At 47.0% G+C, this 54,365-nt stretch overlaps 2 protein-coding genes across 3 annotated transcripts; both read right to left on the reverse strand.

Moving 5' to 3' along the window:
* Positions 1-4,199: 4,199 nt before the first annotated feature.
* Ipp (inositol polyphosphate 1-phosphatase) lies at positions 4,200-21,678 on the reverse strand. Of its 2 annotated transcripts, none has more exons than XM_077699102.1 (6): positions 21,373-21,678; positions 12,777-12,855; positions 12,074-12,291; positions 9,582-9,843; positions 9,124-9,298; positions 4,200-7,062 (listed from the first exon to the last, which is right to left on the reverse strand). In XM_077699102.1, exons 2-6 carry the CDS (start codon positions 12,799-12,801, stop codon positions 6,522-6,524), a joined length of 1,221 nt encoding a protein of 406 aa, XP_077555228.1. In that variant the 5' UTR covers positions 12,802-12,855; positions 21,373-21,678; the 3' UTR covers positions 4,200-6,521. The 2 variants fall into 2 exon arrangements, with proteins under 2 accessions (XP_077555228.1, XP_077555227.1); XM_077699101.1 differs by having other exon boundaries at positions 21,425-21,677.
* LOC144169768 (NF-kappa-B-repressing factor-like) lies at positions 15,426-21,099 on the reverse strand. Its single transcript, XM_077699100.1, has one exon. The coding sequence runs from the start codon at positions 20,895-20,897 to the stop codon at positions 18,969-18,971; it is 1,929 nt and encodes a 642-aa protein (XP_077555226.1). The 5' UTR covers positions 20,898-21,099; the 3' UTR covers positions 15,426-18,968.
* Positions 21,679-54,365: the final 32,687 nt, after the last annotated feature.

Raw genomic sequence — 54,365 nt, forward strand, 5'->3', positions numbered from 1 at the left:
TAAAATGTTGCTTTGCTGCCGTGCTGCTGAAGCCAAGCTATGGTGGCTAGAAGGGCCACCCTTCTAGCCACCATAGCCAAGCGCCGCGCTACATTGTTGTCTACAATACGCACACTGAGCACATCTAACTCACCGTGAAGAAAAGCGACACGGCCCTGCGTTTTCCCCTGCCCATCGGGAGGACGGAACTGTCTTTCAAGATCCCAACCCCTATTGTAAGCAATAGTTGCCAGACAGGACGGCCAACAGTCCGATGTCGACGGGCGCAGAGCCGAGCCAAGCCCTTAAAAAAATGCTCAGCCGGGGCCGGAGGGGGCTCTGCCCCCCCGTAAAGCCGTCCGGGGGGGGGGCACGAGCCCCACTGCCCCCCCCCCCCCCCCCCGTAGTTGGCGCTTCTGGCAGCAAATGACATATGTGCACAGAAGGGCAGTAGGGAAACAGTTTAGTCATAGTTCAATAGCAAAACAGCACATATATTTAGTTGACTGGACAATTGTATAAAACAGCTTGATTTTGTGCTCACTGAAATAGCATAGTTTCTGCACACACACAAAAACGTGCTTGGGTAGGGGCTTAATTCGAAGCTCAGTAAAATGCCAGCACCCACTGGGGCGAAGAAAGCTGCAAAAAGATGTTACTAGAGATGCATGCTTTTGTAGACGTGTAAGAAGACCAAACCAAGCAAATATTACACATTTTAAGTGACAGAATTGCTTTGAAACAACAATCCGGCCAATTTTTCTTCACGTACAATTTGTTTATACGTTAGAACTGGAGTGTCAATTGCTGCAGTCAGGTCTGCACACAAGCCTTTCTTTATTTTTGTTAGAACAGCAATAGAATACTCGGCATTGAATGGATGCTAGAATGAGAGATTGATTTATGTTCAAGTCTGTAGCACGTGCCCCACTTTGCGCTCCACGAACTGAAAAAAATGTGCGCCTAACAATTGAAAAGGCCCAATACACACAGTAGAGCAACAACACAGGGAGCCTGAACAAAGAAACGAAAAACTTACTGGGGTTAAATTTGACCAAAAAAGTGGACGAGTAATTTACAAGAGGTTCAAGTACAACTATGGAGACTCTTATGCAACTGGGTCTTCCTGACAGCAAGCCCCAACATATGTCACAGTGACTGCAGTAGACCCATGAAATCGTTCAGTCACCACATCCCAGCAAACAGTCCTCACGGGTCTTTGGAGCCGAAAAATCGCGAAAAAACCCATTTTTCAATTTAGCGATATTCGCGTTCGCGAAGTCATTTTCTACCTCTTGGTAAAGTTTTGATGCCCAAATCCACGTAGTTATTTAGAAAATGACGAATAACGGTACGTTTCTAGCTGTAAAATGACGCGAAGCGGCGTCGAAAACGCCGATTTTGAGCGGCGCGCCGTCCTTGAACGACGCGGCGTAGAGCCGCCATGTTGGTAGCGTTCGAAAGCGCCTTCTTTCTTCTTTTTTTTCTACTCGGGCGGCGCGCTAGACTCCGCTTTGTTAGCCGGGAAAATGAACAAAACAAAACGTCAAATGCGCCTTTACTATTGGTCCCTGCTCGTCACGTGGTGAAACGGGCGCTCCTCATTGGCCCTAGTCATCAGGCGCGGCCATCTTTTTCAAATTGAACGCGGCCATTTTGGAAAAGCCGTCGGACGGGAAGCATGGCAAAACCGTACCGAAAGTTCCGCAGCGCTCACAAATTCGGCAAAAAACGCAAAAAGGTACGCTGCAAGCAAGCTGAACGCCTTCGGGAACCTTCAACAGGCGTTGCAACCGACCATCAACCCGCGGCAGATGAAGCGGCGGCTCTCAACGCGACCGTCGGCGGAGCGGCGGCTGTTCGAGTGATTCTTGTGAAAGCGGCCGGCAGCAGCGAACGCGGCTTGACACGACGTTTATGACTCCTGACGATCGTCAACGACTTCATGAGCGAGCCGAGGCGATAACAGCCGGCTTATCGTCTGTATCGGGCACAGAGCGCAAGCTGCGGACTCTCCGTAGCAGTGATAACACCGAGCCGTCGACATCGGCGCCGACTTACACGATAGTTGACTTGTCGGCTATCAACAAACTTCTGGAGTTTGTTGATCAACAACAAAAATTACTCCCCAGGAGCATTTTGATGCTTTTGGCTGCATTCTTTGATGTGTATGTATGTAAATAAAGTATTCACAACATTGCATTTCGTTTTTTGCAATTTTCTCAGTTCGACTTTTTTTGCCTTGGAGCAGTCGTTTGACAACCTTATCTCCACTAATACTGATCAGATTTTGGTCATTCTTGTATTTTTTAGTGACTGAATAGCTGGTGAGTGCAACTAGACCATTAGATAATGCCCTATGCATCAAGATATTTTTTATTATCAAAAGTAATTAGACTAAAAAAATGGTAGTTTTTGAACACTAACTTTTCACATTCATAACTTTTGAACTAGCAGAGAGAGGAACATGCGGCTGCTTTTATTGCACTCACGAGTTCTTCCTCAATTCACCAGCATGATATTTATAGCCACCAAGAAAACTATTTTTTCTAAAAACTTGACAAAAGCTGTAAACAATAAAAGTAGCCTAAAATTAAAACATTGCACTTTGTGCAAAAACTGGTGTCAGATTTGAAATCAGCATAGCATAATACATAAACCTACAAATTTTCATGGCAATAGCTCAAATAATAAAAATTTTAGCTCTAAGACCCATGTGCCCCCTTAAAGCCTGTATTGCTTTAACAGCTAGACTGTAAATACACATGTGAAATGTGTATATTTACAGTCACTAAAGCAATAGAGAAAAAGAACAGCAAATCATAAAGGAAACGCATTTGTTTCTGTAAAGTGTCACATATGTTAAAAAAAAATTTAAGTACACTTCAGAAGCATTCTAAAAATCTTGTCTCTCCAGTGTAGATTGAAAAATTTCACATTTGCAGCCAGGCTGGAATAGTTGCTAATTTTAGCCACAAGTAGATTCTCAGGCTTGACAACTGTTCCCTATATCTTTTTTTAAAGTGCTTTGAAAAAGTTAGTTTCAGTTTGAGCATGTCCATCACTAGCAGTGTACATATTTCTTTCGTGAGTGGGTTAATGAAAGGGCATTTAATAAAGCCAGACAAAATCTGCAGAATCATCATAATCTGTGAGTAGAATAGTAACTTTTACAACTATCTAAGTCGAAGAAAAGGTATTTAAAATAGCAGGGCCATGAAAATTTTGCTATAATACTGGTATAGGAGTCCAAACTGGTTCTGCATGCACGCACACTTCATGCTTACAGTAGTTGTGGTGAAGGGCACTGCAGGAACCGTTATTACAAATGTGGTTGTCAGAAACAAGTGAAAACTCACAATTTCGCGTATATATGAGAAATCTTGATCAGCGGTACCACACTACATCTACATCACAATGACAACAATGTCCAACAAGTGCGTGCTACAGAAGTAAGTAAAAAGTTTCACATTGCAAATGGTGCACGCGAAATGTACATTGGTCTGTGTATATATAAACATTGTATATATTAATTCTGCATTTGTAAAAGTCTACATAACACCAGACATGAAGCTAGTCTAAGAGTTGGCACAGAGTTACAGTGAGTACAGTATTCACAAACACGTAACTAATGTGCGCTCCAACATTTAAATGTAAACGAATGGGCACATAAGAGTGTTGAACCCTGCTATGGGGATGCGTCAACTGTGGAACTGCTGTGTCTGTGTACTGTACTCCACTATCCTTTGTGCCGCTTGCACCACCAAAACGACATGCATGCAGTCCTGGTTATCAGCTTAGGCAACTTAACAGGAGCATAAAAATAAATCAAGATAAAAGTTCACATATTTGTACTTACATGCTTTCTTCTTCAACCTAAACTGGGTTTATGAAAGCTTTAGTTTAAGTAGGCTGTCAGAAATGGTAACTTCATATGACGCTGGCTAACTGACAATTGGACCAAATATTAATAAGGGGGGGGGGGGGGTTCAGAAACATAATTTTAACATGGTAAATAAGCTTGTGTAATCATGATAGAGTCACATGCTGAAGGACATTGAAGCCAAACATAGCAGCTTTTTCACAAACAGCAAGCTCACTAAAAGGGCGCAAAGCTTGCCTTTACTCTAATTTCTAATCCCTGCCATTCTTCATGCTGTTTGTACACGTCAGGATGCAGAGATAAACCCTATTGGTAAGCTTTGATTTTTTTTTTGGGGGGGGGGACTTCTTGTAACATCAAATGTCATCTTTGCAAATACTTTTCGTTAATGTTCATTACTTTTTTTGTAATTTACTTAATTACTTTTTGTTGATTGCCACTGTACTTTGTTCACAGCGGCCTGCTCATAGCAAGTCCATGAGTAGGCCGCGAGCATTTGGTCCGAGTAATTGCGGGAGGTGAAACTTGGTTGCGTGCACAACAGATGTCGCTACCATTCTGCAAATAAAAGCTCTCTTTGCTGAGATGCTCAAGATCGCACAGGTTATCCCCCAAATGAGCTAGAGCAGTGGTACCTTCCCTGGCATTATGAATGCCACGGGAAGGAAGCAAAGAATATGATAGCTCCGTTAGTACTAGTCGCATCAGCTCCATAAAAAGCCACCTTCCAACTAAAGTGGCACAAAGTAAAGTTGTTCATTTTGATATTTCTTAATACTGTATGACAGCTGCAAGCAAGCAGAAGCAAAAAACTGTGATCTGGCAAGAATTTAAAAACTGGCAACACAAATTAACAAGTGAGTAATCAATCACAAATGTTAAACACAAAGCTTTTTCGTTACACGCACAGCTTTATCAGCTACTTTGCAAGGTTTGCCACACAGAGATTAAATGGGAAGACAGAGAATGCAACTATATTTACAAATGTGTAACTCCTCTTGATTGAAATGCGTGCATTGCAAACCAACAATTGTGCAAGGGCGCTTCCAGTAAAAACGACTCAAGTATAAAACAGCTACATATAGCAACATTTTGTACAACACCTACAACGTGCGAATAACAGAGTTGGAACAGTACAAGTATACAGTGAGCATGCTGGTGCAATTACCGACACTGGCACCATTCGCATACAGGAGGCTCCTAATGGAATAGTTAAAAGCTTTTTCTGACAATTGCTAGTAGCTTAATTATCAGCCATAAATGTAGTGTGTCAGTAACGATGAAGTACATTTTAAAATACTGGTGATGTGTAGTCAAAAGTAGGCCCTAGTGAGGTAGGGCCATCAGCTTTAATGGCCACACGAAATTCAAATTTATAGCCACTATAATTGGCTCTTGCAAAAACTTTCATTCTCAAGTCCCCTTCAATCAGTGAGCTTTCACTAAGTGCACTCATAAGATGAATGCCTCAATCACCTCCTGTGTTAAGTATTGGCCTTTGCAAAGCCTACAAGTTTATACAAGAAAATTGGGGTTTTGAGCATATATATATAAGTTTAGTCAATGTTTTATCCTCATTGCGTGCATTCATGCATACCTGATACAATTTTAAGAGCTTCATTTGTCGCCATGTAAGACACTTAGGGAGACATAAATGGCCAAAATTATTTCGCCTTGGCACAACATGCAGTTCTGTGGAAGTTTCCAAACAGTGAAGAGTATCTTAGACGTTATACTACACTAAAAAAGTCCTCATTCTGTTGTTAACTGACATGTTCACTAACAAAAGCCGCGAGTTCAACCTTGCCTTCACTAACACTTGTTCCCCACCTAGCAGGTACTGATGAGCTACAGATTAAGTCAGGCTGCCTGGGCATTTTTAACAGGTGCCAAAGCCTTGTAAAGACGTGTCTGTTTTTCACCTCCATCTGAAACACAATTAGAAAGACGGCTTTGTGTAAAAGCTGCATGCTCAGCAGCACAATGCCTCGGCTGCAATATGACCATGGCAGGTTTCGACAGCAGTCAATGAAAACTCCAGAAAAGTTGTATGTGCTCAGGCTTTTGGAGTGGTTGTGTTCTCTGACGCTTCTGTTGTCAGCAAATTGCCCTACTATAGCTTTCTAGAACTCTATTTTTGCTTTGAGAGTAGCCTAAAACATTGTTCTTGCATCATCATCAGCCTATTTACACCCACTGCAGGGAAAAGGCCTCTCCCATAAATCTCCAATTATCCCGGTCCTGCGCTAACTGCAGCCGATTTATCCCCACAAACTTCTTGATCTCATCTGCCCATCTAACCTTCTGCCACCCACTGCCACGCTTGCCTTCTCTGGGGATCCATCTGTTATCCTTAATGATGAACGGTTATCTTGCCTTTGCATTACATGCCCTGACCACACTCTTCTTGATTCCTACTATGTCTACAACACGCGTTTGTTCCCTGACCCACTCCGCTCTCTTCTTGTCCCTTATGGTTACACCTATCATCTTCCGTTCCATTGCTTGCATGAGGCACCCTAAATGCATCAGAGGCGGGCCTCAAGTGGGCTTCGGTTGTGGCCAGTAAACAGCAAGCGGCAGCCCCTGTGTCACAGGTCTGGGTGCTGCATGTGTGGTCGTGAATGCTCATCGCCGCCTCTATCGTCGGAAGTACGGCCTACAACGGGCATGCCGCGGTTCCCACGCAGGACGCTCTGAGTGCATCAAATACGAGCCTCGAGTTGAACGAGTTGCGGCAGGCAAACAGGCAGCGGCTGTTGCGCCACACGGCGGCACCAGATGCCTCGTCACGAAGCTCCTCATCCGGCTCGGTGTAGCAGACGGGCGCCGGCACGCACCACGGCACGCCAGCATCCGTCACGGCGGCAAAGAGGCCCATGTTGCGTGCCAGGAGCAGTGCATGTGGCGCACATGTGTCCCATCGGAATGTGGTGCCCTGGGTGACGAGGTACGCATCGGCGCGAAGCAGTGCCACGCACAGGAGCTTGTAGCCCGCGCCTGCAGCGAAGCGTACTTCGCAGCCCGCTGCTTCCAAAGCCTGGACTACTGAAGCACTCTCACTGGCGCTGAGAAGCACGCGCGGATGGTGCTGGCGCTGGCGCACGATGTCGGCACCATCTTCATCCTCGAGCAAGTGTGGGCTGTGCCACCGGTGCGCCGCACCCAGGGTCAGCCCCCAGTAGCAACGCCCGACAGGCCTGCAAATGCCCCGTGGTGTGCCACTTGAGATGATGTTAGGGACGCAAGCCAAGCTTTCAGGTCTCAGCATTTTATTGACAATAGGAGGACAAAGGAGTCAAATATTTGTGCATAAGACAAGTAAAAAAAGGATAATCTCTCTCTCTCTCTCTCTCTCTCTCTCGAGGTGAAAAAAAATTTAGGCAGAAAGAACCGTTTCCTATTACTGTAGATGTGATGAGTAAGCATTGCTCCACAAATGCAAGCTTAGAGATCTACAAAGAGCTGCGTGGGTGGGAGCAACACGAGGCAGTGGGGAGGGCGCATTCCAGATGAGGGCCAACTCCCCTGCGAGGTGTCGGCCAGTTGGTGTGAGTCGTGAATGCCCTTGAACCTTTTGCTTGCATAATTTAGGACAGTGGTTCTGAAATGGGGGTCCGCGAAGGCATTTCAGGGGTCCGCGAAACCCTCCCCAAAACTTTTTAACCATCCCTTCATTTTTCCTGTTTGCTAAGCTTTGCTGGAAACGCAAAAAGATGGCTCCACCACATTACGTTCAATTTTTAGCGTAGCTAATGTAGTGTTGTAGCACACGGTTCAACGCTGGCTTTTCAAATGGCATGCCAGCTCTGCGGAAAAGCCACACACAAAAAAAGGCAGCTTGTATGTGTTTGGTGGACTATTGGCTGCAAGTGCAAATTCTTGGGAATTATGACACGGATCAGCATTGTCCATTGTAAGGTCCTCGATCCCTTTTGCAAGCCTGGAAGGGGTCCCCAACACACACGGTTGGTTACCGCTCATTTAGGGGGTCCAGTACGTATAAATGGCACGCTTCAGAAATGTTTACTTACTGGTGTGCCTCGTCTGTCTTGTTTGTTTTCTGCTTGTGTTCATGTTTTATTGTGCCTTTAATTAAGCCTTTTCAGTTACTGGTGAACTCGACTGCACTGGCATAGGTGCGGCAACCACATGGTCAACTAGTACAGAGGTACCGTCATGTCCTGTGACTAAGAGCCAGGCCAGGTCACCATAAGAACCCTGCCTACAACCTTCAATTTTATTTAATGGTCACTACTGAAGGATGTTTTATCAAACTCACATAGTATATATATCTTTCTCTCCATTTTCTTTTAAATTGTTTTGTACTTGGCAAACTTTCTCCCCCATTTCACAGTACTCAGTATCAAAAATGCCTTCTTTAAAATAGTACCTCATACTGCACGCTTACACAATGAGTAGTGGAAACTAAAACTGGCAAAAAAGTCAGCCACCGCTGTCAATGCAAGAGTCAATGAGGGCCATTGTTTAATACAACATAATCACTATTCAAAAACTTCTCTGAAATTTCTGCTTACATCTGGACGTGCGTGCAGTGTCACCTAAAGCCCCGCTTGCACTATGTGCGTGCATGTGCGTGCACATGCATGCTTGCTTGTGAACACGTGCATGTTCACAGCATCCAGTGTGGAACACGTGTGCTTGTTTGTGATTTTTATAACAAAGTAACTTTGTTAGAAGGGGCTTCGTTTGTTACCCAAATCTATTTAAGGATGTATTGCGTGGACTTCAACTGCCTCGTAATTTACACACTATGCGAAGTACATGGCAAGTTTGCGTTGTAAGAAATGGTGTGCTAAACAAGCTTGACTATATGTATGCACACATACATGTATGCATGTTAAGACTTAATCAGCACAGGTTGTATTAGGCCTCTTTGCATGAGCAGAAAAGAAGAATCAGCAATGTCTTATTACGGATTGTGATGCTGTATGCCAGACTCCAGCAAAAATTATCCAACAGCCAATGGCTATGGATTGGCCCTGCTGTGGCAAAATGTGACTAAACCTGAAATGTAAAATCAGCCTCTTCATAAATATATTGTTTCAACTTGAATGTTGCCAATAAACCATAGCTTCCTGTGAACCAGGAAATCCAAGGAATAATTGGTGTGAGGATTAAACTCGGGACATCTATAGTACTGGTTCAATCAAGCATTCATTTGCCTCGGCTTATAGCAGTTCACAGGTCTAATACTAGTTACTGGTTCAGGATTTGCATGCCATGTTTCCCATGCATACCGGTTATGCTCGTCCAGATGATGGAATGGCTGGTTGACAACGCCTGCCACAGGCAGGCCAGTGTTTCGGTCGTAGACACCAATCAGAACCGTGACGCACTGCAGACCCGAGCTCACCACGCTGCTGCCTTCTTCCTCATCACCCCATTTGCCCAAGATGTACTCCGAAGTGGAGTCTGAAAAGCAAAGGAAAGCAAAAGCGTCTACGAGAGCAATTCCTCAGCTTTGGAGAGCCGTACTCTGTACGAAATGGCCAAGCCTACTCAACTGTCCGTAACCTAACAGGGCACAGCATGCAACATTTTGGGCATGCCAAAAAGTGTGCAGCAGCACGCATAAACACCCACAGCCCACTCACAGCACCTTGCACAGCTCGTAGCATTATGCGATCACAGCACACAGACTGCCGAGCTCCTCCCGTGCTTAGCAAAGCCGGCCAGGGGTGCGGAGGAGACTCACCGATGGGGTCGATCCAGATGCCGAGAGACGAGACGCGGGCGACAGGGCACGAGGCCAAATCCGTGTCCTCGCTCACCTCGGGGTTGGAGTGCACGATCTGGGCCAGCTTGGCCGCTGCCACGCTGTTCCCGTCCAGGACCCTCTCCAGGAGCCGAGCAGTCTGCTCCTGCGTCTGCTGCACCTCCACGCACACTGTCTCGCCCAGGCTGTTGGTGAACTTGTTGCTCTCTTCACCCCGCAGGCCCCGGCCAAGTTCCGGGTGCTGTGACCCAACAAAAAAATCCCCGGCCATCTCCAGTGACGTGAAACCTGGGGAGGGGCGTGCGTATACGAGTGTATTCTTGGCAACTTGGCGTTTTTGCCCACGGAGATGAAACCGTTTGGAGGGGGGTAGAGGTATAAAGCTTTGCAGTAAATGTTTCGTGTCTTTGAAGCACGAAGTGTTTTAGCGCGACGCGTTGGAAAATGAGTGTCCTGGTGTGTTCTTTGAGTATACGTTTTTGCCTACGGAGGTGGAGCGTTCTAGTGCGAGCTGTTGTAAAACGAGTGTCCCGGTGCGTTCTTTTTGTATGCGTTACATTCTAGCGCGAGGCTTTGGAAAATGAGTGTCCCCGTGCTTTAGTACTGCGACTACATGAGACGGCGACGACAGGAGACGCCGACAGCCCGAGCCCCTAAGGGGCTTCACCCCTATAAAACAGAATAACAGACTGCCCATCAAAGGTCTGTACCCGACAGCAGCTGCACCTATAGAAATGGAGGCCACGTGGACTGCACTGCTTGAAAGACTTATTCACCGGAAAATGCAAATTTCAAGGTGCAGTTCATCTATGTGTCAAATCCTGTCCTGTTTATACAGTAGCTCGTCTCCTTTCTGTTGCCAGGCTTTCTTCCTCTTCTGCCTATTTTTTTACAAATGAGTTTAAAAATTACTAAAATTGAACAAACAACTTGTTCTGCTCACTATACACACATACATACACAAGTCATCGATAAAAGAAGAGACTCCAGGTGAAAGTTTTTCAATCATTTCTCTCTTTTATGAGGCAAGGAAATTCACCCCAAACTAGTACATAAAAACTTGCAACGCATTAGAAGAGCTCCTGCCCTTGAATTTTAGCGCATTGATGAACACTTTGAAGCCCCTTTTCAAAAGCAAACACCTCGAGGCTTGATAGCTACAGTCGAGCACTGCTAAGAGAAACTGCACCTATACTGCCACAAAGACAATGATTTGGTTTACGCCAAGCCTATTGGTGGTATTCATTAAAAAGTTTAGCTGTCAATTTCTTCGTTTGACAACACTGAAATGGCCACGGACATGGCCGAAGCGCCACGGACATGGCGCGGCTTGTGCCACTGCGGCCGCACGCCGAAGAAAAGTATAACACCGGCGTGCGTTGTCTGCTCCGTTTCAACCCGATTCTCAACGGTGGTGTCAACAGAGTTGCTATTAATCGCACTCACATTGGAGTCGAGGCACTACTTTGCGTTCGGCGGGCTAGAGCTTGGAATGTCCAACCCATATCATGCACTTAGCACGGACAAGTACGGCCATCTTGCGGAGCCCGACGTAACCAGTGACGGCGCACTCACATGGTTGCCTGCATGCGTGCCGCACTATTGAATACAGGCTATACTTCCCAAATTTCAATTGTAACTGCCATGTCTGAGTGGTTTCGAGTTATCAGTGGAAACCTTTGCAAGGTTGAGAACCTTATTCTTTAACGAAACATTCATTAGGCTAGATCTAGAAAACAATGAGCACCAAAGATGAACATTGGCTATTTTCTGAAGGCCTGGGAGGCTAAAAGCAACTTCAAAAGTTTTAATAAAGGAGGCCAGTTGCCTAGAATATTTACGAGTTTTGTAGTCAAAACACCACACGCTTGTAAACATTTTAGGTTAATATGTGGCGCTTGTATTGCCTAATTCAACAGTAACTGAGAACAAAAATGTAGATAAGATATTTGAGAGTGTGGCACATTTATTGACTTTTAGAGAGTGACTATATGGCAAAATTAAAACACATGCCTGTTTGTGCAAGTTGTTCAAACTGGATATGTGAGTAGCTTGTCTCATTTGTTCACAACCTTCAAAAAGCTGTGTGCACTATGTGCAGTGGCATGTTAAAATGCACAAATATAATTGTAACCCAGCCTAAATGATTACAACGCCTTTCCAATTAGCTTGCAGTGTGCTAAATTGCAAGACAAACTACTGCTTAAAGCAGGTTTGTGCTAACATTAATTACCAAGCAGAATGTTGCACACTTGTGGAAGATTGAATGCAGAATTAGAAGGACAAGGCCAGATAAGACTTAGTGGGATGTAAGAGAGTGCATCACAGCAAAACAAGGTACAGCTAGGCCAATAATGGCAACAGCAGGAGTGCCTCTGCCTTCCTCGTTCATTCCCATGGTGCACTGAACAAAGACGTAATGCCCAGACATCATTGGTGCCGGACGGGCGAGTCCCCTTGCTGGCACTCACGAGGCAGGCGAGGTCGTGGCGCACGGTCTCCTGGACCAGCACGTCGGCCAGGGTCTTGAAGTCGTGCACGAAGCGGGGGTTGCGCTCGGGGCCGGCCTTCTCCTCCACCAGCAGCTGGAAGAGGGGCTCCTCGAGGCGGCAGGCCCGGGCCAGCTGGGCCCCCTTCTCGGCCGCCCCCACCAGGGCCTCCAGCAGCAGGCTCCACTCCAGCTCGTCCTCTGAGGGGGAGGGGTCGGAGGGAGAGGGCACACGAGCCACCAATCCGGCAAGGGGAGGCAACAATGTTCTCCGGTGCCATTGGTGGCATAGCCAGCACACGCTCCCTGTCTGCGCAACTGCACACCACTAGTTCACCACGCGACCTCCACATGGAGTAGCACAGGCAGATAGAGAGGTACCCAGCTGGCTATAAAAGCTGCTTTTGTGGGCCCAAACGAGCCGATGCTCGATGACCATTTGAAGACAATTGAAATTTTCCGCCTCGTACCATTTCGTTGCCTTCAATATTAAGCAGCACCCTAGATGATTTCACTGCATTGTGCCAATGTGATGTACTACATGGCATGGTAACATCGCTGAACATTAAAGGAAAGACTTCCAAATGCGAAAATTTTTTACTTCTACGATAAAGATAGCAAAGCACCGATGAGTCTCCTCTGAAAACAAGAAAAATGGTGCGTAAGAGGCATTCATTCCTCCTCACCCAGCAGCCCAAGTGATGGATCCATGTCTAGTTCAGAGAGTCCTCAGGTCAGATATCAGCAGGGGGCAGAAGAACTCATCTGGAAACGAGAAAACGCGAGTCAACGTGCAATCTGGGTCGGCACAAGCAGGTGCATGTTCATACAGCAACAACACGTGCCAGGATGACGAGTGATAGCTTTGACGATCTAAAGCTAACAGGAAACACGAGACCACGATTCTGTCCCTCACGAGGTAGTGTGGCACCTCGTTCTTCTCTTTGCTAACATCGACAGAGGTACGTGTGCAAGTGTGATACTCTGTGCATGCTTTACATAACAAGGCCACATTCCTCTCCTATTCACACCTCCCAGAAGGGGAATGACATGTCACATGGTCCTCGTACCAAGGGCATCATCCTTCCCAATTGATACCCCGTGTATAATACTACCTCCACAGCCAACTGTACTGCTCAGAGGGAGCAAAAGCCTGCCAACTTCCTTCTTCTTGCATTTCATTTACTGTAACTTCAGGGCTTGAAGGAATTGCAATAACATAAGTGGGTAGGTAGATTTATTTATTCGTTTGCGTAAGTAAACAAAAAAAAGAATGCTTGCCCTAAGATGTGTGGTATACAATTTTACGCTGAGATGGTATGCACTTCAGTTCACTTTTGAAAAGTGAATTGTGAAGGAAAACCTTACACTGCAGTGCTACTTGCTCAACCACTGTAAAAAGTGAAAAAACAAAACAACAAACCAAGTGCAGCGTTGCAGTCATGCATTACGCATTATAGTTAACGAGGGATAGGCCGACACCAATGCAGACTACTGTACTCCTTATGGAAGCTCCCAATAAAAAGCCCTGTAAACTTATGTAAAAGGTGAAATGACAAAAAAATGACCACTTTACATAACCAGCAACCCTAATCAGAAAATACCTGGCTGCCCTTCAGCATTCAATGCAGCCTGACAGTGATGAATAGGCACATATAAAGGGACGAATTTCCTCTCTTACGTAGCGCTGCACATCTTCCTTCCTTTTCCTCCAGATATTTATTTGTCAGCATAAAAATGAGATGTTCTTTCCACTTTGAAGCAATGAAAGAAATTATGTACACAAGTTGAATGATATAGGCCTTTAGCACTGGTGGCAAGCCATTGCTTCCTTGGTGTTATATCGAACCAGCAGTTAGTTCACCTGGTCCCAGTAACTCCTGGACAGCACCATTCATTTTTGGCACCACCTAACTGTAGTGCATGGGGGAGCTCTAAAGGTGCCCCACCCACATGGGCTGTTAGGTCAGCTTTGAGATACAATTAGCCAGCCAACGACAGGATACCACCTTTAGAAAACGAAAATTCACTGTATTACTGGCAAGGAGTCTCCAAATGTGTCTCAAGGATTCCAAGGCAGCTTCAAGCCTTTTAGTCATCGTGGCAGCATGAAAGCCTCCCTTCTTAGAGTTGTGGTTTGGACAAACCAGTTGTTACATCTTAAAAGAGTATTTACACAGCATGCACTGACCCAATCAGGCTTTCAGGTCTATGAAACGTCACAAATATGAGGCTTTTGTATTTTTTTTTCCTGACATTTGACTGATCTTAGCCTTGTCTGGGTTCTACCGCAGTCTAGCATCTCACTGGGGCCATTCCCCTTCCAGATGGGCTTCAACTGGTGCAACTGCATGTCTACAAAACATATACTGGCAAGATACACATATAAGTACATCATGCTTGGCAGACAGCTGCAAATGTGCTTTCCTTCACCAGGCGAAGAATGTGTGTTTAGGATCTCGTGTCACATCATCGACAACAGCTAAAGAATTTCTTGGACTTGGATGAATTGGTTCATACTGACTGGAAATTCCAGCCTGAACATAAAAACCACAGACGGTAGAAAAGGAAGCACAGACACAACCTTGTTTAATCTGTCAGCACTTACAGACAGCCCCGTGTCCTTGTTTTCTTTACTACCGTCCGTGCTGTTTTACGTTTGAGATGAAATTTCCAGACAACAGCTTAAATTTGTGCCATGTTGGAGGCAATAGAATGCATTGCCACAAGGCTGAAAGGTAGGGCATAGTTTTTTTGCTCCGATTCAAAACCCACCCTCGAGCTTCTGAGCAACAATCAAGGCAAAAAATTGATACATCATTATACTAACAATTGCCGAACATCTTCAATATGAACCGGTATAATATATTTCCTATGACTGTCTAGTCACTGTTGTATGTGGGGAAATTTGGGAAATGAGCCAGCAGACTTCCTGGCAAACAGGAACATGATCAAAGAAAACTCGGTCCTCCCTTATTTCCCTTTCATTAGCCGTGGTGTTGGTAGCATTATACGGAAAGGTGTGTACACACACGTAGGCAAAATCATGGTTTGACGATGCAGCATGCAGCAAAATGCAGGCATTGTGTTGTTTGTAGAACAAGTGCTCCGGTTTTGCTGTCTTTTTCGCACGAGGCAAAAGAAACTCGTCGCAGTTGCATCTTCTGTGAAAACCAACATCAAGTGTGATTAAAAGCAAAAAAATCAGAGTCACTCGATGAAATTAATCTATATTTGGTGTGAGCATACCTTCTCTCATTTCTCATGAAATTAATCTATATTTCAAGTGAGCATACTTTCTCTCATTACCTTATCCGTCGTCTGAATATTTTACTTCTTTTTAGAACAATTATACGCACTGTTGCATCGTAATACGTGCTAGCTGCGCCACTGACCTGGTTCTTGGCGCTGCTTCAACTTTTATAGCCACGATTTATACATGTGCAATGCAAACCTTCAAGGTCAGGGTGTACTATACACCCACCCTTAAAACTGAATGTTGTTTCACTAAGGTGAATGTGAATAATATTGCTTGGCCGGGGGCAGGGCTGCTTGATTGTGCACGATAGCAGATGACAAGCTTTGAACACTTGCCTGCAACGCCACCCATTGATTACCCCGCAGGGTGTTGCCTACGCAGGCATTTTCTTGCTAGCGTAGCATTCTTTCCCTTTATGACTTTGAAAGGCTTCACTTTCACAGAACAGCGTTGCCAAGCTACACTCTTTCTTGGCTGCTGCCGGTGCATGCCAATGGCTTGAAGCACCGGCATATTCATTTTCCAATGGCATGCGCCCTAGAAATTTATTCAGTGACTGATTGATTGTTGAACTTGTCAATTGACTGAAATGATCGAGTTGACCAGCTGTTTTATGAAATGTTGAACAACCCACTTCTGCAGATGCGGAACACTGCATTAGGCTTGAAGCACCCGCATGTTCATTTTCTGATTGCACGTGCCCTTGATTCACAGGCTTCATACATACTACAGCGACATGAATCTTTATGAATATACGGTCTCGCATAAAAAAGATGAAAGATGAAAGCAGCTTGCCTGCCACCTGTTGTTTTCTTGCTTCACACAAAATAAATAAAGCCCGTAATTTTTTTTAACTACACAGAAAAGAACGTACACAGCTGTCACTCTTCATTGCATTACCACGAAATAAAATACTCCAAATTATTTGCTGCATGCTTCAAATCTGCATACTCTGCCCATAATTTCTTTACCTAGGCTAATGATGCTTTCAAAAACTTGTTCTGGCTCTAACACATGCTTTAGGAGCTGTTGCCACAAAATGCCTAACTAGTAGCCCAAGAACATCCATCATACAACTGACGGTTATAAAAGAACACATTTCTGTATAAAAGCTGTAAAAGCTGAATAAGAGGACAAAAAAGGGTAAGAAAAACCAAGAAATAGTTACATGCTTCAACAACAACCTCCGAAAATGTGTCAGCGACTAAGATGTACAACACTAACATAAAAGCAAGCTTTTCAGGCATAATGGGAGCGCACAAAAAGGCAGATTTCTTGCTAGCAGCGATGTAAGTTCATCAAGCACCAGACGCATGTTTCAATATATTCACCTAATCTTTTATTTTAATAAAGCTTCCACTATGGCTGCTAATGATGCTATCGAATACTAGGGCACATGCAAAGCACCCACAGATCCTCAGCTATGTGAATACTCATGACCCCCACCCCCAATGCATGCAGTACGACACCTGATATGTTTGAAAAACGTTTTTACCACGAGAACATAACTTACACTCAGGCCTGTAACTGAACTAAGGTGCCTACTTCATGCAAAAGATTAAAGGCAGGCAGACAAAGGTATGAGCTGATTGCTTGCACAGCTTTAGGAATAAAGCACAGTTTGAAAGATTAAAAAAAAAAAAGTTATCGTTTCCTGTTAGAGGGGCCATGAAGACAAAATGCAAGTTTGGTTCATTCAAAAGATTGCCTCGTTAGAATTATGCTGACACCACTTTTAATGTAAACTTCACTCAAATAAGCAGTATAATTAGTAAAAAAGGGAATGGCCATGCGACCCACTCGCTCATTTTCCGCAACAGAACCTATGATGTCATACCAGCCAGCTCTGCGACTGACGGAGGCCGGAAAAAGCAATGGAAATTAGGAAGAACTTACAAGCTTGCCGAACGAGCTATTTGCGCTTAAATTTAGGGCACATTCTTTTTATGTCATTAAGAATGGTGGGACAAACAGCGGAAGTTACTAAAGCAAACGTAAACATAGAAGATCACTGTAATAGAAGTACCGATGCGTACTGCTGTTGGTACTGTGCGCACTATGCTCCGTTTAGATGCACAGCACTGCAGGGCTTTGGGGTTGTTTCAGATGGCACTAGCCTATTGACGCAAGCAATGGTGTCTTACATGACCATATTTGTCGAGCGAGCACCATGTTTCACGAAACGATTATTTTCTCTATGAACAAAAACAAGCCAGGTTTAAATATGGTCACAAACAAACCAAAGGCAGAAAACGGCTTGCCGTGGTGTGGTGGCGCCATTTAAGTTGACTAACAATAAGGAAGTCTCCGCTCCATGCCAAGTTTAGGTGAAAGACCTGTTCTTATGATCTCAATGCAAACGTCGTTCAAACACTTGTTTTGGCACGAGGATCGTTTGCTTCCGGACAAGCGCTGGGGGCACTATAGTACACGAAATCTTTCGTATAAAACAAGCTCGTATTTTGTCATCATGGACCCTTTAAGGATTAAGCAAGCTGATTTGTTGTTAAGGCCTCTGGTTCCAGAATGCTATAAAACAATGACGGCAGCAAAAACCAGCAGAAAATTATACTAACGCCACCTTTATCTTAGCAGAAGAAAGTGCAGTAGGAGTGCCAGCCTGTAGCAGGCAAAACTTGTAAAGATAGCATCATGCAAAGTGTTTGATGCGCTGTGCAAAAAATTAAACCTGTTCCCCTCAACGTGAAAGCTTTCGGAAGTGCAGAGCAGTGATTCGCCATAATGGGCTTAGCGCTGTTATCTGCTCACTGTTACCACCCAATGCAATTCAAATTTCCCGCCCTCACAGTGCTTGCGTGCCCCCTGCCTGACTGCGCCAGAGGGAGGAGTTCTGTTCTTTTTGTGCTTGCTTTTCTTCTCGCATGTGCCATCGTTGCACTGCCACTTTTTTTTTGCTCACTATCGTAAAAACCAACCCAAAGAGCATTCCTAACTAAATGAATGCAGGTGCTGCCGGTTACATACACAGATTTTGCCTCAAATGTACCTGCGTTTCTTTGCGATAAACAACCAAGAGATGTATGACAAGCAGCAGCGGTTCACGAGCTTCGAACGGTTACGACTATTTAAACTGCCTGGTTTTCAAAACCTCGGTAGGACACCGCTACGACGAGACCCCACTACAACAGTACGCCGTGGGGCTCAACTTGGGTCCAGCGAGCGAGCTACTACAACAAGGCGAGCCTCTGAAGTGTTTTGCCCTTAAAAAAAACCGCCTGTTCTGGGTCACAGTGAGAAAATTAATATGTCTGAAGTGAAAACAACACCTCAAAGGCAAATAGAATAGCATAAATCTTTAATCCTGAATGAAGAAAAAAATTGCTGCTTGCTGAACACAGTGGAAAGCCAGAGGGTTCCAGTTTAGTGCAACGAAAATCAGAAAAATCGCTATTCTTCCAACCACAAAGTGAAATTAACGAAATGCAAGAGGCACCTGCTTCCAATGACCTATCTTTATAAAAGTTTGTCATGTCCCCACAAGCACTTTCACTCCAATATGCACATAATGTTGGCACGTGTATTTGTTGCAACTTCGAGCTTTCTAGGCTCGAATGATGGGGAACTGGCCTAAGGGATGAACATGCGAGGCTGTTTTTCCTCAAGATTCGTCTTCGTGTTGCGCCTGTCCTGGCAAGATGACCTCATACTTTTCAGTCGGTCCCGAGGCCAGAATTGTGTCCACGAGCTCACGTGCAGAGAGTTTGTGACGCACAGTAAGGAACCTGCCATCTGGGCCGTCCACACTGACACTCTTGAGACCGTACCTACGCGCCGTAGAATGCACAAACTTCCTTTCCTCATTGTCGAACTCTGGCGAGAACACGAGATCCTGCAGGACTACAGTGTTTGAAAACTCTCGCAGCAGCTGGTGAATCTTGGCCTTAAAGTTGGAATTCATGGCAATGGAGCCCCCTGTGAAGCCTAGACCCTGACGGCCAGATGTTTCCTTGACCATTATGGGGTCGATGATTCCCAAGCCTTCCTTTCCTATGCCACCCCCACTCCAGCCCATCATCTTGAGCAGCTTGTGGCCGACGTTATCAGAGTCTATCTGCTCGTGGCTGCCGCTGCTATTTCCAGGGCCCCCGAATTCATCCTTGGTCACTTCTGGGCCCTGCCCATCCACAAGCCGTTTTTTCCGCAGCGTGGGGGCAATGCTTTGCAGACATGCCAGAGACGCGGCTGCGGCTTTGGCTCTGGCTTCCTGCTTGGTGCTGCCTGTGGCCTGCTTGACTTCCCGATGACCCAGAACATATGTGCACACAAATTCAGAGTTGTTGAATTCGTACTCATACGTGCCTTTGAGCCTGTTTGCATCTGCAGTCCTGCTCAGGACCACTATGGGATCAGCGTTAGGGCCACAGTTCTGGACCACCACAAGTGTCGCAAGGTCCAGGTAGTTGTCCTTCTCTGTCAAAGGGAAGTTCACGGGTTCCTGCGGCTTGCCGCCTCGATCGCGCTTGCGATGTGTGAGGGGTGCTCGGGGTGCCACAGTGCTAAGCTGCTTTGGGGGATCGCGGCATTGCAGGAGCTTGTCCCAGACTGCCTGGAAGGCCAGACGCTTTGCTTCCTTTTTGTTCCCAAATGACGCCTCTCCTAGTGTTGCGCCATCGCAGGCGATGATACATTTGAACATCGGGGGCTGCTTTTTCTCTACGGGCAGCTCCTCGAACGCCACGTCAATATTCAAGTTACATTTCGTGAAAACCTGCTGCAGCTTGTAAATGACGTTAGGACCCTTGATCGTGTCGTCTTTGACCAGCTGGGCTGCGGCCGAAAATTTGGGCAGCAGTATAGGGTCCTTGGGGCCACTGGCTGGCGGCGAGCGCGGCTGCGTTGGAGCGATTTGGCCGGTGGCTGTACGCGCTGCCTTCGCGAAACCGCCTTCGTCGTGCGATTCTTGGGGCCGCTTGCGCGACTCGCAGCCCAGTCCGGCCCTGTTTGCGAAGCCTCCTACAAACTGCTGTCTCGCCGGGGCCGCATTGTAGGCCTGCGGAGCAGTTTGCGAGGTAAGCGTTGGTGCGTGGTCGTCGCGTGGCGGCCACGGGGCTCTGGCTTTCACGAAAGCGACCGGAGCCACTGCCTTCACGAAACCGCCTTCGTCGTGCGATTCTTGGGGCCGCTTGCGCGACTCGCAGCCCAGTCCGGCCCTGTTTGCGAAGCCTCCTACAAACTGCTGTCTCGCCGGGGCCGCATTGTAGGCCTGCGGAGCAGTTTGCGAGGTAAGCGTTGGTGCGTGGTCGTAGCGCGGCGGCGACGGGGCGCTGGCTTTCACGAAAGCGACCGGAGCCACTTTTGGGATTTTGGGCCGCTCTTTCTTAGGCAAACTCGCAGACAACTCGCGCACACACTCTGTAACAGCTGTCGGGTAGACACATCCGAGCAGTTCCATATTCACATAGGTCTGCGCAAGGCAGAGTAGCCGGTTTTCACTGAATCGATCCCGGTGTTGCAGGATGAACTCTCGACGCATGGCCCAGTGTTCATCGGACTCCCACCGCTGCCGTAAACGTTCGATGTCCGCCATGCTGTTAACACCGCATTAATACACACTTATGTACATCAAAAACCTCGCTACACCGACCTCTGATCGAGCTCGAAGAACATGCAGCATCTATGAAATCTTTACGCCTCTGCTTTACGCAGCTCATATTGCTGCCATGTTGCTGATGCCTTCACAGTATGGCCTGCGAGGGCAAGACATATGCGCGTGGGTTTCGTACCACTGTAGCAGTGCCACAAAAAGTTTCTAAAGGCAGCGTTGCAGCAGCACACCGCATTGTATCCGGAAAAAACAAAATTAGGCCTTGTTGCGAACAATATGGAACGTTAAATGTTGCCCACCTGAAATATTCAGCGAATAACGGTGTCGATCCGCGCATCTTAAAAATCGTGCTAGCAAATGCTTCAACCGCGCGCCAGAAATAACATACTGCTCCGGCGTAGAATTCACTGCTTCCACTCGTAGGTTCATAGATTAAAACGGCCTTCTCACCACTTACCTGCAGTAAAATGCAGCGCGGTTGAAATGTGACTTAATTGGATGAAACATACCGTTCGTCGTTCGGCTTCCCGTGGCCTCCGCCTCTAGAACCCAGACGACCGCGCTCTAAGCGAAACAACAGGTTTTATGAAAGTCTTGGGTCCGATATGCATCTATTCCATAACTCTCACATGGGGCTGAAAGAATTAATCTGCTCGCGCCAAGCACGACGCGGGGACCTCGCACAAGTGGACGTCACTCGACAACAAATGCGCTCAAAGGGGGTGGGGCAGATAGCCAACTGCAAAGCTGTCGCGCAGCGTGGCGGGCTCTTCGAACGGACCTTTCATGTTGATGTTGCGTTGTGTCCTTACCACAATGGGAACAAGATTGTGAACGTTAAGCTGCCGGGTTAACGTATCGCTTGAACGAATAAATAAAAACGCGCAATATTGCGTGCGCAGTCAAGAACGACGCAAAGTTCTTGAAGCAATTCGTTTATTGAAGCGAACTTGTGCTACGCAAAAAAACTACAAGAAAAGCACTGCTGCCATAGAAGTAGTAAATAAAGTGACCCGCCGTGGTTGCTCAGTGGCTTAAGGCGTTGTGCTGCTGAGCAGGCGGACGCGGGCTCGATTCCCGGCCGCGGCGGCCGCTTTTCTGGTGGAGGCGAAGAGCAAAAACGCCCGTGTGTACGAGATTTCGGTGCACGTTAAAGATCCCCAGGTGGTCAAAATTAATCCGGAGCCCTCCACAGCGGCGTGCCTCATCGCCTGCGTTGCGTCGACGCGTTAAACCCTAAAATCAATGTGCGCAGCTGAGATTCGGTGTTCGAATTCCGCGGCATTTGGTCTGCATGCATTTATCTGGGAGCGCAGCCTTTCCAGAAGCATCCAATCAAGTCCAGATCATTGTTAATAATGAGCCTGCCGGTTGTGCCCTTTCTCATCAAAGAAGGCAGCCGGGCACGGCCCTCTTTAAGCCCGGGATAAGTTAGCCAGACCTTCGCGGCCAGGCGCTGGCCAAAACACGAACAAAGTTAACGGTTCACTAAACATGGTTCGCTCCAGTTTACTGAGTAATGATATGCATGGATCCCACCACTGCCATAAAAACTTGCGCTTGGAAACATATGCCGGAAGTGCTCGATCGTTGGAGTTCAATTCATCTTAGCACCCTGGTCGACCGGATTTAGGGACCGAATTCGTATTTGTATTTTAATTGCTGCAGCAATTCTGGCGCTCGAAGCGAGCTCGAGGCGAGCTCGAGGCGTGGTGGTTGGCAACCAACCGTTCGAGGTGAGCTGAAACGTCAAGATCCACGCACGTATCTACTCAGTGCCTATGAAAATTGTGAAAAAGTGTGCACGTATTTTTTTTTTTTTGTCTGATGGGGCACTTATAAAAATCTTTATGGCAAGCACTAGAGCCACTAGATGAAGCGTAGCTTATTTAGTGGCTCTAGCAAGCCCCAGTGAGTAGCAAGTTTTCTCGTGTTCCGCTCGCCTGTCTCGCCTCAGCATACATATTTTTTTCTCTATAAGCATAGCCAGGGTAATCGTTTGTGGAGTCATTCCTTTCTTATCGAAATTCAGAAAAAAAAAGTTAAAGAAAAGCTTGTGCTCTGAGGCGGATTCATTATAACCTCCTGATGTGCATAACACCAAGGCTGGGAGTGCCAATTCAAAGGGAGATTTTCGGGTTGTTACTCTACCTATCGTGGAATAACGACTATTGGTAATAGGGAGTTTTAGCATAGCAGCTAGCGTACGCTAAAACTACGGCGGCGGGTGCTGGGACCCACTGGGCAGGTGCGCATTCGTTCCGCGGGGACGGTTGCCCCTGCCTTGCCGAGGCCGCGCACTCGTTCCGGTGAGGGACGACCTGCAGTCGGGTCCTGGTTACGACGCCGTCGTAGCGTTAGCATATACGCTAGCCCCTATGCTAAAACTCTTTTAATTATATGCCTCCCGCAATCGGTGCATCAAGCGCATGCGGGTTCGATGTCTGCTCTCAGCGTCGCGATCAGCAACTTCGCTCTTCCCTTGAAGGAACACAATCACCGGAAGGTTATGCAGAATATGCACGCTTCTCGATCGTGCTTTGCAAAGGGTAAACTAGAGTCACTAAATAAGGTTATTTAGTGACACTAGGGTAAACCACTCACGTACCTACCTCTCTTGCGTTTTCCCTTTGTCGCGTTCCGCGGAAAGTTTTATAAACACATCCCTTGTCCTGCACACATACTTCAAAAATGGCTCTGAACTGCTCAACCATGCACTCCTACTTTGTCGGTTTTGACACTGCCAGCTTATATCCAACCTACCGCACTTAATCTGGTATTGTTAGGCTTTTCGGGACGGCCCCGGAAGCTTGCGTCTCGTGCCATCTTCCCAGACTCTTCTCCAGATACTTCCCCTTACCACAATCATGAATATATGATAAACATCGATGAGGCAGCCCTTGTTATTACTGAGATGGGACTTGCCCCCTACTGCTTGGCGGCTGTATGGCCCCGGCGAGTTTCATTACGTCTCCAGCTGATATGAACTGATTGGACCAAAGGATCCTTCCTTCCCGTACCCTCCTCGCACTCTTTCTCCTAACGGCCCAGAGGGTTTCCTTCTGTGGATGCTCTGCTCCTGCCGCCAGCACGATGCCCCACGAGCAGAGCAGAGCTTCGGGCCGCACTCCAGCGTCTCGGGCTGCCCAGCCACACCGTGATGGACCTGCTTTTCCCAACGGGCTCTAACTCCATCCGGCGGGAAGCATTACGGCTTGTCCTGGCCTTCCTCGATGAGACGAACCTCATACAACGGCTGTAGCCCAATGCCTGCCGGCCAGCCTTACGCACTCCTTATCTCTTTCTTTCTCTCCCTCTTTCTCTGTGCCCATGTGTTCTCTCTTATCCCCTTTCATTCCCCTTCCCCCGGACTGGGTTGTATGCTGGTGAACTCCCAAATGAGTGCAAAATATCCCCAGTCCACTTCTTTTCCACTTTCTATATCAATAAAGCACGCACACTCTGTGCATACAGGCTGTTCATCATCACCTAGATTCTCAAATTTTCGTACTGGGACGTTTTGCATCCCTTTTTTCTTTTTTGTTGTCTGCTAATGGCGTTAAGGAAATGAAATCTTGCGTACGCTCCTGCTGGCGTTTATGATGGGCCACGAGCATAGCCACGTACAAGCACCGGCCTCCAAGAAGGCGGCGACAACACATTTCAGAGTACACCATGGTCATGGGCGATGTGCTGTGGCGTTGATATTCGCTTGGGCAACAATCTGGTTGAAGCTCAATCGAGATTGTAGTATGTTCTGCGAAATACGAAATCGACAACCCGGAATTGTGGTGTTACCTGTCAGCGGCGAAAACTTGATTTGACGTTGCTTGCAGCCAAGCGAGCATATAAGCGGCGAACGTTTTTGTTATAACGACGTTGAATGCTTTACTGAAAGAACATTGTTCGCGAAATATTTTTATAAATGTCAGTGCTACTGGCGCCTGCATACATTTACTGCAGACACCGCCTGCAGGCGACACAATGACTGGTGCACAACAAAACCAGCGGCAGGCACCCAATGCCAGTGCTAAAGCGAGCAAACGTGATTACTGAGGCGCTTACAAGGCTAAGAATGGTTGACGCGGTGTACGAGAGAGAGAGAGAGAGAGAGAGAGAGAGAGAGAGAGAGAGAGAGAGAGAGAGAGAGAGAGAGAGAGAGAGAGAGAGAGAGAGAGAGAGAGAGAGAGAGAGAGAGAGAGAGAGAGAGATATTTGCCATATAAGCTAAGGCCTCCTCATTCCAGATGGCCACTGGAATTCCTCGTTAGTTGGTCTTCCAGGGGCCGAGCGAGAGACGCCGCGTTTGAGTTGTGGTCTTCCGAAGCCAGAGCAAGGCGTGCACGTTGGGCCGAGCCTCAAGTTTACGAGGGAGAAGATGTTCACTCAAATCTTCAATTATTTTTCTTGTAGTACTATACTGTTGTAGGTTCTATATCGTCGCATTACGTTGTAGCTTCTTCTGCTGATTCTTAGCGACGCACCACCTCTGCGTGATCGCCTTTTTAAAATCCTTGGTGCAATTGCTTACACCGAACACGGAGCCGAAATAAATTGTAGACGCGGCCACCGGAAGCACAGACCAAAGCGAGCATACATTACGAACGGCGGTCGGCACCACCGAAAACTTCCTCTCTAACGTAGGCCCAACCTTCTCAACAAGCAAGTCCGATCTCCTGGCCCTGTTACGCACTAAATGATAAAAGAAACTGAATTCACGTCAAGCGTATACCGTATATGTCATCTCCCGTACCATACTGATCCTGGCCTTCTAACGAAAAAAGAAATGTACCGACAATCCTCACCATTTGAGCCCGAATCAACCAAGTGCTCAAGCCAATTTCCACTCGAAAACATTGTCTATAAAGAGAGGAGGCCAGATAGATCATCAGCGTCCTTGTAAACTCAAGATTTCTATGCTCTCTACGTACTGCTCTCCCAACCTCACCAGGAGAAAACTGATTAATTCTACTCTGCCCACAATGCACAAGACTGCTTTCGGCCTATACCCCTCCACATCAACCATTCGAACGACTCAAAGAACTCTGGAGATTTCTGCCGCACCGAAGGAACTCCTTTGAAACCAACAGATTGCGCGCCTTAGTCTCACATGGCTGGGCCAATGTATCTTACGAGGAGTCAACATTAACCTTTCTCACAAACTTCCTTCAGCTCAAAACAGCCCTGCCAGAGTCCCTAACCTTCACATTGTACTCATACCCAGACATGTGGACCTCGGAGGGCCCCTGCCAGACGTATCTAAATATACATGGAATATAGGCGCGGTGCTTCTCAGCTGGAGGAGAATCTTACGTATTTATATCATTTCAATACTGCGTGCACCAGCAGCGACTCGATCTCCAGCATCTTAGGCGTCACCCTGAACTCATCAACGTCGTCCAATGAGTGAGTCCTGTGCCAGCCCATAGCTCGCACTTTCCTGCATCTTAAAAAAGTCATAGTCGCCGTTTCCAGCTTTCCAGCAGTTTATTCACTTACGATTCCGAACGCTATCGATAACTTAGATGGAGACCGCTGCCGTCCTCCCGATGATTACGTCCACTGCGATTCGAAAGACGACCTCCGACTGCTACGAATGGGCAACCCACCTCCCAGCACAGGAATTCTTTATGAGCAGTCAGGGCGTCACAACCCCACAACATAATCATCAGGCGGGTTTTGTGCTCATTGCTGATCAATCGGTAACTGAGCAGTGGAACATCTACGCCACACACTCTCGCCTGTTCCTTAGAACTTTCCAACTCGCTCGCGTATATGGGTATATAGAAGGAACACAAAGAGGCCCTTCCAGAAAATAACGCGACTGGTTCCTTGGTAGGCAGCGGTCTCTTCAACTTCCTTCGCCACTCAGAAGAGCTCTAGCCTGAGTCCTTTGCTACTCAGAACTCTAGCCTGATCAGGCTCAGGTCATCATTCTCGTAACGCCCTGCAGAAAAGCTATCCCACAAATTTCCGGTTCACCCACTTAATGCTACTCAGAGTCTCATCTCAACATTTTATTGCTTGCGTTGAGCTACTCTTTCTTTCTATTACTTCTCAGCACACCCTGCCTGAACTGCGGAAATGCAATTCTCATTTATCAGGTACCCGCCACTTCTTCAAGGATGAATGTCTCCACATCCGTGACTAAAGACTTCAGCACCGTCTGGTCTTCCATGTGCACACAGCTTACGTAACCTACATCGTCGCCACTGCTACTTTTTTGCTGCGAATGAAGTCAATTTCTCTGTCTTTCAGACTTCTTTTCCCCAGAACTTGCCCTATTTGGAGCGTGCCCAGTGTATCGAGTCCGCGCACTAGTAGCACGGAATTGTGACGCTTACGTGCGCCTGCTAAGTATTTGCCATATCTCAGCGGTAGAGCACTGGATTTCTAAACCAGCTGTCGCGAGTTCGGTCCTCACTGGTGGTTTTTTTTTTATTTTTATGAGGCATTATACCAATCCGTTAACGTTCTCTGCCGTGCACCCAAGAGCACCAACCATGCAAGGCCCTGTGTCCGCATTTTTGCATAACTGGTGCAGTTGAACTCATTTAGTCGTTATCATTGAGTAAATGAAGATTGTTGGTGGAAGGAAAATAAAAAGACAAAGATAAAAAACTAAGAATGAACCAATTAACTAAAAAAATGTCTTCTTATAAATTCCCTAACGCGCTGAAAAACAGTAAACCAAGCACGAAAAAAGAATAAAACACGGGAAAATATTTGGAAAAGAACACCAACCGTACAACGAGTTGCATCAGCACATAGATTATTGCATCACTAGTGAATTCGAGACCAGGGGCGGATCCAGGTTTTTTCTGGGGGGGGGGGGGGGGGGGTTGGGTCAGCTTCTAGCAGTGAGGATGATGGTGATGGGGTGGTGGAGGAGGAGGAGAAGGGGGATGCACATAGGGACCTTTTTAATTCTTCGAAATTTTGTAGAACCAAAAATACAAGAACGACAAAAATCATCCAGTAGACTTTTTCTACGACCTGAGGGGTCATTTTCTTGGGGTATAAATTCAAAAATTGAGGCAGGGGTCAGGACTTCCGGACCCCCCCTCTGGATCCGCCAATGTTTGAGACGTACAGAGACGTACAGGAGCGTCCACGGCAGCGCGTGGAGCGCTCCGCAGTTCGCCGCCACCGGCGCAGCGCGAAGCACTGCGTAGCGGGTGACAGGCGGTTAACTCCACCTCTGGCCATGATTGCGCACTGCCGCAACATCCCCGCGGGACATTCTTGGCACTGTTACCTCTTACAGTCGTCGTGGCAGCACATTTAGCTGTGACAATAGTGTAAATAGAGATTATTAGTCGAAGAGAGTTTTAATACAAAAAAAAATTAAATGAAATAACGAAATAAGAAAATTATTTGATTTCTTATACATCGCCCTTTCCCATCAAGAAAAAAAATAAAACACTTGCCTACACCCCCCAGAAAACAACAGAAACACGAATTGTCTACCATTGCGTACCTTTCTTATGCCCCTTGTCAAGAGTGCGAGTTCTTTACAGCCAATTTTCTTGGTTCTTCTAAATTCTGTCCGGCCAATTATCTCCATTTTAAACTATTATACAAGTGTTACTTCCGCCAAACCTGCATTTTTGCGTAAATAAATATGGTTATTTACACTGTTGCACTTTTCGCTATTCTTTTTTCTATTTTTCTAATTTTTGGTTTTTCAAAATTCTGTTCGACCAATTATATCCATTGACGCTGTTATAACGATTAAAGGTGGAACTTTCGCGAAATCGGCATTTTCTGCGGAATTACAGTGCATTACACGCCGGTTCGCCATTTTCGCTATTCTTTTTCTATTTTTCTTATTTTTGTTTCTTTAAAACTCTCTTCGACCAAATGACGATTAAAGGTGGGGCTTCCGCCATATCTACATTATTGTGGAAATGCAGGGCGTTACACAGTCCTGGCTGTGGGGGCACAAAGCCAAGAATGCTACGCATTAAAAATTGGCCGCGTATTTCAGATTCAGATTCAAAAAGATTTATTTCCTCAGAAGTACGAGGAGGCAGGCTGGGACTAAAGGCTACAAAGCCTGACAGAGGCCCCAGCCCCCTTCGGTACAGTACAATCAAGAAGCAAAATCAAACATGCTGGAAATTCTAATAAGAGTTATAAAAATACAAGCAACATGTAGAACACAATACATTACAGAACAGTATGGAAAAGTTGCAGTAAAGTACATTGGAATACAAAAGAGTACGTAAAACAAAGTACATGTGGACAATCAGAGTAGAACTATGATTGAGTTTTAAAGATATACACAACCACAAAACCTGCGCATTAAACAAGTCTAAACAACATCCACAGTTCTAGCCATAGAAAAAGATATTCTGACTAAGAGGTATTCTTTTGTCTGTGTTTTAAATATGTTTCTACTGCATTTGAAATCAGTGTAATCTCCAACTTTGTTGAGTATTTCGGTGCGTTGAAACAGAAAAGTGTGCCTGCCGTAGTTTAATTCCCACTCGATCCGTCGCAAATGTCGTCAAAAGACGATATCTTCTGCTGTACCTGCCACATAAATGCCTCTCCCCGCTCCCCCGCAAACCTCTCACGCTCTTTCCCTCCCGTCTCGCTACTCCCACGATAAACACGGAGGGGGTTTGCTCAAGTCAATTAAATTTTACGGTGTTCCACTGCACTCTCTTTTGGAACCTTTCGTTACATGCTAAACTTGAAATGCCTCCACGATGTCTAGGCTTACGCACGAACCGTTTTTGTATTTTCTGGTCAAACTATTCTTTTTTCACACGTATTTTTTGTTTGCTGTCGCAAATATCAAGCACACATTTATTTCCAGTTAAAAGAACACTGCGTGTACCAGTTATGCATCGGTGTTTTGCCTCAAATATGTTGTCTTTTTACTCAACAGTGTTGACAGGTGTGAAAAAGGGCACCAGATTTAGTGTTTTAGAAAGGTTTTGTCTACGTATATAAACACTGTACCTAAACTTTAAAAAGTCTTTGTCTATATAACGCTTCAGAACGTTTATAACTTTTGGCCGGACAGACAGGAAGACTAGACATACAGACAGACCAAACTTTTAGTCTTAAGGGGAACTCAGCTGTTAACATTACTATGGGACTAACCACTTCATGACCCATGGGCTTAAGAATCATGATTGATTGATTGATTGATTGTAGGGTTTAACGCGCCGACGCAACGCCGGCGATGAGGTGCGCCGTAGTGGAGGGCTCCGAATTAATTTTGACCACTTGGGGATCTTAACATGCGCTTAAATCTCGTACACACGGGCGTTTTTGCTTTTCGCCTCCATCAGAAAAGCGGCCGCCGCGGCCGGGAATCGAACCCGCAACCTCGTGCTCAGCAGCGCAACGCCTTAGCCACTGAGCCACCGCGGCGGGTTCTTAAGAATCATCGGTCACTAATACGAAAAGTTTTACAAATACATGGAAATGTAACGGCCTAGTTTGCTTATTTTAGAGATATGTAATTCTGTACTGAAATAGAGACATGAAACTCTCGCTTGCTATATATATAGCTAACATTGTCTAGTGATAGCTAGATAAACGAAAATGTGTATCTTGTCTATTTTTATTTCATAAAAAAGTGATGTAATTCAGAAAGAAGCAAACTAAAGCCGTTTGGAGCATTCCTATTAATTTGTAAAACCTTTCGTATCGGTACACGATGCTTTTTAAGCCAGTGGGACACGAATTCGTAAGTCCATCAGGTGAGTCCCCTTTAAAGTGGCCCAAGAAAGACTATTGTCTTTCAAAATCGTAAAAAGCACCAGCCACGTTGTCTGTGAAATAGAGACATGAAACTCTCGCTTGCTATATATATAGCTAACATTGTCTAGTGATAGCTAGATAATGGTCTAGTGATAGCTAGACCTTTCGTATCGGTACACGATGCTTTTTAAGCCAGTGGGACACGAATTCGTAAGTCCATCAGGTGAGTCCCCTTTAAAGTGGCTAACATTGTCTAGTGATAGCTAGATAAAGGTCTAGTGATAGCTAGACCTTTCGTATCGGTACACGATGCTTTTTAAGCCAGTGGGACACGAATTCGTAAGTCCATCAGGTGAGTCCCCTTTAAAGTGGCCCAAGAAAGACTATCGTCTTTCAAAATCGTAAAAAGCACCAGCCACGTTGTCTGTGAAATAGAGACATGAAACTCTCGCTTGCTATATATATAGCTAACATTGTCTAGTGATAGCTAGATAAACGAAAATGTGTATCTTGTCTATTTTTATTTCATAAAAAAGTGATGTAATTCAGAAAGAAGCAAACTAAAGCCGTTTGGAGCATTCCTATTAATTTGTAAAACCTTTCGTATCGGTACACGATGCTTTTTAAGCCAGTGGGACACGAATTCGTAAGTCCATCAGGTGAGTCCCCTTTAAAGTGGCCCAAGAAAGACTATCGTCTTTCAAAATCGTAAAAAGCACCAGCCACGTTGTCTGTGACGTTGGTGTTCGTGCCTCTGCGCTGCCGGCGTTTCTCAAGGAACACTGCGTCACACGATCGTATCACCTCCCTGTATCCTGGGGAACAGGAACAGCGGAAGACCTCAAATAAATAGCTTATCGCTGACGCTCATTGGGCACCATTGCAATCACCCTAAAGTATTTCCTTTCGTTATTTTGAAGCGTTTAGTCCAACCACAATTTTAATTTAGGTAACCATACAGCGGTATGAATGCACTATCATTAACAGACCGAAATTCAGAAGCCTCAACCCACCAAAACGAAGATTTTGGTTTCCGAAGGTAAAATCGTGGCGCGAGCTCACAGTGCGATGACCACAATTCATACCTTGGTAATGCCATTTTAACTAGAAGATCCGGTTTCGTGTGTTCATATGTATACCTTTCAGTCCGGGTTTTCACTTGTGGCTGACATTTCAATGACGCTCGACTTGACAATTACAGCCTGTTGCTTGGCGGCGCATCAGGCACGCTCAGCATACGCACTGCGTCCACTAAACGACACAGTTGGGGTTCGCTCCCAATCAGTCTGTTTTAATTGACTACTTTGCACATTCGCGCTGACCCAGAAGTCAATATCGCGCCCAGCGAAACGCGTGTAGTAGCGACCCCGAAACATAAGCTGCAGGGACGGACCATAGACCGCGCGAACTTTGTACACTTAGTGTCGAGTTGCAGGCGAAACAAAAGCCGCGGCAGTGGTTTTGCACATTGCCCAGCGTTTGGCGGTCGTTCTTGCCACGGCCAGAGTACAGACAGGGAAAGCCGGTCTTGTTCAAGCTCTGCCCTCTGCACTTTTCCCTCAGCATCCCTACGCTGAGGAAGCCTTCGCCCCCGTTAGCGCCACCCGTCGAGTATAGCGTGTGGAGGACGTTAACCACGGTTTCCTGTTGTTGAGCGACGTGGTCGCCGCACAAGGGGCATTCGCTCCTGGGGAGTCGCCGAGGAGGCATGTCTTCCAGCAGACCGCCTAGATTTAGGGAATTTCTTGCGAACGCCTGCTGCGGATTCGCAAATGCCTTAGTCGTAGACATCGGTTCATCTCGGAGCTGCTGTGCCAGGGCCCAGAATTTGGAACGGTGCTCCCTGCCTTTGGTAACGGCAGAAAATGACGCAAGCGGCGATGCGCTGGCGACACTTCTGTCCTCAACATCGCCGGTGTCCTTGCGACAAACCTTGGTAGCGATGGAGGTGGTGCCAGGTGAGCAACCTCCAGCCCTACGTTTGCGGCTACCTTTGGCCTTCGCTGTTTCGCGTGTGCGGTCGTCCGACGACGGGATCTTGGAGCACCCCAGTGCATGCTCGGATTCGCCACTGTCGGGACCCAATATGCCCCTAAGCGTGTTCGCTATGGTTGCGCTCATCGTCGACACTATGTCACATGAGCGCGACAGCTGTTGAAACGCCATGAGCATTTCCACATTGCGCGTCAAGCCGCCATCAGTGGAGAGCAGTCGAATTTTTTTCCTTGAAACGCTGGTTTGCATCACTGAGTAGCTACTTCGCTTTCGTTCAACTATCGCAGAGGGGGCTCTTAGTGCACCGCTGTGGCAGTTCTTCAAGAGGTCTGAAGCGGCCACTGCCAAGCTATCCCAGGCCTGCTGGAAGGCGAGCCGTTTGGCTAGCTTTTTGCTCCCGGCAGATGCGTGTCCCAAAGTTCTTCCCGCAGAAGTGACGGTGCATTCGAACAGCGAGTTCTGCCTCTTCTGACCAGGCAGCTCTTGGAACACTACGTGGAGTGTCATACCGCATTTAGCGAACACTTGATGCAGCTTATCTTTGCTGTTGGGGCCGATGATCTTGCCCGTCCTAATTAGCTTGACCGCAGCGTCGAATTTGGAGAACCGTGCCAGGTTATTCCATGCTTCCCGGAGGGCTATGTGCTCGGCTATCTCCCTGCTCGGGGAAGAGCCATACCCGAGGGCTTCGCAGCCAGAGGAAATGACGCACTCAAAGGTCGGGGACTCGTCGCTCTGAGTAGCAAGTTTTGGAGGCTGCACATCAACTGTGAAACCACACTTACCAAATACCTGGCGCATTATTTCTGAGCTATTGTTCTCGGTTGGTCTTCCGTCCATTGCTAGCCTTGCAGCATCCTGGAATTGAGCGACCTGTGCAAACTTTTTCCAAATTAGCGAGAAGGCGAAATTCTTGGCCCTTTTTTTACTCAGCGCCGACGTGCGCGCCAGCGTTTCCCCGGTGGAGCTGACAACGCACTCGAAAGCAGCCGATTGGTGGTGTTTGGCGGGGTGCATAGCGAATCGCACGTCCAACTTGAGTCCAGATTTGATGAGAACGTGATTGAGCTTATCAAAAATGTTCGATCCTTTGACACGACCTCTAGAAATCAACTTCGCCACAGCTTCGAATTCAGGAATACCTACGAGGCCCTCGGGAACAGCGCTGGGCGATGCCGACAACCGGACTGCATCAATGTCTTCTATCCAGTTGTCCGGGTTGCGCGCTGCCCTCTTAGCTCCGCCGTAGTCAGGTGAAGGAACTTCAGTTTTTCGCTTCCACGACTTATAATCGGTGGCTTTACAGTTTACAGAAGCCTCCAGAGACTGCTCTCTTGATATTACAACGTTGACTTCTGCTACCTCAGTTCGTCGCTTGCGCGGTTTGCACTCGTAGACACTAGTATTTTCAAAAGTTCCCAGGGACTGCTCTCTTGCCTGAGCGGCGCTGACTTCTGCTATTTCAATTCGTCGCTTGCGCGGCTCGCACTCAGTGACACTACTGTTACCAGAAGTCCTTATGGAATGCTCTCCTGACTGTGCGCTGCTGACTTCGACTATTTCAGTTCGTCGCTCGCGCGGCTGCCACTCGGTGACACTACTGTTCCCGAAAGTCCCTATGGACTGCTCTCTTAATTGGGCGCTGACTTTTGCTATATCAGTCCGTAGCTTGTTCGCCATGCACCCGGCGGCACTAATGTTGGCAAAGGTCTCCAGGGACTGCTCTCTTGGCTGAGAGACATCGTCTTCTAATACCTCAGTCTGTAGCTTGTACGGCATGCACTCGGAGACACTACTGTTCCCAAAAGTGCCCAGGGACTGCTCTCTTGACTTTGCGGCGCTGGCATCCGCAATTTCAGTTCGTCGCTTGCGTGGCTTGCACTCGGTGACATTTTTGTTCCCGGAAGTCCTTAGGGAATGCTCTCCTGAATGTGCGCTGCTGACTTCGACTATATCTGTTCGTAGCTTGTTCGGCATGCACTCGGTGGCACTACTGTTGGCAAAAGTCTCCAGGGACTGCTCTCTTGACTGCGAGACATTGTTTTCTAGTACCTCAGTCTGAAGCTGGTTCGGTTTGCACTCGGTGGCACTACTGTTGGCAAAAGTCTCCAGGGACTGCTCTCTTGACTGCGAGACACTGTCTTCTGGTACCTCAGCCTGTAGCTGGTTTGGCATGCACTCTGTGGAACTACTGTTGGCAAAAGTCTCCAGGGACTGCTCTCTTGACTGCGAGATATTGTCTTCTGGTACCTCAGTCTGTAGCTGGTTTAGCATGCGCTCTGTGGCACTACTGTTGGCAAAAGTCTCCAGGGACTGCTCTCTTGACTGCGAGACATTGTCTTCTGGTACCTCAGCCTGTAGCTGGTTTGGCATGCACTCTGTGGAACTACTGTTGGCAAAAGTCTCCAGGGACTGCTCTCTTGACTGCGAGACATTGTCTTCTGGTACCTCAGTCTGTAGCTGGTTTGGCATGCACTCGGTGGCACTACTGATGGCGAAAGTCCCCAAGGACTGATTTCTTGACTGCCAGACATTGTCTTCTAGCACCTCAAGCTGTAGGTGGTTCGGCATGCACTCGGTGGCAATACTGTTCGCGAAAGTACCGAAGGACTGTTTTCTTGACTGCGAGACATCGTTTTCTGCTACCTCAGTCTGTAGCTGGTACGGCATGCACTCGGTGGCACTAGTGTTGACAGAAGTCTCCAGGGACTGCTCTCTTGACTGCGAGACATTGTCTTCCGGTACCTCAGTCTGCAGCTTGTACGACATGCGATCGGTGGCACTACTGTTGGCAAAAGTCTCCAGGAACTGCTCTCTTGACTGCGATACATTGTCTTCTGGTACCTCAGTCTGTAGCTGGTTTGGCATGCACTCGGTGGCACTACTGATGGCGAAAGTCCCCAAGGACTGATTTCTTGACTGCCAGACATTGTCTTCTAGCACCTCAAGCTGTAGGTGGTTCGGCATACACTCGGTGGCACTACTGTTCGCGAAAGTACCGAAGCACTGTTTTCTTGACTGCGAGACATCGTTTTCTGCTACCTCAGTCTGTAGCTGGTACGGCATGCACTCGGTGGCACTAGTGTTGACAAAAGTCTCCAGGGACTGCTCTCTTGACTGTGCAGCGCTGACTTCTGCTATTTCAATTCGTCGCTTGCGCGGCTTGCACTCGGTGACACTACTGTTCCCAGAAGTCCTTAGGGAATGCTCTCCTGACTGTGCGCTGCTGACTTCGATTATTTCAGTTCGTCGCTCGCGCGGCTGCCACTCGGTGACACTACTGTTCCCGAAAGTCTCTATGGACTGCTTTCTTGAGAGTTCGGCGCTGTCTTTTGATGTATCAGTTCGTAGCATGTTCGGCATGCACTCTGTGGCACTACTGTTGGCAAAAGTCTCCAGGGACTGCTCTCTTGACTGTGAGAAATTGCATTCTGGTACCTCAGTCTGAAGCTGGTCCGGCATGCACTCGGTGGCACTACTGTTGGCGAAAGTCCCCAGGGACTGATTTCTTGACTGTGCGGCATTGTCTTCTGCTACCTCAGTCTGTCTCTTTCGTGGCTTGCACGCGGTGGCAGCATTTGTTGAAAAAGGTCCCAGATACTGCTCTGTCGACTGTGTGGCGCTGCCTTCTGATAAAGGCTTCGCTGGCTTGTCCTTGCCCAGTGATAGTGACATCAATAGAGTCCTTGTCCTCGGTAACGGCAGCGGCACGTATACGCCCGCGTCGGCGGGCGCCGTCGTCCGGGCTGAGCCATAAGCCGTCTGGATTGTGAATTCTGTCGTGGAGCCCAGGAGGATACCGCTGAGCATGCCCCTATTTGTGAACGGCCGCGGGAGAGAGTGCATTTGGTTCTCACGGAATCGATCCAGGCTCCGCAAAACCAGCTCTCGTTGTCTGGTATACCGCCGATCCGGTTCCCATGGCTGCGGGGGCCGTTCTGTTTTGCTCTGCATTGTGGCGACGATAAATTTGGGGAAGTAGCAAGAACGTAAGAATTTTATGCACCTCGGGAGCGGTGCAGTATCCGTCAACGCCGATAATCCTTCTCCTTCTCCTTGAAAGTGGCGGCGCGTGCGTACAATTGAAGATTGGCCAAACCTTAGAGCGCTTAGAGAGAAACTACTCAGCTAACCCTCCTTGCTCCATGTCTCCACATATCTTTTTTAAAAAATATCGTAACAACATAACAAAGGTTTATTAATGGTTCGGATTCAAGGCAGATGAGGACGACCTCTTGATTTTTGTTGTCGTTTATTAATTAAAAATTACGCCCATCTTCCCGCGAGGGAACCCTGATGTGATGCGACGCATCGGGGCGGGGGGGGGGGGGGGTTCAATTGGCGTTTTAATTGGGTTGATACTCTAAATCGCGTGAAACGTGTTGTGAACGCGTATGATGCATTCCATCACATGCGGGTGTTCTCATACGCGGGAAGATGGGCGTAATTTTACTTTTCATGCACATGCATACGCGACATGAGAGAGTTGCCATCAGCGTTTGGATTGACGCTGGTACTCGATTGTGTCAAACCACTCGCTGACGGGACTGTTGCTTCCATCGCACTACATCGGAAGAAGCAACGGAGTCGTCGTCGTCAAGCGAAGCACAAGCAAAGTCAAGCGCAGTCAAGCGAACGCACTTGACTGAACCGGCGCAGCGCGCTCACCGCTTTATATTCAGCGCTTGAAGGATAGGAGACGAACGGAGGAGAGTTGCGCATGCGCAGCGAGAGCAAATGCGAGAGAGAAGCGTCAGCGAAGCGCGCGCAGCTGTTATGATAATGAGACAGAAAGAGCGCGTTGCACACAGCTGTTGGCGAGAAGAATGGAGGAGAGTTTGCGCATGTGCAGTGAGCGTGCGGACAACGGCGCTACAACGACAATGGAGGGACATACCCCCGAGCAAGAGATGCGTCGCATCTAAAAAAGAATCTTTGTATATACAATTGGCCCTTTATAAGCCGGTTATTACAGTTGAATTAGCCGAAAAAAATGCACACCAATCCACCCTGTGGAGATGGTTAGAAAGCAAAGCTATAAACGACACCCGCAACGATTGCCCATGCGACGTCACTTGGATTCACACACGTGGCTCTACAAAGAGTGAAAGCAGAGACAAGGGAAGTGCACTTAACCACATCCGTTATACTTCAAAGAGATATTCATTCTGAGGCTAAATTAATGCATGATACATAAACGGTGGTTGGTTGAGTTGCATTGGTGAAGCACACAAGTGAAAACTCTTTTTTTATGTATGAAATTAAAGGAAGCTCAAACCCTGTGTAAACCATCTCACTCCTCCTCCGTCTCTGTCGCCGTCTACGGAGGCGACGAGATCGGCGGGAGACAGAGAAGTGCGGTGTCATGCGTTGGTGTGAGCTTCCTTTAATTTGTATAACTCCTACGAGTCGGCCCGGTCAAGACGCATCCGGGACGCTTCACCACCACCCTTTTCCCTTTCCCTTTCGCTCCAATAAACGTTTACTACTACTACTACTGGAGCATGCGCAAGGCGCGCACACGGCCGCTACACGTGCCGTAGGTGGAGCGCAAACGTGCGCGAGAGGTCGCGTGACGCCATCACGAGGCATTCAGCGAGAACGCCGGGGGCACACCCGCTGATGTGCTCGCTGGGTGCACCGTCTGTCTCCGCTGTCTCAGCGTGGGCTCGTAGCTCAATCGGTAAGACAACGGGCTCTCACTCCGTTTCTCTATTCGTTCCATGTTCGATTCCTGGCGGTGTCAGTAACTTCTTCTATTTGTTCATGGAGTTTTCTGTTGACACCAACGGTCGCGACAGAACCCTTGGGGGTAAAAGGCAAAAGCTTCGATTTAAAAAGGCATACGACCTACAGACCTCACGCAAAAAGTAAAGACAAAAGAACCCCCCAAAACACCAAATCGCCCGTAATTAGGGAAGACGTTCTCATACTGACGGATGATATACGCAGTTGAAGAGACGACACACAATTCACGTGAACAGTTCGAGACATGGACACAGCCGAGAACCACTGACTTGCTCCACCCATGCCACAGATTTCGGCCCCATCGTGGTGCAAAAGGTGGTCTGGGCCATAGAGTTTCATACTAATATATACTAGAGGGATATCTTGCGCCGCTGTCTATGGGAGCCGCGCTTCGGCGAGCGTTCCGTCGTGTACCGGGCAGGCACGTTCCACTTGTCCTGCTTGTCCTTGGCATGGCTCATGTACAGGCTGAAAAGTTGGCTCTGGCTGCAAAAAAGCAACAGTATTACTGTAGAAGGTTCATCAGATTTGTTTTGTTATTATAAATTGAACCCCCAAAAAGATTAATTTGTCAGTGATTATGTAGAAGCTTCAGGCACGATCAACAAGAAAAAAATGTTACCCTTTTTTGTTGATTTTGGCTTCGAGACAAAAAAAGAAGCCATATGGCTAGCTAAGCCAAGTCAAGTAGGCGAGAAATGTCGCTAGCGGCAACGCCCACGGAGGCCCGCGACTGCAGCGACTCATTTCCCTCTAGTATATATTAGCATGAAACTCTATGGTCTTGGCCACCTCTCCAAGGTAATTCTTACTGGCGACCGGTTTCACCATCCTCGTGGGGTATAGGGCATGAACGGTAAAAAGCGTGCGGCTTCCCCATTCACGCTGCTATGATCGGGGTCCCTCCCCTCAACCAGCACATGTGCGATTTCGTCGCCTTATATATACAAAATCTCACCTTAATTGTCCTTTCTTTGCAGTGGATACATCGTAGGTGTTTTCAAGCCCCACCGTGGTGTGCCTCGGGGCTCTTATTTGGCACCTATGGTATTTAACAAGACAATAATACCTCTAGCCTGGCACGTCGGCGCAGTTTTGTACATTTAAACCACCATATATGCGGTATACGGTCTGGTCTGTTCATCTGTACCGCCACCTCCAAGCTGCCAGAGAAAACAAACAAGGCGTGTTTTTTTTTTACCATTTTCTCCCTTTTAATATATACCGCGTTGCTTTCTTTACCTTTCGATCATCGTATCTACATCCCCATGTGTAGGATAGCCAAGCGGGCAGTAACTTGGTTAACCTTCCTGCCTTTCGTGTGCTGTTTCTTCCTTTTAAGCTGCCAGACTGGCCTACAACTGGCCCTCGACGAGACCAATTCTTGGTGCACGCACCTCGACCTCGCTCTCCGCTACCAAGACAGCGCTTCTCACCGTGGTCAACAGACATCAGGGCCTAACAACCCCTCCCATCTGCCTTTCCGTTCGCGGCCCCTCTATCTCTTAGAGTGTATCTATTGGGTTGTTGTTGGGCTGAGGTGTTGCAGTCATCCACTCCGTGACACCATATCTTCGCTCCGCGTCCCCTCTGCCATACTTCTGAGAACCAGGCGAAGATGACCACCGGGCTTGTTCGAGCAATTCTTCAGCCTGAATAGACTATCAAGCTCAATTCAACTGCCTCGCAAAACCAGAATGGGTGCTCCTTGAATCCATTAACCATGCGGCTATGAGTATTATATTCGGTATACCGGCCCTCACTTTAATACCAATTATCCAACAAGAAACAGAGCCCACGAGTGCGCCAAGCCCGCTTCCAGAAACAAGCCCTCAACCCTGATGTCACTCCTATTGTAGCCTACACTACAAACTTACCAGCCCCGCAGCTGTCTAACACGCATCTACGATCACGATGGCAGATGTATAACGTGTAACAGATACCCGGCCTGGTATAGGGACCGGGCGGCCGTTGTATGGCACCACCGTCGCATCAGCGAACAGCGCCGCCCGTGGCGAACCGCTCGTCAGTGGAATGCCGGTGGCGGTCAGCGCAGCGTAACTGTGCATGGCTTTCTGTCGTTTTTCTGCGGTGCGGCTTGCAAAGCGTACGTAACCCCACGTGCATTTTCCAGATCGGTAAATCTTGAGCGTGGATGTGACGTTTACGAGGCATGCCATGTGTGTGATTTACGCCCATACTCAGTATTTACAAATAGCAGACGACGCTCAATGCGCCAAGCTGGAAGTCAAGCTGGAAGTGAAAGTTCGTTGCTTCATGCAATTTTTTGATGTCTGCATGCAGTTTCGCGTATCGAGGAGTATACTGCAGCTAAATGCTCCCACAAAGCCGGTGTGTGCAACCGATCTAGTAATGCTGCGGCACTGGCCTTGGGCAGTTGACGAAACGGCGTCAACTTCGTGCACAAGCGAAAGACGCAGTTGGGGGTGTCTTCTAAGATTTACCTCAAAACAGAAATTGTGATGGACGACGCTTTCGTAACTTCATTACCTACGGCTTAAACGTGTTTAATTACACAGAAATGCTCTTACTACAGTCATCGGAATCGTTGATAGAATAAATACCGCATGATAGTAGAACGTTATTGCTTGCTTGTCGTGGAGAAGCATTGCTTTACAAGAATTGCAATGGTTGCATGGCTAGTTGGTAAATGGTTTTTTCGTTTTTTTTCAAAAACTAATTTCTGCGTGGCTAAAGGACGTGAGACAGGAGGGTGCCCGAAACCTGTACTCAGTTCCACAACTGAATGCTGCGGTCGGTTTACAAGCTGCCACCTACGCTTGAAAAATCATGCACACCTTCGCCTAACGACCATGAGGGTTTATCGCAAAGCTCGATCGTATGGGTTTCCTTGGTTGCCTTCTGCATTTAAACTTTGACTAGTTGAGCGTCGAATTTGACCAGCATGCAGTTTGGTCTTTTGATCGCAGCGTCTTTGAATTTGACCATTTCCCATTCCATTTCGCAGGAAGAAAGCTTTGCGTTCAACCATCATAATCATTAGACGGAGGGCTAGATGATTTTGCTGTTTAATTTTGAACTTCCATGCCCCCCTCTCCAAATCTAAACTTTGTCCAGCGTGTCGGAAATGTGTCTGTGCTGGAGAACTCGGGCTGATGCACCCATATTTGAGGCAACTAATCGTGCTTTTTTGGTGTCTTCACCAGGCATTACACGATTTTTTAGGTACTCTGTAAAGAATACTTAAGCATTAAAAACACCAGCTGACGTTAACGCTGCCACATTTTTTAACTATCGGTGCCAGCCTTTATTCTACGCAGGTGGTAAAACAGGACGGGGAGGAGGGATGGTGGATGGTTTGTAGCTTGAGCTGTTGAGTTGGTGAATAACTTTGGCTCTTGATAAAATGACCACCACAAATGTGGGATTTCCACTTCGGCTTTTAGGCTCCCATGCTGTCACAGTGTCGCTCACCAAAACCGAAGGCACAAAGCTCACGGTTACAGAAAGTGTAAACTACCGCAACATTTCTACGGTTACACGGTAATCCATCTCGTATGCAGGTGCCTTTCTATTTAAAGCACACGTATCCCAGCGCTAACGATGGCGTGGAAAGCGTAGTAATTGAAACCAGTGAGGATAATTTAAAGTGGTAGAAATGAATAATAATATTGCTAATAGTTTTATTCCTACTCAGATCGCGCGGAGTCAGACGCAGAGCGCTGCAAAAAGCGCTCGTGTCAATGTAGCCCATTCTCGACCTTACAAGCATCCAATAAGTTTGCGTAGCTGTTGGTGCATTTAAGAAGAAAATAATACTACTAATAGTAGTTTTATTCGTACTCAGAACGGGTGTAGCCAAGCGCAGATCGCTGCAAAAAGCGCTCATGCCATTGCAGCCGATACCCAACTGTAGAAGCGTCCGAAAAATTTACGCAGTCATTACTGCATCTAAGAACCCAACATATCTGTCTAGACTTTGTTTCACCGCACATATACACTCACAAAACCACCAAAACATTCAAAGCACCGAACCAAACACGACAAAAACAACGGGAGGCTGTGTAGTCCAATGCACCGGCTCATTCCACTGACGAGGGGAGCGCCGAGTGGTGGCGCCACCCGTTCAGCTGCCCGGTCCCTATAGGTTTGTGGTATCTCATTCACCCCCAATGGTTAGTGCTTCACTACCGTTCTCCCCGCGGCCACGGACCTTGCCAGCACTTCGTCGCTGATGTTCGTGAACACCAGTGCCTCGGATACTCTCCTTTATGCAGCTATACACTGTCCGGAAATGGCGACCCATCTAATTAGGGGTCGCCTATATAACAGTAAGTGGCCATCCACCATAGCGTATCTCCTCGAAGTGGGTGATACGCTGCTGCACACAACTACACTCTTTATCCAGCTTCAACACAGTGCAATATCTACACTTATTCGTAGCCCCCTTGTGGCCCTGCACAGAGGTCAGGGATGTGTTAGTTTTTGTTCGTTTGTCGCATGTCTGGCTATGTGTAGGCCAAGTTGGCTGGTGTGTAAACATTCGCCTGATATAGAGCACGCCTCCAGTGTGAAAGTATGAGCTGTACGCTAGCTCCACACGTGTCATCATGCAAATGCTGTCAAACGCTTGAGCGGTTCCAAATCCTCAAACATTACCGCGATTCGTGCCCCCGCGAACTCCTGGAAGCCTTGATGACCTTGACGATACACAAGATTGGCTCCCGTTATGTAAGTACCCTGTCAGCAGCCTTGTTTCTGAAAGAGAAAGCATATTGTCACGTGACAACGAAGAGATAGAATGTCGGAAAGGGTGTATATACAAAGTTAGTTAGTTGAAGCTTTTATTTGAAAGGAAGGCCATAGACAATGAGGGGGTGGTTGGGGTTGGGATGGGAAGGGGAATATATAGAATATGATCTTAGTTCGCACTCACAGTTCACATTTCACACTTAATTCACATTTCAAACTTATTCACACTTCACAGTTTTTGAGTCAGTGTGACGGATTAGGCGTCGCCCTGCTAGACGACTCGCGCCAGACCGCTCTTAATTGCGAAGCTAGAAAGCTCCGAAAGAAGCTCACCGCGGTCTATGTTGTCTGATATATCAGGGAAGGTAAACGGGGTGTGACGTGATAGAAGCTGAGTTCGATGCTTTTGGAAGTATACGCATGACCAAATTAGATGGTGTAAATCAGATTTGACGCCCATATTGCAATAAGGGCAATGTTCCCGTCCTTCAGGTCTGCGGGTCAATTTCTGAATTATATGTGGAGTATACGCAGCGTCAGCACAAAAGTTATTTATGAACACTTCAGCCGCCCTTGGTTGCGTCCCGACATTGAACAAGTAACCTGTCGGGGAGGCCATCCGTTGTTCCTGTTGTCGTGCCTTCTTAAGTGACTACGGTATATACAGAGCAGACACCGTAGTCACTGGCACAAAGGCAGGTTTGATGGCACGCAGCCTGGTTGGTTGGTTGCCTCAGACCATGGCACATACCCACGTGGGGGATTGGCCAAAAATCTTTGTACCTAATCAGGATGTGACCTAATTTATTTTAGATCTTAAAATTTAGAAAAGGAAATACAGAACAGATTTTTTTTAATATGTATAATATGAAAATAGAGTCAGGAAGAAAAATTAAATAAATGTGAACGCTTACCTGGCTAGCAGGAAAACCGGCCTGTCGCCGCAACATAGCGGACACAACATTCCTGTGGCAGACTCCTAGGGCGGAAGCGGCTAGGGACAGAACCTCGGAAGTAGATAGCGGAAGGTGGAGGCGTTGACTCCAGATGCGTGCGTCACATTGGTGAGGAGATGCGGCAATTAAACGGAAAATGTTCAATATTTTCCAGTTCGTCGCAGAAAGGGCATTGCGGAGATGGAGCCAGATAAGATTTATAAAGATAAAAATTTAATGGGGTAATTTTGCACCGAAGTTTAGTGATTGCTACCTCGCATAGCCTTGATTCACAAAACATCGGTTTTCATGCATGACGAAGGAGGCTATAATCTCTAGAAGAGAGAAGGGCGTCTTGCCGATAATTAAGTCTGGAGTAGTCGTAAACGTCTAAATCTCGCCCCCAATAGAAAGCTATCATCTGGACATTGCACGACCACAGGGCCACCAAGAAATATACTGGCTAACTGATCATCCACTTCATTGTACGAGATTCCTGCATGCCCTGGAACCCACACTAGCCTAACCTCACAAAGCTGATCAGGAACAAACGACCGGAATGTGCGTATAATTGAGGAATCTTTTTCGGATGTTAATGCGGAACACACAGAGAGGGAGTCAGAAAGAATAAGAACATGTGGAAATCTATGCTGAAGTTTTTGAAGAGCCAAAATCATTGCCAATAATTCCGCCAGGAAGATAGGTGTGTAATTAGGTAACCTAATTGAAAAGGACCGATCGAGGGACTCGGAGAATATCCCGACTCCAGCCTTCTCATCACTTTGCGAGGCATCGTTAGCAATGACGATATGGGAATGAAGGGTTGACAAATGATCCTCCAGCAAGCCATTGAGGATTCGGGCCGGCAACATCTTTGCATTCGGGGGGATGATATTATCAAGGTTCATTTCCACAGATGACACAGTAATATAAGGAGGGGGGAGCCGAAAAAGGTATGGGTGAAGTAGCTGAAGCCACGACTGTACTAGATCCATGGGATCTGGAATCGCGGCCACTGAATGCCTTGAAAAAGATCAGGCCTCAGACGGAAAATGAACTGTGCGTCATGCAGTGGGGAGTCAAACAATTTGATAAAGGTTATTACGGTCAATAATTGAAATCTTTACTTCAGAGTGGAGGAAATTGTGCCTCAAGGTGTAAAATAGGGTTAGCGACATATTTTGGTAATCCCAAGCATAGTCGCAAAGCCATTCTCTCAACGATAAATAGGGGATGTAATTTGTACGCCGCACAACCAGAAAATAGGACGCAGCCTAACTCTAATACCGGGCGAACATAACTCCGATATATCATTAACAGTGTGTCTCTACGCAACCCGAATGTGTGGTTACATAGCCTGCGGAGCACGCCTGCAGCTCTTTCTCCTTTAGCAGCAACATGTTTAATATGAGGACCGCGGCCATGTAAGTTTGTCATCATAGATTACACCGAGAGATTTAATTTCTCTAACTGGAGGGATGGATTCCTGTCGGTACAATAGGCATAATGATATGGGGATGGTAACCGGAAATACTAAAACAGCACATTTTCCCACATTAAGCGATAAATGTAGCCTGCTAAGCCAATTATCTAGGGCGACCAGATAGCTTTGTAATCGTTGACACAAGTCATGAATGTTTCTGCCCGATGAGTAAAAAGCAATATCATCGGCATAAACGTAAGTTGATATACCATCCATAATCTGAATTGATCTTAGAAGAATATTAAAAAGAACCGGAGAAAGGACTGACCACTGAGGAACCCCACGAAACTGCTGATATTGCGAAGATGATATATGCCATCTCTCGAACAAAAGAATTTCCTTCCAGTTAAAAACGCACCAATCCAAGACTGAATGTATAGTGGAATTTCGCTACTCTGTAGATGTGGCATTAAGGTAGTATACTCTACGCTGGCATAGGCCTTTGTTATATCCAGAGTAACAAGTGCGCCTACGTGTTTTAGGCTACGGGCTAGTTTAACGCGGCTCTCAATGTCAACATGAGCCTTGGAAATAGAATTCCCGGGTCTGTAGCCAATTTGGATGGGGCTTAACATCCTATTGCTTTCGAGAAACCGCATAAGGTGACCATGCAGTATCCTCTCGATGAGCTTCACCAAGTTGCTGGTTAAGGAAATCGGCCTGATGTTATCTGGGACATAACCTAAACATTTGTTTTTTAGCAATGGCACTATCTTAGAGAGTTTCCATTCTGGAGGTACCCAGCTATTAGATGCAAAGCATCTCTTGCTCGGGGATATGTCCGGCGTCCGTCCGTTGTCCGCACCTCTCCCCCTACAATATAAAAAAAGAAATAGCGGCGCCCGGTTGCGATCCCACGACTCTCCGGCCTCAACGGGAGGTACGCGGCGCTCTTCCCACTGCGCTACAAATCCGGGACAGGAGCAAGTGCTACGAACGCGCCTTATGTCCTTGACTCATTCAAACTAAGTCAAGAATCTACTCAAACAACGAAGGCACGCGAAGCTGAACGTCAATAGAAACGACGAACTGAAAAATTTAGATGAGGATGTTAGCGTCTCTTGCTCGGGGGGATGTCCCGCGTCCGTGCCCCGTCCGCAGCGCCTCTGATGATGATTGTGGCAGGATGCCCCTAGGGACTGGCCAACCAAAGAATCCATCACGAGATAGCTTCGCGTTCAACCACCGTCGTCATCTTCCCGTAGGGGAACCGCTGAAGACGAAGAAGGAGAAGAAGACAAAGCTGCGAAGAGGAGGGCGTATACGTTGCTCTCGCCCCGTTCGCAGCGCTTCTGATGATGATTTTGGCAGGATGCCCCTAAGGATTGGCCAACCAAAGAATCCGTCACGAGATAGCTTCGCGTTCAACCACCGTCGTCATCTTCCCGTAGGGGAACCGCTGAAGAAGAAGATGGTGAAGAAGACAAAGCTGCGAAGACGAGGGCGTGTACGTTGCTCTCAGCCGGTGCACCAACGTCAACAACCTTTACCTCACCAACGCTGACGGAGACTACCGATTCTAACACAGAGACGACAACATCGAGAAGAACATGATGGACGAGTTCGGCGCCTCGAGCACCACCGCCTACTCACCGTAACACAACAGTACTTGCGTGCCTTTGCCACCGGTGTGGACCCGGACGTGGAATTCCCTCTGGCGCTACTAAACACCAGATCACTCAACATAACGGCAACACGCCAGCTGCGCGATAAGCGCGCATGCGCGTCTCCTCTCTCATCTCTTCCTCTCCACTCCATCTGCTCTATAAATTTCCCCGCATTTCCCCGAGGGGAAGAATGTGAAAGTGCGAATGCACGAGTTGAATTTGCGCGGTTCGGTAATGTTCGCGATAGAGAGATCACACACACACACACAACTACAAAGAAAGAAAGATGCATTTATTCACAGACACCTATTTGTGTTGTCGTTGTACTTGATTGCTAGAGCGGATCTCAGCTTTGAAATTTCGTGTCAGTACTCCTTTAAGCGGGTGCATTAGCCCTTCTCACGCCCGATTCCTGGCCAATCCCCCACGTGGGTATGTGCCATGTCAGCGGCCAGGCAGCGCGCGCCCATCTCCCCCCGTTGCCAAGGAAGACGAGGAGATTCCTGGCCAATCCCCCACGTGGGTATGTGCCATCTCCCCCCGTTGCCAAGGGAGACGAGGAGCGCGCGCACCCGCAGCTGTTGCTATGTGGACGGACGGCGGTCAACGGAATTCAGGGTCGCTTATAAAGTGCATTCGCACTTAATAATAAACCCGGTCCGCGCGCTGCTTCCTCAGTTGCTGCTTCGGTTGAGACACGCTGCACCGTCCGATGAGCTGAATGGACGCCAACAATTCTGCTTTGCATCACCACATAGTTCCCTTCGGGGAGATGGTGTAATTTTTTTTTTTCAGCGACGTGATTACTATACTCGGGAACAAGTTAAGAACGGCAATAGCTCATATACGGTATCACTCCGCCTAAGCGACGGACTCGGATTTCAACGGTGCGCGCGTTTTGAACGGAGATGCTATGAATGCGTGATATCGTCTGCCTTTCCTCACGTAGTTTGTCTGCCGTCGCTGCAGTACTTTATAAGCATATTAAGTACAGAAAATTACGGAAACGGCTCGTGCCATGTTCAAAATATTCCCAGTAACGTACTACTTGCGGCGCGCCGAGTAACATCCGGCTGCGGTGATGAGGCACAGCGACAACTTCTGTTGCCGTTCTTAAGTTGTAACCGAGCATACGTTGAGTGAATCTTTAGGGGTTTCCTCAAATAAAAACTCTAACATTGGCGCAGCAATGCCGTCTGGCCCCGGAGCAGCCACAGACAGCTGTGAAACAACTTCAGCCAATGCCGACATTGTCACTGGGTTGAAATCAACATTAGAAAGTTGGCTGACAAAAGGTGCTGAAAAAACAGAAGAAAATCGGGATTTAAGGTATTGTGCAATTTGTTTGAGAGCTTCAGTACACTCCCGTGTTGACTAAACCACTGAATTTTCATTGTAGTGCTCTTGTAGCACCTCTCTCGAGTGAAGAAACTTATATTATAGCAGTCGCCTATTCTTTGGCTTTGAGATAGCGGCGAACTTCTGGGTGTTATGGACTTCTTTCGCTTTAGACACTGTCCGTTTGAATATGGCGGCCGCAAATTTGTAATTGGTCCAGTTAGGCGGGCATTGGTTTTTAAGAACTACCTTCCAAGCCACCTGCCTTTGATTGTACGCCAGCGCGCAATCTTCATTCCACCACGGGCAATTTCCATCTTTTTGGGAAGTGATAATGAATTGAGAATACTTAACAGCATCCGAAATGATGGATGTAACTTGAACTGCCCTGCGTTCCTCGTTACCTGATGGAATAGATTGAAGTGCTACCTTTACTTTGTTTTGAATACGGTGCAAATTGGTATGCCGAATCATACGAGCACGTGGGGACCTAGAAGGACACTCTGTCTCAAATACAATAGGAACGTGGTCACTACTTGTAGCGTGATCCAAAGTAGACCACGAAGAGATATTGGCGGAGTTTTAAAAAGTCAAAAGTCTATGACTGAAGTAGTCTTCCAACAAATATGTTGCTGAACCAGAGTTATAACAATGCATATTGTTATCATTCATGCAAATGAAAGTTTGACATCAACCCGAATGCAGCCGTACGGCTACAAAGGAAAGCTATACAGCTTCCTAGGAAACTTCGCAGTTGAAGAAAAAAAAAAAAAACCCACTTAGCCGCCTACCACAGGAATCTGTGCGGAGCCGCCAAGAGACAAGGTGTGAATTAAAATCACCGCAAATAATAACGCGCTTCTCACACGATGACAAAACAGCATCGAGAGGAGAGGTGGAAATGACGCCTTCCGGAAAATAGGAGTTAACCAGAGAAAATGCAAAATACCCAGGCAGGCTAAATGTAACTGCTAGAATTTCAGAATCCAAAGACATGAATTCAAATAACGTATGGGCTTTATGGCGGCAAAATTGCGATGATACGAGAATTAACAATACACCTCCTCTAGTTAGTCGATCTAAGCGGAATATCCGATAATTCTGGAAATAAAATGGCCGACGCGGAGTCAGCCAGGTTTCCTGCAGTACAATAATGTCTGGTTGTTCTTTAGAGACTATGAAGTCAAGGTCTGTTAGAGCTGACATGACCGAGGGGCACTTCCATTGTATGTAGTACCCGAAGCGACATTACGATGAATTGATGGCCGCCACCGCCGCTTCCAAGATGTCGTTCGTTTTGGGAGAACACCTTGACCTTTTTGTTTTGGAGAGGAGTCCAGTGAATCCGCAGTCGGAGATCCAGTTCTTTTAAACGGAACTGTTTGATACTCCATGTCCACTGGAGAGTTCACAGAACTGACACTAAGTTTGTTAGCAGGATGAATATTGGAGGATTGTATAAAAGTGGGCTGTCGAGAAACGATTTTGGAGGAAGATGGATCTCGTCCAGAGCAGAACTGAGGCGAAGGGTGCACACTAGGGAAAGAGGATGGTGAGTGCTGGCTGTGTTCTGGAAGTTCAGGAGACTGAAGGGCTGTAGAGATGGCATGGCTGGACGATTCCGAAAGATCAGACTCACTAAAACTGTGCTGGTTCAGTGACCCTACAGCTTTAGAACTGGACACGCCTGTTGAATCGCTTTGTACCGCTACGCCGCACAATGTAGACACAGTCTGAGATACATGGGCTGTGTGAGCTGCAAAAGTTCTGTCATGGCATGCATATACCTGTCCATTACTTTAGCCTGGCTTTTTCCTATTGCAGAGGCAATTATTTCAGCAAGAGACGAATCAACAAGAGTAGAGCCACGGGCAGCTGCTGAGGCATAGCCGGACGATCTTTCTCTAACCGCTGTCATCGCCTCACTCTGCGTGCAGCGGCGTTTCCCAATCACTTCAAGGATCTTCATTTCCTGCTCGCGAACCGGACACCTTGAGTAGTCCGCCGGGTGAGAGTTGCGACACAGACAGCAAGTTACTTCCTCCGTACTGCATGGTGCGGGAGGGCGATCATTCCCACACGAACAGCAGCGAGCCGAAGATTTGCATCCCCCGATACTACGGCCGAATTGCCAGCATTTCTTGCACTGTAAAATACGCGGAGAAAGAGGCTCCACACGAAAGATAAGAGGCCACACTTGAGTTCTGATGGGACAGGCACACCGGCGAAGGTAGCAATCACTGACTCGGTGGGATAACGGGAGTCATTCTCAGTTCTGCATCGGTGTACAGCTATGACACCCGCGGAAGCAAACTGTTCTAGCATATCGTTGACAGACATCTCAGTGTCAACTCCGCGAATGATGCCTTTTGCACACGCAAGGTGAGAAGGAACAAATCGGCTCACTGGGAACGCAGCAGATGACTCGCACTTAAGAAGGTCCTGTACACACTCCAGGTCAGATGATCTAATCACCACTCCACCTTCCCCGAATGGACGCACGCTAGAAATTTTGTTAAAGTGTCCCGCAGCGGCACGAAGGGCGTTTTGCATCTTCCCAGGATTGTTGTGGCGAATCGCCCCACCATTCGTGGGAACCAAAGCCACAGGGATATCGGTCAAGCCGTTGCGGAGAAGGGCTTACAGAGGAAGATCCTGCGGAGAAAGGCTGGCCGACCAGGGGGTAGCCCCCCGGCCAGGGGAGTTAGTAGCCGTTCGGCACAAAAAGCGCCCACCCTAACTAGAATCCTGCAAGGTCACAGGGAAATAGGTCACCAGCCTGTCCAGCGGGAATTCGGTTGTTGTTGTTGTTGCGCCTTTAGGACTTCGCCTGCCTTCCCTTCTTTCCGTTGGACATCGACCAGCCTATTTCCACCGGAGCGCATACCCAGATAGGGAGAGATTGGCCACATGGATATGCGGTTATTTATTTCTTTATTAATTTATTTTTATTTATCAATACTGCAATCCTTATTAGAGATTTTCGCAGAGTGGGTTACATGGATTACATAAATTCTCATATGCAAACAAATTTTCAAAGCAAAAAAAAAAAAACACACACACACAAACAAAAGTAACCACAAAGCAAGTCAAAATATACAAAAATTTCCAACGTTTGTGGGGTTACAGAGCTTAATTAGCATCTTAGTTTAAACACTGTTGTTGAAGCTAGAAGAAAATTTACACCATCTTCCGGCGAGGGGAACCATGGGGTAGATGCGACGCATCGGGGGGTTGCCGTTGCGTTTCCGTTATGTTAGCGATGTCAGCGTGTGGATTGCTGTTGTTGTGTATCCTATTTACGCAGCATGTTCACCCCCGATGCGTCGCATCTACCCCATGGTTCCCCTCGCGGGAAGATGGTGTAAATTTTTAACCGAGCGCAAGCTGCGCGCTAACGCACAGCTGGCACGGCGACGGGAGCGAGCGCAGCCGAGCGCAAGCTGCGCGCTGACCGCGCTGACGCACAGATGGCGCTGCGGTGAGAGCGGCGGAGTGCGCAGCTGCTACGGCGAGGAGAATGGGGGAGGGATGCGGACTACGCCGCGACAACGCGGGGCAGGGCGAGTTAAAGAGATGCGTCGCATCTAAAACAATGTTAAGGATGGCTGTAAAACTTCGGTGTTGGCTAGTTTGTTCCAGTCGTTTATAGTTTGCGGAAAGAATGAATATTTAAAGCAGTTGTTACGGGTTGCATAGGGTGTTATTGTGCGTTCATGCCTTTGTCGAGTTGCATATCCGGACGAAAACGAAAGAACTTCAGGAATGTCTGTCTTGTAATATCCCTTTACTAGTTCATATAGAAATTTTAGTCTAGCTAAACGGTTTCTTTCTGTTAGTGTTGGTAGATTAGCTCGATTTGAAAGTTCCGTAATTGAAGTGCGTCCGAAGCTGTTATAGATAAAACGAATGGCCTTTTTTTGCACTCTTTCTAGCTTGTTAATATTAGTTTTGGTGAAAGGGTCCCATATAATGGAAGCATAATCCAAAGTCGGTATAACTATTGTTTTATAAGCAAGAAGGCGGACGGATGGGGTTGAAAGTTTCAATGCTCTTCTGAGGAAGAACAGTTTACGCATTGCAGTGTTAGTTATCGTATTAATGTGTTTAGTCCAATTCAGGTTATTTGTGATCCATAACCCAAGATACTTATAATGTGGGACTTCGGAAAGTTTAGTATGGTTAGTACAGTACTCGTACTTTAATGGATTTTTATCAGTGATTTGCATAAACACGGTTTTTTTTTTTCAGAGTAAATAGCCATTTGCCATTCGTCACACCAGGAGGACACTTTTTGTAGAGCATTATTTAACACCTGTTGGTCTGCGGGACAGCATATTTCTCTATATAGTGCACAGTCCCCAGCGTAGAGTTCGATCTTAACCGGGATGCCATCAACAATATCATTAATAAACAGGTGAAAAAGGAGTGGTCCTAGCACGGAGCCCTGGGGAACGCCAGAGTCAACAAGCTGTCTATTTGAGCAGCGATCAGCAAATACAACAAATTGTTAACGTTTTGTTAGATATGCAGAGATCCATTTAACTACTTGAGAATTATTGATTATTCTACCTATCTTATATCTTAATTTTGTGTGGGAAACCTTGTCGAAGGCTTTCGAAAAGTCCATAAAAAAACGTCGGTCCGTGTTCTACTGTTTATTGATTTAGCATATTGTTTCAAGTAACTGAGTGGTGGTCGAGTAACTTTTTCTAAAACCATGCTGGCATTTTGTTAGAACGCTATAGTTGTCCATAAATTCGCAGTTGTGATTGTAGATGATATGTTCGAGAATCTTGCATAAAATTGGGCGATAGTTTTTAACGCACTTCTTATTTCCGGTCTTATGAACTGGTTTGACTCTATCGGTTCCCCAGTCTCTTGGTATTTCTCCTTCCTGTAAGGACTTGGAAAAAATAACATGAAGATATTTTGACACCCAGTCTGCGTACCTTTTCAAGAAGCCATTCGGAATGTCATCGGGCCCTGATGATTTTTTGACATCAAGCCTTAGGAGAAGATTAAATATATCACCTTCAGTAACAATGACATTAGACACCGGTGGTAGGGATGTATGAAACACAGGTGATATACCATTATGTTGGGTAAACACTGATTTAAAATGGTTGTTAAACGCATGGGCAATTTTTGTACTATCATGGGTACGGCAGCCGTCAACTTCAAATGTGTCACATTTAGTCGAGAGCGCGGAGAAATAGAACGCCACAATTTCTCGGGAGACGCAGTTATAAAGCTTGGTAATGTTTCACCGTAATAGCGCTTTTTATCGGCAGCTACTAGGTGTTTAATTTGTGAAGAAAGATTCGATATTTCTTGCTTTAGGAACAATGTTCTGTTATTTGTTAACCTTTTCTTTAAGCGCTTTAGTCGCCTTTTCAATTGCAATGTCTCCCTCGAAATCCATGGATTCTTACATTTACATTTTTTTTTGTAATCTTGGGTACAAAACTCTCGATACATTCATTCACAGTCTGTTTAAATATGCCCCATAGGTGGTGTACATCACAAGTGATATTGCAGAATTCATCAAAATTAAAGGAAAGCAGGTCAATTATAGACACATCACCAGCAAGAGAGAAGTTAAGAAACGACAAAATTGTATGATTATTGTTTATATAGGTATCAGCTAAGGTAAGCAACACGGCCTTGTGGTCTGAAATTCCCGGAACTACTCCGCAGTAACTTTTGACACTAATGGATTAGCTTACTAGAAAGAGATGTAGCACTGATTTGCAATTTCCTTGAATTCTAGTGAAGTCTGTTACAATTTGCAATAAGTCAAAGGTGAACGCAATGTTTAGCATTGGTTCTCCCAAGTGACCATTCTGATTATTAAACGATAAATTCGGCCAGTCTCTATTCGGCAG

This window comes from Haemaphysalis longicornis, unplaced genomic scaffold (assembly GCF_048455015.1).
Source record: "Haemaphysalis longicornis isolate Haplotype H1 unplaced genomic scaffold, Haemaphysalis longicornis Haplotype H1 scaffold_2, whole genome shotgun sequence".
Classification (NCBI taxonomy): domain Eukaryota; kingdom Metazoa; phylum Arthropoda; class Arachnida; order Ixodida; family Ixodidae; genus Haemaphysalis; species Haemaphysalis longicornis.

Bases quoted from the DNA above. Each gene is read 5' to 3' on its own strand.
- Ipp (XM_077699102.1), bottom strand. From the start codon at position 12,801: ATGGATCCATCACTTGGGCTGCTGG. The intron at 12,292-12,776 runs GTGAGGAGGAAT...CCTCCCCCTCAG, and splicing joins TCCATCACTTGGGCTGCTGG to AGGACGAGCTGGAGTGGAGC. The intron at 9,299-9,581 runs GTGAGTCTCCTC...TTTGCTTTTCAG, and splicing joins CATCTGGATCGACCCCATCG to ACTCCACTTCGGAGTACATC.
- LOC144169768 (XM_077699100.1), bottom strand. From the start codon at position 20,897: ATGGCGGACATCGAACGTTTACGGCAGCGGTGGGAGTCCGATGAACAC.